We start from the raw sequence: 72,089 nt of genomic DNA, 5'->3' as shown, positions 1-72,089 counted from the left end.
AAATGACTTAAATTGGTGTCAGGCCGGATTTATACGTCAGGGAAATGAACTGTCAGGCTGGGAATGGCCCGACGCTTCTCACATTCAACAACGAGAATATGACCCAATCGGAAGCCCGACGGTTGGCCAGATCGTTCAGACTGAAGAAAGATGGTATCTGATTCGCCCCAAGTTATAGAACTCAAACATAGAAAAGCACGGATAGATGTGCTGAAAGTATCTGTTATCGTCTGGGAACTCAAAGTTATAATCCTTGAGCATAGGGAAGTGACCTATCTGTAAAATACAGTAATTGTAGCACAAACATGGCGGATACGCTTTTGTTTTTCCCAAAAAGTTTGGCGTGTGAACATATTCACGGTCTCTTTAATATGCAACTCACCACACTCCCACAATTGTAACTCGCTCACTCACACTGGTCCATCGCTGTAAGTCTCTTGTGGCCATCCACCCCCAATTCACCATTCTCATTCACTCATTGGGCCAGAAAAGTCATTCTCATTAAGGACCTCCCACGTTCACTATCTCCTGTATCATAGTCAGTCTCCCTCGTCATGTTCCATATCTCTCTCTCTCTCTCTCTCTCTCTCTCTCTCTCTCTCTCTCTCTCTCTCTCTCTCACACACACACACACACACACACACACACACACACACACACACACACACACACACACACACACTCACTCTGCTACCTCATTCATTCATTCCCATTGTTCCTGTCTCTTCTGTCACTACTCCTCTCTATCTCGTTGTCAAGGTCATAGATTGTCTCTCTATAAATGGCTCTCACCCATTGTCACTTCGTCCCTTATTCCTGTCCCATTGCCACTACCTCCTCTCTCAGTATAAAAATCGCGATTCTGTTTGCAAGCCTAAATTTTTGGGAAGAATTTTAAAGTTGCTGAGGAATGAGGCAGCTGGTACCACAATTTCCAGTCTCTCTTTTAAACAAAAGCGGCATCTTTGTGCTACAGTTACTGGATTTTACAGATGGGTCACTTCCCTATGCTCAAGGATTATAACTTAGAGTTCTCAGCCGATAACTGAGATACTTTCAGCACATCTCTCCGTGCTACGTCGCTTTATAAACTAAGATTCCGGCTCACACCGGGTTGTACGTGCATATTTCACGTGTACAAGTACAGTTACTTCGGACATCTGTATCTCGGAAACAGATAAAAATATAAAGAAAACAGTCGACATTGTCCCAGATTCGGATCTTCGGTATAAATCGTAAAAATTTGTCACTTGCTGTACAAAACCTACTTGGCTTTTATACATAAGTCATGTTTTTTGGCTTAAAACTGGATGATGCTATTTCTAGGTAAGACTAGACCGTTAAAAAAGGAGCAATTTACTATGGTCAGGTTCTTAGATGTCCACAGCTAACGGCGAAAATACGCTGAATAAATTATTTTCGTGTTTTCTCAGGAACCACCAATAAACTAACCTGTGCCTCCATAAGCCACTTACGGTGCACTGTAGAGCACATATAATGTAAAAAGTACCAACCAATTTTCTGTTTTCCTAGGCTGGAGGAAGTAAGTAATAATCGAAAATACCATGGGACAGTTCCAGTAAAGCGTTACTTCTGTTGGTACAAAAATTGTCCCAACCACAAAGGCTACCCAAAACACTTCACCCTTCCTTCCTTTCCTTTATAGAACCAGAGGTACGATCCCCGGAAAAATTTTAGGAACATATTGGTAGAGCATGCTGTTGCTTGTATATCCATTAAGTGTGCCATCAGCCCGTAATACTTCAAAGGTAGAGCGCGGCAATGTTAATCTCTAACAGATAAACAGATGAACGTTGAGTTACATCGCCATCGAAAATAGGTTAGCTTTATATACATACCAGTTCTTAACTCATCTGATAACCTCGTTGCAAAGCATGTAACTCACAACGAGCTCTTCTTTACTCATGATTCCACTGTATCAAACGACAAGCAAGGACATGTAACGCATACAGAAATAATTTACCTTCTGCTCTCATTTGCAATTCACTAGTTGAGACTGTAGACACTTCAGTCAAATTTAAATTACTGTTATTCCTACTTACCTCACATAGTGTCGCTCTATAAGGGGCTGACAAATGAAAAGTGAGGTGGATGGAAAAAGTGAACTGTTCGTAATTTAAAAGGTAATGGCCATAATTGTTTACGTCTATACCACTGCGAGAAAGACAGTCAGTGCCTTCATGGAAGAATGGCTGCAGTTGGCTACGTAACAGTAATTATACACAGGTGTCCAAAGCAAATTGACAGCCAAGAATATCTTTGAGGGCTGCAAAAGTACGAAATCTCGTTGCGGAAAGAGGGATTGTGTAGAGGATATGCAAGGGTTTCCCAACGAAACTTGTAGAGGATAGCCGAAAAATTCTTGGCAACATGTGGTCAGGACATGTATAGGATAATGACTGGGTGTTCATAGCGACATCATAGTATATTCTTACGGATTATTCTCAAGTGCTGTAGGGAATGTAATTTTTTCTGCATCTCAGCCGCACAAGGTATGTAACACTCTGAAGTTGAGAAGTTGAGTGCTACGATTTTGTGAATCTGCAAATAGCTAACGAAATGTATTGCCCCCAAAATATGTCAGATATGCACTGAAGAGCCAAACAAACTGGTACACCTGCCTGCTATCGTGTAGGGCCCCAGCGAGCACGAAGTGCCGCAACACGACGTGGTAGTATCGGGTACACAGCGTATAAAATGGCAGCACATGGCGGCGCTGTCATTAGAACTCAGATGATTCATGTGAAAAAGTTTCAGGCGCGGTTATGGCCGCACGACTGGACTTTAGACTTCCAACGTGGAATGATAGTTGCAGCTAGAGGCATGGGAAATCGTTAAGGAATTAGATACTCAGATGTACATTGTGAAGGAGCGTTACCCCCACTATGGACAACATAGTGATCCAAGGCTCTCACTTAATGACAGAGCAGCGGCGTTTGTGTGGAGTTGTCAGTGCTAACAGACAAGCACCACTGCGTGAAATAACTGCGGAAAGCGATGTGGGGCGTACGACGAACGTTTCCATGGGGACAGTGCGACGTAACTTGGCGTTAATGGGCTATTGTAGCCGATGACCGGCAGACGGGAGTGCCCGCCTGTAGTGCTCGTCTTGGGCTGGTGACCATGACGGTTGGACCCCAGGCTACTGGAAAACCTTGGCCTGCTGAATAGATTTCGGTAAGAGCTGATGGTGGGGTCAGAGTATGGTGCAGAACAAACGAAGCAATGGTCTCAAGTCTTCAACAAGGCACTGTGTAAGCTGGTGGTGGCTACATAAGTGTTTGCTGTGTTTACATGGAATGGACTGTCATCTGGTCCAGCGGAAGCTGTCACTGAAATGATTTTGTTCAGCTAGCTGGAGACCATTTGCAGTCATTCAATGATGGAATCTTTTTGGATGGCAGTACGCCATGTCACCAGGCCTCAATGTCGAGATTCATTTGAAGAACATTCTGGACAAGTGGAGCTAATGATTTGGCCACACAGATCTCCCGAATTGTATCGTATCGAACCTACACGGTACACAATCGAGAAGTCAGTTCGTACATTAAGTCCTGCACCGACAACACTTCAGCAATTGCGGACGGCTATAGAGGCAGCATGGACTACAGGGACTTCCAACGACTTGAGTCCATGCCACGTAAAGTTATTGCACTACGTAGGGCCAAATGAAGTCTGACAGGGTTTAGGAGGTATCTGATTAGTTTTGTCACCTGAGCGTATGTTGCAGCAGTCAGGGAGAGTGTGAGAGGCTTCTGTAGAATAGACTAGCATGGAGAGCTCTGTACTGTAGGCCACAACCACCACAGCAGCAAGTCAAGCTCATAGCAAGTGTTCATAGTGACGTCAGGCGCACACAGCACCAGCAAAGCAATACTGCATAATACTTCCCAGGGATTTTTAAATTCCTCTACTGTCTGTTGTCCACTGAGATATGCAAAAGAGATAGAAACCTTCCAGCTCCCCTTCACTTCCTGCAGTCATTCCGCACGTCAGTGTGTCGATGCAGAGCGAATGGAAAGTGTAATGTGCATCGTCACATTATGAATTCTCAACCATAAAATTAGTGTTAAGTGTTATACAACCGTCTCTGGGTAACGTGACGACAGATAACTTATATTACATCCAGTAGATTGAGAGCAGACGTAATTTCACTCCAGCTGTTTCCTGTGGCTACAGCAAATGCTCTAACTCCTGTAACATTTTTCTACCTTTTGCAGGTTGTCGACAAAGTGATGGATGCGACGGCAATTATTGCGACTGGTGCGTTTCTCGTCAGTATGTTCACCCCTCTGGGTCCAATTATGGCAGCAGCTTCTGGTGCTGCTGCTGTTAGCGGCGCGTACTCTGCACTAACCAGTATTGCGACTCTGGTCGACCGAGGTGTTCGCGGCCAGTCAGTCAATCCTTTCCGTGATACTCAGGTAATGTGTACATCAAATCCTAAGCTTGTCTGTTTTCGGAGGAGAAAAGCCTTGCGATTTTTCTCATACACACACACCTACATACATACATACATACATACGTACGTAAAATTCAGTTGTTGTTACAAGGCGAAATTTTCCATTTGTACTGTTTACACTCCATCGTCTGCCTTTACTAGGGCAGACATGATACAACTGATTGCTCAGCTTCCTACACCATTTTTGTTGATTGGACACTTTAATGCCCACCATCCCCTTTGGGGATCTCCAGCATCCTGCCCGAGAGGCTCCTTCTTGGCAGACCTTTTGAACCACCTCAATCTAGTCTGTTTAAATACTGGTGCACCTATCTTCCTTTCGGACGCAACGCATACCTATTCCCACTTGCACCTCTCAATATCCACTATCAAACTTGCACATACCTTCGAGTGGTATGCTCCGTCTGACACATACTCGAGCGGCCATTTCCCCTGCGTAATCCATCTCCTGCATCACAGCCCTTCTCCACGTTCCACTAGCTGGAACAGCTCCAAAGCCCACTGGGGGCTTTTCACTTTCCTGGCGACTTTCCATGATCAAATCTTCTCCAGCTGTGATAGTCAGGTCGCATACCTCACAGACGTTATTCTCACTGCTTCTGAATATTCCATCCCTCGTACTTCCTCTTCTCCACGTCGAGTTCCAGTCTCCTGGTGGACTACAGCATGCAGCGATGCTCTTCGTGCTCGGCGACGTGCTTTACGCACCTTCCAACGCCACCCTACGATGGCGAACTATCATTTACAGACGGCTCCGTGCATAATGTCGTGTTATCACAGAAAGCAAACACGCTTGCTGGGTGGCTTCCACCAGCTCATTCAACAGTTTGACTCCTCCTTCAGTTGTCTGGGGTGGCCTGCACCGGCTATCTGTCACCAAGGTCCACTCCCCGATTTCTGGCCCGACTGTAGCGAATGAAGTCCTTGTGGAACCTGAGGATGTCGCAAATGCCTTCGACCGCTTTTTCGCTGAGGTTTCGAGCTCTATTACCACCCTGCCTTCCTCCCCCGAAAACAAGCAGAGGAGCCGCGGATACCTTCTTCCCAGTCTTCGAATCGTGAAAGTTACAATGCCATCTTCACCGTGCGGGAACTCGAAAGTGCACTCGCTCGGTCCCGATCCTCTGCTCTGGGGCCCGATGGTATCCATATTCAGATGCTCAAGAACCTTTCTCCTGCAGGTAAAGGCTTTCTTCTTCGCGCCTATAATCGCATCTGGACTGAAGGTCACGTTCCCACACACTGATGTGAAGCAATTGTTGTTCCCATACACAAACCAGGAAAGGACAAACACCTTCCTTCCAGTTATTGCCCATCTCCCTTACCAGCTGCGTCTGCAAGATGATGAAGCGCATAGTAAATTCTCGATTGGTTTGGCTCCTTGAATCTCGACGCTGCCTCACCAATGTCCAATGTGGCTTTCGTAGGCGCCACTCTGCTGTAGACAACCTAGTTACCTCGTCGACCTTCAGTATGAACAACTTTTTGCGTAAGCGCCAGACGGTGGTTGTGTTCTTCGATTTGGAGAAGGCTTACGACACCTGTCGGAGGGTGGGCATTCTCCGCACCATGCACACTTGGGGCCCTCGCGGTCGCCTCCGTCTTTTTATTAATGCATTTTTAATGGATTGATGTTCAGGGTACGTGTGGGTTCTGGTTTGTCGGATGCCTTTTACCATGAAAATAGGATGCCCCAGAGCTCTGGTTTGAGCTTGGCCCTTTTTGCAATAGCTATCAATCCAACAATGGATTGCCTTCCATCTGATGTTTCAGACTCCTTTTTCGTGGACGACTTCACGATCTACTACAGCGCTCAGCGAACATGTCTCCTGGAGCGCTGTCTTCAGCGTTGTCTAGACCGTCTATATTCCTGGAGTGTCGCTAATGGTTTCCGTTTTTCTGGTGAGAAAACGGTCTGTGTGAACTTTTGGCGTTACAGTTTCTTCCATCATCCGTACATCTCGGTCCAGTTGCTCTCCCATTCGTGGAAACAACAATTTTTAGGTAATCCATTTGGCAGGAAACTTTGCTGGTCTCCACATGTCTTTCTTGTCTGCTCGTTGTACCCATTCCCTAAATGTCGTCGGTGTTCTCAGCGGTACGTCATGGGGAGCAGATCGAATGGTCCTGCTAGGCTTATATCGGTCCGTCGTCCAATCAAAGCTGGATTATGGGAACTTCGTCTACTCTTCTGTCCGGCCGTCCATTTTACCCCGTTTAAACTCTATCCACCATCAGAGGTTACGTCTGGCGACTGGAGCGTTCTACACCAGCCATTTTGAGTCTGTATGCCGAAGCTGCCGCATTACTGCTAAAATACCTGCGCGATATTTTGCTTTGTCGGTACGCCTGCTGACTGGTGGCAATACCCGATCACCCGTCATATTTCTCCTTTTTTGACGACTCTCTCGACCGCCGATACGGGCTGTACGTTTCTGCCCTGTTACCTCCTGGAGTTTGCTTTCGTCGCCTGCTTCAGCAACTTGATTTTACCCTCCCTACGACTTCTCGAGTGGGTGAGAGCCCGACGCCATCTTGGCTCCAGGCTCAGGTTCGCGTTCACCTTACACTCGGCTCGCTCCCAAAGGAGAGGACCGCGGTTGCGATATACCGCTCGAGGTTTGTCGAACTTCGTTAGAGGCTCGCTAATAACGTCTTTATTTACAAAGATGGCTCAAAGACTACTGCTGGCGTCGGATGTGCCTTTGTCGTTGGGGATGGTAGCTTTCTATACCGGCTTCTTGACCAGTGTTCAAGCTTCACGGCAGAGCTTTTTGCTCTCTATGAGGGTGTTCAGTATATCCGCCGCCATCGTCATTCTCCCTAAGCCATCTGCTCTGATTCTTCGAGCGCCATTCAATCTCCGTGACCCATATTCGAACCACCTTCTCGTACAACGAATTCACTGGTCCCTTCAGTCACTAGCTGATATGGGCACTCGTGTCTTTTTGTGGATTCCTGGCCACGTTGGTGTGCCTGGGAACGAAGCAGCTGATGCTGCAGCCAAGGCTGCTGTGCTGCCTCGGACAGCTTCCTTTTGTCCCATCAACTGATGTTAGTGGGGTTCTTCGTCAGCACGTTTCATCGTTGTGGCCTGAGGTTTGGTCCTCTCTCCATGAAAATAAGCTTATGGCCATCAAACCGATCCCGACGGCTTGGACGACCTCCTCACCCACTTCCTGGCGAGAGATCATTTTGGCATTGTCAGTTTAGCCACTACTACTTGTTGTCCGGTGACCCCACCCCACAGTGTTCCTGTGGTCATCCATTGATGGTGTGCCATGTTTTATTGTCCTGTCCCCGTTTTCTCCACTCTCGTGTTGTCTTGTCTGCCGTCTACCTTATAGGAACTTTCAGCTGATGACGCTCGAGCAGCTGCTCATGTCCTTAGTTTTATTACATTGACAGACTTGTTGCGCCCCCCCCCCCCTGGGGTCCACAACTCTTTTGTGGATACGTGTGTAGCGAGCACGGGGCCCCGAGCTATTGCAGACTTTTCTCTCCAGGGCTCCATTTCCTTCCCTTTCCCCTCCTTTCCCCTCCTTGCTCTTTTCCCGTCGCCCTCTCCTCTCCTTCTCTTGGTGTCCTTGCTTAAGTTGGCCCCTGTTATCCTCCTGGTTATGTTGGTTTTACAATCCGGCTTTGTTGAGTAATAGTCTCCTCGTTTTGGCATTCCTAGGTCCCACTCTGGGGTTTGACCTCCATTACAAAATTTCTCCTCCGTAGTGTGAGCCATTTGGGGAAGAGCACCTTACCTAGCGTCTCTGACTTGCGCCCTCCTAGTAAATTCCACCTTTTATTTCACATCGTTGTCTGATGCTAGGGTGCATAGCCAGCACGGTAGCCAGCCCGTGTGGTGGGGTCGCTATGTATCCTTTTGGTTGAGCCCCTTGAACACACAAGGATCACACTTCTGATACCTGAACTGTGACCACCTCATGCATATCTTGGAGTGGTTGCTCGTCATCCTAGAACATCGGAACTCCCGGCAATGGCAGCCGTGCCAGATAGCCTTTGCTGTGGCTGGGTGGCCCCTGTGAGGAGAGCCCCTGATCAGAGTGGGTGGTATCAGGGCGGACGCGATGCAAATGAAACGCATACGGGTCCAGAACTCTGGCCATTCTTCTGCGGCCGTCTCTGTGTGGAACTGATTCTTCAAGCGCTTCTCCTCTTGCCCCTACGGCCTTCCCTTCCATGGCTAACCCTGGGAAGAGGGTCGGTCCTGTCGGCTAGGGGCGAAACCTTTCCTCCATTATATAGTTTGCACCAGGACTGATGGAGATACTTTCACCAATATCAAACCTTTATTCTTTGTGGAACACATTGAAGACAAGTTTGGCGAAGTGGACTCCCTGAGCAAGATGTGGTCGGGTTTGTTGCTGATAAAAACTGCTTCAGCTGCCCAATCTGCGGCCCTTCTTGCCTGTACCCATCTTGGCACAATTCCTGTGTCCATTACATCCACCAGTCTCTAAATATGGTACAAGGTGTGATTTTTCACAGGGACCTCATTCTTCAAACTGATGAACTTCGGGACAATCTCGGACGGCGGGGTGTTCACTTTATTCGGCGTGTCCAGAAGGGTCCTAAAGACAATCACATTGATATTGGTGCCTTTATCCTCGCCTTTGAAGGGGATAACCTCCGTGAGAAAGTTAAGATTATGGTTTATTGATGTGATGTGAAGCCATACATCGCACCTCCTATGAGGTGTTTTAAGTGTTTGCGTTTTGGACACATGTCTTGCCTCTGTGTTCACAGGCCCCTCTCTGTGGTGACTGTGGACGTCCACTCCATGACGGGAGTCCCTGTGTTCCCCCTCCTGTGGTAGTCATTCTCCACATTCACCAGATTGCCCAGTATATAAGAAGGAAAAGAAGATACAGGAGTATAAGTCCCCCAATCGTTTAACCTACACAGAGGCCTGTAAGAAATATATACATCTTCACCCTGTGTCCATGACATCTAGTTACGCCTTGGTTACATCTTCACCCATTCCTCCCCCTTCCTTACCCCCATCCCGGACCCCTCTCCTCCCCCCCTCCCCTGCAGCTCCCACAACTACACCTTTGGGCGCTGCTCCCCCTCCCCAGCCGGAGAAGTGTCGCACTCCTTCGGCGTCTGCTGGTTAAGGGCGCCTCTCCCGGGATGCCCCTTCCCGGCACCTTCCAGGCCAAAAGTCTGCTGCCGCGCGACGACCACAAGAGCCGCGGTCTGTCGGCCCCCAGGTCGCCCAGTCTCTTTCTGTTCCTGATCTTGCTGCAGCTGGCTCCTTAATGCCACGCAGCCCTCCTCGATCTCAGCCTGAAAAGAAGAAGAAACATAAGTCCCAGGACAAAGAGCCTCTGGTTTCACCAAAGGTCCCTTCCCCGACTTCACAATCCAATACTGACCTGTCGTTCGTGGATGTCACACCCTTCTTCCCCCCTGCGGGTCCGGGGTAAGAATAGGCCCGAGGTATTCCTGCCTGTCGTGAGAGGCGACTAAAAGGAGTTCCAACCGTTTCGGCCTTCCATGTGATGGTCTCCCTTGGGGTTTGAACTCCATTTTTCAAAATTCTACAGAAGTACGAGCCTTTTGGTGAAGGACGCCTTATGTGGTGTACCACTGGTCCTCAGTGCACTAAGACCTTGGCACTCAGCATTGTACTGGCGTTCTAACCATACCCACTATTCCTCACATTGGGCCTAAACGCCTGATGGGCTTTACAAGTTACGCCCATAGTGCATCCCAATCTGCACCTACGATCATGGACTTTCCATGGCACCAGAAACCAGCATGGTAGCCAGCCCGTTGTGGTGGGGTCGTCATGTACCCTCTAGATTGTAGCCCCCAGACAACACCGGGATCGTACTGCCGATACCTGAGCTGCACCCTCCCCATGTCGGCCAAGGAGTAGATGCCCGTCTCCTTGGGGCATCAGGACGCCCGGCAACGGTCATCCTGCCAGGTGGCCCTTGCTGAGGCTGAGTGGCGCCCGTGGGGAGAGCCCCTGGTCGGAGTGGGTGGTATCGGGGCGGAATCGGGGCGGACGTTTCGCAGATGAAACGTCAACATGTATCAGGCCGCTCTGCGGCCGAGTCTTTCAAAAAGAAAATTACTGCCTCTGGTTCTGGTTCTCCTGCCCTTTCCCACTTGGCCACTCCCTGGGAGGAGGGACAGGCCCGCCGGCTTGGGGCGAAGTACTTCCACTGCTATTTGGTCTGTTCTCGAACCGATTGGGGGACGTTCGCCACCTCCAAGCCCATGTTCTTTGTTCAGCACATTGAGGACATCTTCCGGGAAATCGAGGCTCTCAGTAAGATGCGTTCGGGGTCCGTTCTTATAAAGACCATCTCCGCCACAGAGTCAGCGGCGCTCCAGGCGTGCGACCGCCTAGGGGACATCCCAGTGTCCATTGTCGCACATCTGGCACTAAATAGGACGCAGGGGATTATTTTTCATTGGGACCTCCTGCTGCAATCTGATGAGGAGCTCAGGGCCAACCTGGAGCGCAGAGGCGTGCATTTCGTCCGGCGAGTCCAGCGCGGCCCCAAAGACCGTCGCATCGACACCGGGGCCTTTATCCTCACCTTCGAGGTGGACGTTCTCCCGGAGAAGGTAAAGGTGATGTGCTACCGGTGCGACGTGCGACCTTACGTCCCACCTCCTATGCGCTGTTTTCGGTGTTTGCGCTTTGGGCACATGTCGTCACGGTGTGAGGCTGAGCCCCTTTGTGGCGATTGTGGCCGTCCTCTTCGTGAGGAACACACATGCACCCCACCACCTCGGTGCATTAATTGTCCTGGCATCCACTTGCCTAGATCCTCAGACTGCCCCGAATATCAGAAGGAGAAGCACATACAAGAACTGAAGACTTCGGATTGGCTCTCTTATTCTGAGGCCAGGAAGAAGTATGACTGCCTCCATTCTGTGCCGTTGACCACTTCGTTTGCGTCAGTTGTGTCCACTCCTTCAGCGGTATCCTCACCCCTATCCTGTCCCCCCTCTGCCTCCTGCCCCCATCCCGGGTCTCTGCCTCCGCCTCCCAAATCCCTCCCTTCCAAATCCTCCACCCCATGGCCCCTGCCCCTCTGCCCCACGGGCCACCCTTCCTCCTCCTCCGCCTCCTCCTCCTCCTCCTCCTCCTCCTCCTCCTCCTCCTCCTCCTCCTCCTCCTCCTCCCACGCCGCCTGAGAAGCGATCCTCTTCTCAGGCGTCCATCGGGTAAACGTTCCGGACCCCAGCTTCCGAGGTCCGGCATTCCAAAACGGACCCCGCGCGTGAGGACCTTCTTCGGGTCCAGCCCACCATCCCTGTGCCTCCTCGGCCTTACAAGAAGGCCCCCAAGAAGTAGTCTCTATCCCCCTCTCCACCACGGCGCGTTTTGTCAGACGCTCCATCCATGAGTCGCTGCTCCCGGCCGTCCTCAGTTTTGCCGGGACGCTATGCTGCCAGGCTCTCAGCTGGCCTCTCGTCGGCAAATGATGCTGCCCCTCCTACACAACCAGGGACAGCGGCCGCAGCTGGCGATGACTCGATGGAACAGGATCCGCCTCCTGCCGGTTGTAGCGTTGTTCCCACGCAACCTGGCCCTCCGCGGCCGTCGAGGTGACCAGCTCTTCCCCCGTCTCGTTCCCCCTTTTTTTTTTAACTAGCGATGGCCTTGTTACATTAGAACATACGAGGTATTCGATCTAATTGGGAGGAATTAAAACTGCTCCTCCGCCTGCACTGTCCGCTCGTCCTTGGTCTCCAGGAAACCAAGTTGCACCCGACTGTCCGTATTGCCTTTCCCCACTATACCTCGGAGCGGTATGACCTCAACCCTGCGGTCTGTATTCCAGCTCATGGTGGGGTCATGTTGCTCGTTCGGGACGATGTCTATTACCATCCCATCCCATTGACCACCCCACTCCAAGCAATAGCTGTCCATCTTACTCTTTCTGCTTTTACTTTTTCAGTTTGTACCATCTACACTTAATCATCATCCGCAGTTAGTCGGGCTGACATGGTGCACCTGATTATTCAGATTCCTCCGCCGGTTTTTATTGTTTGGCGACTTCAATGCCCATCATCCCCTTTGGGGCTCTCCTGCATCCTGTCAACGAGGCTCCCTCTTGGCGGATGTCTTCAACCATCTCAATCTTGTCTGCCTCAATACTGGCGCCCCGACTTTCCTCTCGGATTCTACTCATACCTACTCCCACTTGAACCTCTCGATCTGTTCTACCACTCTTGCCTGTCGGTTCGAGTGGTATGTCCTTTCTGACACCTATTCGAGCGACCACTTCCCCTTTGTCGTTCGTCTCCTGCAGCACACCCCACACACATGTCCTTCGAGCTGGAACATACCGAAAGCTGACTGGGGACTTCATTCCTCCCTGGCGATCTTTCTGGACCACGACTTTCTCAGTTGTGACAGTCAGGTCGAATACCTCACGGCTGTTATCATCAATGCTGCCGAACGTTCCATTCCTCGTACTACCTCTTCTTCACGTCGCGTTTCCGTCCCCTGGTGGAACGAGGCTTGTAGGGACGCTATCCGTGCTCGACGACGTGCTTTACGCACCTTTCACCGCCATCCTACGTTGGCGAATTGTATTGGATACAAACGACTCAGAGCACAATGCCGTAGAGTCATCAAAGACAGCAAAAAAGCTAGTTGCGCCTCTTTCACCAGTTCCTTTAACAGTTTTACTCCCTCTTCTGTCGTATGGGGTGGCCTGCGCCGGCTGTCGGGCATTAAGGCCCACTCCTCGGTACCTGGCCTGACGTCAGGTAATGAGGTCTTCGTTGATCCTGTGGCTGTCTCCAACGCCTTCGTCCGGTGTTTCGCGTAGGTTTCAAGCTCCGCCCATTACCACACTGCCTTCCTTTCCAGGAAAGAGGCAGAAGAGGCTCGGCGACCTTCTTTCCACTCGCTGAATCTGGAAACTTATAATGCCCCCTTTACTATGTGGGAACTCGAACGTGCGCTTGCACTGTCCCGGTCCTCTGCTCTGGTGCCAGATGCCATTCACGTTCAGATGCTGGCACACCTTTCTCCGGCGGGCAAAAGCTTCCTTCTTCGTACCTACAATCGCGTCTGGACCGAAGGTCAGGTCCCCATGCGTCGGCGTGACGCCATCGTTGTTCCTATACCCAAACCCGGGAAGGATAGACACCTTCCTTCTAGTTACCGCCCCATGTCTCTTACAAGCTGTGTCTGTAAGGTGATGGAGCGCATGGTTCAAGCTCGGTTAGTCTGGATTCTTGAATCTCTACGGCTACTTACCAATGTCCAATGCGGCTTTCGTCGTCGCCGCTCCGCTGTTGAGCACCTTGTGACCTTGTCGACATTCATCATGAACATTATTTTGCGAAGGCGCCAAACTGTAGTCGTGTTCTGCGATTTGGAGAATGCTTATGATACCTGTTGGAGAGGAGGTATCCTCCGCACTATGCACAGTGGGGCCTACGCGGTCGTCTGCCCCTTTTTATTGATTCCTTTTTAACGGATCGAAAGTTTAGGGTACGTGTGGGTTCCATATTGTCCGACGTCTTCCTCCAGGAGAGCGGAGTGCCTCAGGGCTCCGTCTTGAGCGTAGCCCTTTTTGCCATCGCGATCAATCCAATTACGGATTGCATTCCACCTAATGTCTCGGGCTCTCTCTTCGTCGATGACTTCGCAATATACTGCAGTGCCCAGAGAACATGCCTCATGGAGCGCTGCCTTCAGCGTTGTCTAGACAGCCTCTACTCATGGAGCATGGCAAATGGCTTCCGGTTCTCTGAAGAGAAGACGGTTTGTATCAACTTTTGGCGATATAAAGCGTTCCTTCCGCCATCCTTACATCTCGGTCCCGTTGTTCTCCCATTCATGGAAACAACTAAGTTTCTAGGGCGCACGTTGGACGGGAAACTGTGTTGGTCTCCGTTAGTCTCTTATTTGGCGGCCCGTTGTACACGTTCCCTTAATGTCCTCGGAGTTCTTAGTGGTTCATCTTGGGGAGTGGATCGCACTGTCCTGCTTCACTTGTATCAGTCCATAGTCCGATCGAAGCTGGATTATGGGAGCTTCGTCTACTCGTCTGCTCGGCCATCCCTCTTACGCCGTCTCAACTCCATCCACCATCGGGGGTTACGTCTTGCGACCGGAGCCTTCTACACTAGTCCTGTCGAGAGTCTTTATGCTGAAGCTGCCGAATTACCATTGACCTACCGGCGCGACGTACTGCTGTGTCAGTATGCCTGCCGGCTGTTGTCAATGCCCGACCACCCCTCTTACCAGTCCTTCTTCGCTGATTCTCTCGAACGTCAGTATGGGTTGTATGTGTCTGCCCTGCTTCCCCCCGGGGTCTGCTTCCGTCGCTTGCTTCAACAATTGGATTTTGCCCTCCCTATCACCTTCAGAGAGGGTGAGAGCCCGACACCACCTTGGCTCCAGGCTCCGGTTCATATTTATCTCGACCTCAGCTCACTCCCATCTACTTTACCGGATATTTTAGCTGATGACGCTCGAGCAGCTGCTCGTGTTCTGCGTTTTATAACTTTGACTGGCTTGTCCAAAGACATCTAACCTTTCTACTTATTTTATATGCATCTTTGTCAGGTCTTTCTGGTGTCCCCCCCCCCTCCCCTTGAGTTTTACTAGATTCCATGTGCTCTAACAACAGTGACTGGGCGCTAATGACCTCAGTAGTTGAGTGCCCTTAAACCCCACCAAAAAAAAAGATTACTGGATGGTCTCTCTGGTTCTCGGTTTCCTCCGGGAAAGTGGTTTTTATTCTCAGTTTTAAGGTTTTCAATCTCTCTGTGGTATTGGGGCAGGGCAGTGAGTGTTTGGGTGTCTAACACTGTAAGTAGTGTTTGGAGGTTTCCGATTCAACTCCCTGACCGAAATCCTATTTTCTTCCCCTTTTACTCTGTTTTTACCCTTTTTCTAAGGCTTGGTTAGTCTCCTTTTCCCATACGTACTTTCTACATTCTAGCGGTTGTACCTTTTAAGTTAAAAGTGGTCTTGCCTATGCTGCTTCAGCATAGCGTTGGTTTCGTTCTCTTGCTGACTTCCTACGTTTTGTTTTTACCATTGACGACATGACTGCCCCTTTACGTTTTTAGCCTTTTTCCTTTTATTGTTCTGACTTTCCTGAGATGTCACATTAGCGGAATGGACCACATGTGAAACAAGGGACTGATGACTGATGCTGTTTGGTCCTTTAAACCTCAAACAACCAACCAACCAACGGACTTGTTCAAAGAGATCTAACTTTTATTTTGTTTATCCTCGTCTTTGTAAGTACTTTCTGGTGTTGCTTCCTTGCGTTTTTCTACACTATTAGTGCACTAACGTTTGTGACTGGGTGCTAATGACCTTACTAATCGAGCGCCCTAAACAAAAAACTTCTTCAGGCCACAACTGTGACCAGTTTGATTGCCCTGGGAGAAGGTTCATAATACTAGGACACATGAAATATTAGTACTCTTTATTACATTAATCAAACGATTTACTGCACATGGACGCACATTTTTCCACACAAGTACTGGATAATTTGCAACTGTCATGCTCTAACAAAGCATAACTTGATGCACTAACGAGCAAACTGTTCCTTTGCGATAAAAAGTTCAATACTAAGAGCACTTTAAGTTCATCTGAAACCTCATCTGTCGCTGTACTAAACGATGATGCTGAGTGCTCAACCTGAGGTTTCGAGCAGGGGATGAGCTTGTAACCTTCCCCTTCCTAATTCGCCTACTGGGTTATGAGAGCACAAATTTTGCGGTTACTTGTTCTGAAATACTAAGTACTGAAAGTAAAATTAAAGATTCTAGTTAAATAAATTACCGGCTCAACTTAAATTACTTTATGTAAAAATAATAAATTGCAGTAACCTCAGGGTAAAGTAATATAAAATTTAGAAAAAGAAAATGAAAATACTTTCGATTATTGAAAGACTGAATTGAATTTACGTTAAGCAAATGATTAATTGGTTTTACTTTTAAAATAACAATGAAATACCTATCAGACAAGCAGAAGTCACTCGATAAGTTAAATATAGAACAAATGAAATTGCGAACTCTTCATTTTCTCTGAACCTTTAGTTGCTAGTTCCAGTAGTGAATTGCACTTCAGGTAGCCTCTGTTACGCTGTACAAGAATGAACAGTAACTGTGACAGAAAATGTAGACTGAAACTGGATTTTAAACAGAATAACTGGCAGTAAATAGTTAATCATTTGTCATATGCTTAGGACACTCGCTGATTGCATGGAAAGGAAAAGGGACCCTGTGTGGTAATAATGCCTGAGGTCAATTACAACAAGGGTGGCCTACAAGTTTAACTATTTATTCACACTTCATGAAAGGAAGGTTGCTGGGCAAAGCCTCTATATTACTATAATTGCCAGTTAACAGCCTTACGATGTTGCGGCTGTGCGCACGACGAAGAGTGTAGCGACGACAGTGCTGAGCTGCCGTTGTTGGTGCTGTTCGATAAAAAAAAAACCCGAGACGTCTCCAGAGTCACGGACAGTTATGGGACAGGCTGCAGTTGGAATTGCAGCTTCCTCCATCTTTCCACTCCTACCGTTCTCTCAATATTCGCGGATTAGCAAATCAGACGTCTACATTTGTGCGATCATAGGTGCACATCGTGTAGGCGGGAGCGCCCAACAAACACTTCCGCACTCTTTAACTCAAGCTTCTCTGCCCCCTCACTGCTCACAACGCTGAAGACACACTCCATATGCAGAGATAAACAACGACACAGGTACCACCATTATGTCGTTGGTGTCGATAAATTTCAGTTAAGTTCCCTTAGCTATTACCTAGCAATTTACACTATTTTCTTTACAATTACAATCAATTATATACAGTCAAAAGTATATACACTAGCAAGTAGATTACGTATTATAGTTTCTGTAATACAGCTTGCTGCTACAAAATCAAAAGTACAGTGCAAGTTACCAACGGATATCAAACGGCGAAAATTTTTGGGTAGTGAGGAAGGTGTTCTATCTGCATTTTCGGTGTTACAAGCTCTTGAATGCTGAACACTATAGTGACCTCAGTTCAATGGCACTGCAGTTCGTTGTAGGAAGTCGTGGTCTTATCATGCGCCTCCCATACGTCGCTGCGGATTGGAGCGAGTCCTCGCATATATCTATGGTATCGTTTCGCGTTGATGAATTTGCTGTGACACCCAGATCTCTGGAATATACCACAGATATCACTGCACAAGCATGTCTTGCGCGTAAAGTCAACAAGTACGGAGTGAGAATTATTGAAAGTTATAAAAAACGTAAGTTACAAACAACGGAGTGTATATGTAACTACAGGTGTCCGGATTTAGGTTGACACGTTCGATATACCTACCATCATTGACGATGACGTAGGCAGACGAATAGCGAATTTCTGCATGACCTGCTGAAATGTTGGAACATAGATGCTGTCGATGACCTGTTGAATGGCTGTTGTCAGAAAAGCAATGGTTTTGGGTTATTGCTGTACACCTTGTCTTTAATAGAACCTCATAAAGAAAAGTCGCATGTACTCAGATTCGGAGAGTATGTCGACCAATCAAGGCCCATGTCAGTGGCCTCTGGGTACCCTAGAGCCAGAAAGCGATCCCCAAAGAGCTCCTCAAGGACATCACTCTCCTGCTTCGTTGGGTCTAGATCCGTCTTGCATGAACCACTTATTGTCGAAATCAGGGTCACTGTGGACAATGGGGATGAAATCATCTCCCAAAATCTTCACGTACCGTTCGGTAGTCACCACGCCAATATCACTATGATAATTCGTGACTGGATATTGCACACCACACAGTCATTCGTTGAGGGTGAAGAGACCTCTCGATCGCTAAATGTAGATTCTTAGTCTCCCAAATGCACCAATTTTCCTTATTGACGAACCGATCCAAATGAAAGTGGGCTTTGTCACTAAACAAAACCATGCATACCCATACTAATTTCCATCATTCCCCGCGAGCAACCGTGCAGTTCAAACGTCCTAACTCAAACCGTTCAGAAGTTAAGATTTTGTTTCATATAATTCAATAATGAATGCACCTGTGGGCTAGGGGTAGCATCTTTGATTAGTTACCATAAACATGATCTGTTCCGCTTTCGAAACACGCAACCGCTTAAATTTTGATTAATAATCAGCATTGGTGGCCGAACACTTCCAGCATAAGAAGTCACCCTCATTCTGCCAACGGCCTTGTCATAGAGGAAGGAGGAGCGGACAGAGGTTCAGAGCACTCTGACGTTGGGGCGGGAAACTGCTCCTAAAGGCGGAAGAATAGGCGGCTTGAGGATGCAGAAGGCAATGGAAATCACTGCATGAAAGACGCAAGAGTATATCCACAGGACATATGGCTTGTAATAGAAAAAAGTGCCATAATGATCTCAATTGGCCAAAGATTACGGAATAGTCACCCATTCGGATCTCCGGGAGGGGACTGCCGAAGGGAAGGTGACCATGAGAAAAAGACTGACTAATCAACGAAAGATTAACGTTGTGCAAGAAGAGGCGTGGAATGTCAGAAGCTTCAATGTCGTAGGGAAGCTAGAAAATCTGAAAAGGTAAATGCAAAGGCTCATAGTAGGGATCAGTGAAGTGAATAGCAAATAAGACGAAGATTTCTGGGCAGATAAGTATAGGTAATATCAACAGCAGCAAAACCTGGTATAACGGAAGTAAGGTTCGTCATGAAGAGAAAGGTAGGCAGAGAGTGTTACTGCGAATTGCTCAGTGACAGCGTTGTTCTTATGGGAATCGACAGCAAACAGACAACGATAGTTCAGGTATAAATTCCGACTTCGCAAACTGAAGATGAAGGGCTAATAAAATTGAGGGTACTGAAGGGTAACACAGTATGTAAACGGACACGAAGAAATCTAATACTGATGTGGGACTGGAATGTAGTTCTAGGGAAAAGAGTAGAACAAAAATTTACAGGAGAATGTGGGGTTGGGACAAGGAATGAGAGGGGGGAAAGAGTATTTGATTTCGGTAATAAATTTTAGCTAGTAGTAGCGAATACTCTGTTAAAGAATCACCGGAGGAGGTGATATACTTAGGCTAGGTCAGATGTTATGGGAAGATTTCAGTTAATTACATCATAGTTAAACAGATTCGGAATTCAGATACTGGATTGTAAGGCGTACCCAAGAGCAGATACAGACTCAGATCACAATGTAATAGTGATGAAGAGTATGCTGAGATTGAAGAGATTAGACAGGAACAATCAGTACGCAAAGTAATGGAATACGGAAGAATTAAGAAATGTCGACACGCCTGAAGTTCTGTAAGGCTATAGATAGAGCAATAAGGAATAGGAGTAGAATTACAGTTAAAGAGTAATTGATATCTCTTAAAAAGTCAATACCAGAAGTTGGAAGGGAAAACATAGGTGCAAAGAAGGTAACGGTGAAGAAACCGTGGGAAACTGAAGAAATACATCAGCTGATCGATGAAAAGAGAAAGTACAAAAATGATACGGGAAACTCAGGAATACAGAAACACCGTCGCTGAGGAATGAAATAAATAGAAAGTGCGATGAAACTAAGGCAAAATGGCTGTATGAAAAAATGAAGAAATCGAAAAATAGGTGATTGTAGGAAGGACTGACTCGGCATACAGGAAAGCTAAAACAACCTTTCATGACGTCAAAAGAAAGCAATGGTGGTAACATTAAGAGCGCAACGGGAATTCTACTGTTAGATGCAGAACAGAGAGCTGATAGGTGGAAAGAGTACATTGAAGGCCTCTGGAGGGGACAATTTGTCTGATGTGATGAAAGAAGAAACAAGAGTCGATTTAGAAGAGATAGGGCTCCGGTATTAGAATTGAAGAGAGCCTTGGGAAGACTAAAAATAAGGACAAGGGATCGAGAACATACCATCAGATTTTCCAAAATCATTGGGGGAAATGGCAACAAAAAGACTCCTCACGATGGTGACAGAATTTGAGTCTGGCGACTTTCGGAAAAATACCCACACAATTACGGAGACTGCAAGAGCTGACAAGTGCGAGAATTATAGCGCAATCAGCTTAACAGCTCATGCATCCAAGTTGCTAACAAGGATAATGTACAGAGGAGTGAGAAAGAAAACTTAGGATGTGCTAAGTGACGACCAGTTTGGTTTTAGAAAAGGTAAAGGCATCCGAGAGGCAATTCTGACGTTGCGGTTGACAGTGAAAGCAAGACTGAAGAAAAATATACTCGTTCATTAGATTAGCCGACCTGGAAAAAGTTTTCGACAATGTAAAATGGCAAGACGTTCGAAACTGAGAAAAGTAGGTGTAAGCTACAGATAGAAGCTTGTAATACACAATACGTACAAGACCCAAGAGGGAATAATAAGAGTGGACGATCAAGGACGAAGCGTTTGGCTTAAAAAGGGTGTAAGGCAGGGATACATTCTTTTCCCCCTACTGATCAATCTGTACATGGAAGAAGCAATGATGGAAATAAAAGAAAGGTTGTGGAATGGAATTACAGTTAAAGGTGAAACTATATCGATAAGATGCGCTTGGTGACGTTGCTTTCCCGAGTGAAATGGCATGAACAGTCTAATGAGTACAGGATATGGATTGAAAGTAAATCGAAGAAACAAGAAAGTAATAAGTATCAGAAATGAGAACAGCGAGAAACTTAACATCAATATTGATGGCCCCAAAGTTGACGAAGTTGAGGGTTTCTGTTACCTAGGCAGTGAAACTTCCTGGCGGATCAAAACTGTGCCGGACAGACTCGAACTCGGGACCTTTATCTTTCGCGCGCAAGTGCTCTACCAACTGAGGTACCCAAGTAAGACTCACGAACCGTACTCAAAGCTTTAATTCCGCCAGTACTTCGCCTCCTACCTTCCAGACTTCGCAGAAGCCCTCCTGCTTACCTTGCAGAACTAGCACTCCTGGAAGAAAGGATACTGCGGAGACATGGCTTAGCCACAGCGTAGGGGATGTTTCCAGAATGAAATTTTCTCTCTGCAGCGGAGTGTGCGCTGATATAAAACTTCTGCAAGGTATGCAGGAGAGCTTCTGCAAAGTTTGGAAGGTAGGAGTCGAGGTACTGGTGGAATTAACTCAGTGAGGACGGGTCGTGAGTCGTGCTTGGGTAGCTCAGTTGCAAGAGCACTTGCCCATGAATAGCAAAGGTCCTGAGTTCGAGTCTCGGTCCGGCACACAGTTTCTATCCGCCAGGAAAAATCAGTGCACACTCCGCTGCAGAGTGAAAATTTCATTCTGACCTAGGCAGTGAAATAACCATTGACAGACGGGGTATGGATGATACCAAAAGCAGACTAGCACTGGCAAAAAGAGTATTCCTGGCCTGAAGAAATTTACTAATCAAACATAGGCCTTCATTTGAAGAAGAAATTTCTGAGAATGTAAGACTGGCATAAAGCGTTGTATGTTAGTGAAATATTGTCTGTGAAGAGAAGAGAACCGAAGCATTTGAGATGTGGTGCTACAGGCGTATGTTGAAAATTAGGTGGACTGATACGGTAAGGAATGAGGAGGTTCTGCGCAGAATCAAAGAGGAATGGAACATGTGTAACACACTGAAAAAGGGAAGGGACAGGATGATAAGACATCTGTTGAGGTCGTAGGTCGCAAGTGCTACTCTGAGATGAAGAGGTTGGTACAAGAGAGGAATTCGTGGTGGGCCGCATCAAACGAGGCACATGACAGATAGTCGAAAAAAAGTTCAGTAATTGTTACCATACTTATGATCAGCACTAGGTCGCAACCGCCCCCCCCTCCCTCCCTCCCTCAAATCCTCTGAAAGTTAAACAGATAGTTGAAAGCCAAGTGAAGGTGTTAAGTACTACACGCTATACGCTTTACAGTGGCTAGCTGTGATATACCTCGTGTTGCAGCTCTTTTTGCTAACCTAATGCAGCTCTTTTTTTTAACCGGTATTCATAACTGCAACTACCTACATCCAGTTAAACCTACTTACTGTAGTCACGTCTTGATCCCCCTCCGAAGCTGTTACCCTGAGACTTCTTTCCAGCACCAAATTAACATATCCTTAATTATGCCCCAGGTTGCGCCCAGACAACCGGTCTTCCATTGAGTCGGGTTTGTTCCATACTGTTTCTCCAGTTCGGTTTAGCGTCTTCGCATTAAAAACTCGATCTATACATCTAATCTTCAGCAGCCACCACAGGAACACACATCAAAAGCTCCTGGTCTCTTACTGTCTGAACTGTTAACTGTGCCCGTTTCACTCACATTCAAGACTACACTCCAGCAAAATACCAACAAACAATATTACCTGACAGATTGTGTCTTCCAAATCGGGTCTGCGAGGTGGCGCAGTGGTTCTCACACTGGACTCGCATTCGGGAGGACGACAGTTCAATCTCGCGTCTGGCCATCCTGATTCAGGTTTTCCATGAATTCTCTAATCACTCCAGGCAAATGTTGGGATGATTCCTTTGCAATGGCACGGTCGACTTCCTTCCCGGTCCTAATCCGATGAGACTGAGGACTTCGCTGTTTGGTCTCTTCCCCCAAACAACCCAACCCAAATCGGGTCTCGACTCTGTTACCCTTCACCTTTCGGTGGTTCCAGGTTCGAGTTGAGGCTCTGCCAGGAAGTTTCATATCACCACACGCCCCACTGCAAAATGAGTGACATGGATTAGATATAAGCCGTAGCAGCAATTATAATTCATACGGAACCTCAGACAGACGTTCACTGTATTACATGCCCTGAACATAATTGCATCGCATCTCGATCACCTTCCTCATGCAGATGGAAGGCGTCTTACACAGTCAGCGCGTCCCTCTCCGTCTATCTCTCGGGGACCGCAATGGGACAGAGATGTCCTCTTATTGTGCTATGGCGTGCCACGACGAGGTTCCTTCAGTTTGTAGAACAGGCCATAATCACACATGCGTATCTAGTGAAACAGTGGGTGTCCCAGTACCTCCCAGCACCACGTACGCAAGAGCTCCTGTACAGGATTCGCTGTGTGGCATCGTGTAATTGTTAAGATGATGGGATGCAGTGCCAGAAGGTTCCATTACTTTCTTCTCATTTCGGGACGAAGGTGATGTCGCAAGAAAATGCAATAGTAGGCTGCAGTGACTGACTGACTGCCTCTGTGGTACAACGTGGTCCAGAATTAGCCGATAGGTACCGTAAGCCGCAATAACCGTCACTGTTACGTGGTGGTCCATGGCAGACGTTCTGCAAGAGAGGAGAACCAGGGCGCTACCATTCATTGGTCGTACGAGTAACGATTAAAGCGCCAATCCAAGTCCAGGTTTCGTTCATGGCGACGATTCTTCCATCATAGTCTTTATCCTACTTGCGGTTGCGATTAAGCAGTCCCTCTGCAATTCATCATTCTTGTGGCAGCGACTGAGCAGTTCCTCTGCATATTCATGTCGATAGCGCTGTTGCACCTCGGTCGTTCTATGCAGTACCCAACGTGAGAGGTCGTCATTCTTGCTGTTCGGCGGTCCTTGCGACACACCGACAGAGCTGTACGTTGCCTGCCACCCGCGTTCGGGAAGATAATACAGATGCGGAGTGATTACACACATGTAATACGATGAACGCCTGTCAGTGAAGTGTAGCACGAATTGTATCAGTATTGCAATTTTTTATGCAACCCATTTACATTCAATCTTAAATCTTTTTTTTTTTTTTTTTAAATTCTAGGGGTTTCTTCCATATGCTCTCTGCTTTGGCCGTATCCACTTCCAGTGAACACAGCAATGCTTTGTAGTTAATAAATGTTTACTGGAATTAGATGTAAATCGCATTCTGGGGTACCTCTGGGAGCTGTCAGTAAGCAAAATTCGGCTCCTCGTTGAGATTTCTTCCACCCTGAGGATATGGAACTCGGACATTACAGTAAATCATAGACACGGTGAGTCACGTAAGACATAACGCCCCATTTCATTCCGTGAATGGTTACACATACCGAAACCCCCCCTGTGGGTCCGGGGTAAGAATAGGCCCGAGGTATTCCTGCCTGTCGTAAGAGGCGACTAAAAGGAGTTTCAACTGTTCCGGCCTTCCATGTGGTGGTCCCCCATGGGGTTTGACCTCCATTTTTCAAAATTCTACAGAAGTACGAGCCTTTTGGGGAAGGACGCCTTACGTGGTGTATCACTGGTCCTCAGTGCAATAAGACCTTGGCACTCGGCATTGTAACAGCGTTGTAACCACACCCACTACTCCTCAAATTGGGCCTAAACGCCTGATGGGTTGCACAAGTTACACCCATAGAGCGTCCCCATCTGCACCTACGTTCATGGACTTTCCATGGCACCTGAAATCCAGCACGGTAGCCATCCCGTTGTGGTGGGGTCATGTACCTTCTAGGATGTAGTCCCCTGACAACACAGGGGTCGCACTGCCGATAACTGAGCTGCACCCTCCCCACATCGGCCACGGAGTAGATGCCCATCTCCTTGGGGCATCAGGACTCCCAGCAACAGTCACCCTGCCAGGTGGCCCTTGCTGAGGCTGGGTGGCGCCCGTGAGGAGACCCCTGGTCGGAGTGGGTGGTATTGGGGCGGACGTTTCGCAGATGAAACGTCAACACGTATCAGGTCGCTCTGTGGCCAAGTCTTTTAAAAAGAAAGGTACTGTCTCTGGTTATGGTTCTCCTGCCCTTTCCCCCTTGGCCACTCCTTGGGAGGAAGGACAGGCCCGCCGGCTTGGGGCGAAGTACTTCCCCCACTATTTAGTCTGTTCTCGGACTGATGGGGGGATGTTCGCCACCTCCAAGCCCATGTTCTTTGTCCAGCACATTGAGGACATCTTCGGGAAAATAGAGGCTCTCAGTAAAATGCGTTTGGGGTCCGTTCTTATAAAGACCACCTCCGCCACACAGTCGGCAGCGCTCCAGGCGTGCGGCCGACTAGGGGACATCCCAGTGTCCATTGTCCCGCATCTGGCACTGAACAGGACGCAGGGGGTTATTTTTCATCGGGACCTCCTGCTGCAATCTGATGAGGAGCTCAGGGCCAATCTGGAGCGCCGAGGCGTGCATTTCGTCCGGCGAGTTCAGCATGGCCCCAAAGACCGTCGTATCGACACCGAAGCATTTATCCTCGCCTTCGAGGGGGACGTATTCCCAGAGAAGGTAAAGGTGATGTGCTACTGGTGCGACGTGCGACCTTACGTCTCACCTCCTATGCGCTGTTTTCGATGTTTGCACTTTGGACACAAGACGTCACGGTGTGAGGCTGAGCCCCTTTGTGGCGATTGTGGACGTCCTCTTCGTGAGGAACATACATGCACCCCACCACCTCGGTGCATCAGTTGTCCTGGCAGCCACTCGCCTAGATCTTTAGACTGCCCCTCGTATCAGAAGGAGAAGAAGATTCAAGAATTAAAAACTTCGGATCGTCTCTCTTATTCTGAGACCAGGAAGAAGTATGACCGCCTCCATCCTGTGACGTTGACTACTTCGTTTGCCTCAGTCATGTCCACTCCTTCCACAGTATCCTCACCCATATCCTGTCCCCCCCCTCCACCTCCTCACCCCATCTGGTGTCTATGCCTCAGACTCCCAAATCCCTCCCTTCCAAATCCCTCCCTTCCAAATCCTCCTCCCTCGCGTCCCTTGCCCCCTCTGCCCCAGGGGCCACCCCTCCTCCACCTCCCCCTTCGCCGCCTGAGTAGCGATCCTCTTCTCAGGCGTCCATCGGGGAAATGTTCTGGACCCCGGCTTGCGAGGTCCGGCGTTCCAAAACGGACCCCGCGCATTAGGACCTTCTTCGGGTCCACCCCACCATCCCCGTGCCTCATCGAACATCCAAGAAGGCCTCCAATAAGAAGTCTTTATCCCCCTCTCCACCCCGGCGCTTTTCGTCTGATGCTCCATCCGAGAGTCGCTGCTCCCGGCCGTTCTCAGTTTCGCCGGGACGCTCTGCTGCCATGTGCTCAGCTGGCCTCTCGTCGGCGAATGATGCAGCCCCTCCTACGCAACCCGGGAAAGCGGGACGACTCGATGGAACAGGATCCGCCTGCCGCCGGTAGTAGCGTTGTTCATTCGAAACCTGGCCCTCCGCGTCCGCCGAGGTGACCAGCTCCTCACCTGTTTCGTTCCCCCTTTCTTCTGACTAGCGATGGCTTTGTTACATTGGAACATAAGAGGTATTTGATCTAATTGGGAGGAATTACAACTTCTCCTCCACCTGCAATGTCCGTTCGTCCTTGGTCTCCAGGAAGCCAAGTTGCGCCCAACTGACCATATTGCTTTTACCCACTATACCTTGGAGCGGTCTGACCTCAACCCTGCGGTCTGTATTCCAGCCCATGGTGGGGTCATGTTGCTCGTTCGGACGATGTCTATTACCATCCCATCCCATTGACCACCCCACTCCAAGCAATAGCTGTCCGTGTTACTCTTTCTGCCTTTACATTTTCTGTTTGTACCTTCTACACTCCATCGTCATCCACAGTTGGGCTGACATGATGCACCTGATTGTTCACCTTCCTACGCCGTTTTTATTGTTTGGCGACTTCAATGCCCATCATCCTCTTCGGGATTCTCCTGCATCTTGTCAGAGAGGCTCCATCTTGGTGGATGCTTTCAACCATCTCAATCTTGTCTGCCTCAATACTGGCGCCCCGACTTTCCTCTTGGACTGTACTCATACCTACTCCCACTTGGACCTCTCGATCTGTTCTACCACTCTTGCCCGTCAGTTCGAGTGGTATGTCCTTCCTGACACCTATTAGAGCGACCACTTCCCCTGTGTCGTTCGTCTCCTGCACCACAACCCATCCCCATGTCCTTCTAGCTTGAACATGCCGAAAGATGACTGGGGACTTTACTCCTCCCTGGCGACCTTTCCGGACCACGATTTTCTCAGTTGTGACAGTCAGGTCGAATACCTCACGGCTGTTATCATCAATGCTGCCGAACGTTCCATTCCTCGTACTGCCTCTTCTTCACGTCGCGTTTCCGTCCCCTGGTGGAATGAGGCTTGTCGAGACGCTATCCGTGGTCGACGACGTGCTTTACGCACCTTTCGCCGCCATCCTACGTTGGCGATTTGTATTGGCTACAAAAGACTCGCAGTGCAATGCCGTAGAGTAATCAAAGACAGCAAAAAAGCTTGTTGGGCCGTTTTCACCAGCTCCTTTAACAGTTTTACTCCCTCTTCCGTCGTTTGGGGTGGCCTGCGCCGGCTGTCGGGCATTAAGGCCCACTCCTCGGTACCTGGCCTGACTTCAGGTGATGAGGTCCTTGTGGACCCAGTGGATGTCTCCAACGCCTTCGGCCGTTTTTTCGCGGAGGTTTCAAGCTCCGCCCATTACCACTCTGCCTTCCATCCCAGGAAAGAGGCAGAAGCAGCTCAGCGACCTTCCTTCCACTCGCTGAATCTGGAAAATTATAATGCCCCCTTTACTATGCGGGAACTCGAACGTGCACTTGCACTGTCCCGGTCCTCTGCTCCGGGGCCAGATGCCATTCACGTTCAGATGCTGGCACACCTTTCTCCGGCAGGCAAAAGCTTCCTTCTTCGTACCTACAATCGCGTCTGGACTGAAGGTAAAGTCCCCATGCGTTGGCGTGACGCCGTCGTTGTTCGTATACCCAAACCCGGGAAGGATGGACACCTTCCTTCCAGTTACTGCCCCATTTCTCTTACAAGCTGTGTCTGTAAGGTGATAAAGCGCATGGTAAACGCTCGGTTAGTTTGGATTCTTGAATCTCGACGGCTACTTACCAATGTTCAATGCGGCTTTCGTCGCCGCCGCTCCGCTGTTGACCACCTTGTGACCTTCACATTCATCATGAACAACTTTTTGCGAAAGCGCCAAACGGTCGCCGTGTTCTTCGATTTGGAGAAGGCTTATGGTACCTGTTGGAGAGGAGGTGTCCTTCGCACTATGCACAGGTGGGGCCTACGCGGTCGCCTGCCCCTTTTTATTGATTCCTTTTTAACGGATCGAAAGTTTAGGGTACGTGTGGGTTCCGTATTGTCCGACGTCTTCCTCCAGGAGAACGGAGTGCCTCAGGGCTCCGTCTTGAGCGTAGCCCTTTTTGCCATAGCGATCAATCTAATTACGGATTGCATTCCACCTAATGTCTCAGGCTCTCTTTTTGTCGATGACTTCGCGATCTGCTGCAGTGCCCAGCGAACATGTCTCCTGGAGCGCTGCCTTCAGCGTTGTCTAGACAGCCTATACTCGTGGAGTGTGGCAAATGGCTTCCAGTTCTCTGAAGAGAAGACGGTTTGCATCAACTTTTGGCGATATAAAGCGTTCCTTCCGCCATCCTTACATCTCGGTCCCCTTGTTCTCCCATTTGTGGAAACAACTAAGTTTCTACGGCTCACACTGGACAGGAAACTTTGTTGGTCTCCGCACGTCTCTTATTTGGCTGGCCGTTGTACACGTTCCCTTAATGTCCTCTGTGTTCTTAGTGGTTCATCTTGGGGAGCGGATCGCACTGTCCTGCTTCGCTTGTATCGGTCCATAATCCGGTCAAAACTGGATTACAGGAGCCTCGTCTACTCGTCTGCTCGGCCATCCCTCTTACGCCATCTCAACTCCATCCACCATAGGGGGTTACGTCTTGCGACCAGAGCTTTCTACTCTAGTCCTGTCGAAAGTCTTAATGCTGAAGCTGCCGAATCCCCATTGACTTACCGGCGCGACGTACTGCTTTGTCGGTATGCCTGCTGGCTGTTGTCAATGCCTGACCACTACTCTTATCAGTCCTCCTTCGCCGATTCTCTCAACCGTCAGTATGGGTTGTATGTGTCTGTCCTGCTGCCCCCTGGAGTCCGCTTTCGTCGCCTGCTTCGACAATTGGATTTTGCCCTCCCTACCACCTTCAGAGAGGGTGAGAGCCCGACACCACCTTGGATCCAGGCTCCGCTTCATGTTTATCTCGACCTCAGCTCGCTCCCGAAGGAGGGTACTCCGGCTGCAGTGTATTGCTCACGGTTTGTCGAACTTCGTGCGCGACTTGGCAGTCACACCTTTATTTACACTGATGGCTCCAAAACTGACGATGGTGTCGGCTGTGCCTTTGTCATCGGGGCCACCACCTTTAAATACCGGCTCCTCGACCAATGTTCCAGCTTTATGGCCGAGCTTTTTGCTCTCCATCTGGCCGTTCAGTATGCCCGCCGCCACCGCCATTCATCGTATGTACTCTGCTCAGACTCACTCGGTGCTCTTCAGAGCCTTGGAGCTCCCTATCCGGTCCATCCCTTGATTCAACGGATACAGCAGTCCCTCCATTCTTTTGCTGAGGGTAGCTCTCCTGTCAGCTTTCTGTGGGTTCCCAGCCATGTAGGGGTGCCTGGGAACGAGGCTGCTGATGCTGCAGCCAAGGCTGCAGTCCTCCTCCTTGGCCAGCCTCCCATTGTGTCCCGTCATCTGACGTTAGTGGGGTTGTTTGTAAGAGGCTTGTGTCCTTGTGGTGGGATACTTGGTCGTCACTTCAAGGAAACAAGCTCCGGGCAGTAAAACCGTTCCCAATTGCTTGGACAACCTCCTCCCGACCATCTCGGCGAGAAGAGGTCCTTCTGACCAGGTTGCGGATTGGGCATTGCCGGTTTAGCCACCGCTACCTGCTCTCCGGTGACCCAGCCCTGCAGTGCCCTTGTGGTCATGCATTAACAGTGTGCCATGTTTTATTGTCGTGTCCCTGTTTTAGTGAATCTCGTGTTGTCCTGTCTCTGCCACTACTTTACAGGATATTTTAGCGGATGACGCTCGAGCAGCTGCTCGTGTTCTTCGTTTCATTACTTTGACTGGATTGAACAAAGACATCTAACTCTTTCACTTATTTTATCTGCATCTTTGTAAGACCTTTCTGGTGTCTCCCCCCCACCCCCCCTTGAGTTTTACTAGATTCTATGTGCTCTAACAATTGTGACTGGGCGCTAATGACCTCAGTAGTTGAGCGCCCTTAAACCCCAAACAAAAAAAACACATACCGAAATGCGGGTTTCGGCAAATGTTAGAACGTCTAGGAGCATGAATTTTTTGTGTGGGCAATTATTTCAGCACTGATACCAACGGAAACAGAAGAAACTTTTATGGAACCGTATACTTTTTATAGCTGCATTCGATAGTTCTCAAGACAATTACGGTGATACAGCGTTCGTTAACGTTGATGTTGAAAGGTAACGTGAAAAAACTCGAGATATGTCCCAGAATTTGAGAGCATGGCGGCTGGAATCGGCGGAGCTCTCGAGCTCCGCTGTCGGATTGTCGACATACTTGCCGGTTCACTTGTCTGCACTGCAGACGCTCATATCTGTTTAGACATTCGTTGCATGCATACATGCACACAAACAACGATAAGTTGGATATATACTACATCTATATGGTGAATGTAAAAGAAGCGCTGTAAAAACAGTCAGCTGCATAGGACTATCTATCTGGATCGCCAGTGTCCGACGCGTCAGGCAATTGCACGAATTGTTACGACGTTAGTGCGGACAGGCTGCTTGAACGTCAAAAAGAGTAAAAGAAAGAAGACTGCAACTGACGGAACAGGAAGATGATGTTCTGGCTGCGACGCTAATGAATCCGAACGGCGATAAGACACACACCGCCAAGAAATGTGTAATCAGCCAGAAGAGTGCCAATCGCATCATGCATCGACAGAATTCCCATCCCTATCCTCTTCCACCACATCAGGCGCTCGATAACTATGATTTCGAATGTCGTACAGAATTTTGTTGGTATGCGACTAAGACAACCCCACGTTTTTCCAACGTGCGCTCTCTACCGACGAAGTAACGTTTACTAACAATAACGTAAGTTTGCCTAATATGCACTACTGGGCAACCTAAAATACACACTGGCTTCATCAGGTTCTACATCAACGGCTGCCCCCCCCCCCCCCCTTGCGGGTCCGGGGGTTAGAATAGGCCCGAGGTATTCCTGCCTGTCGTAAGAGGCGACTAAAAGGAGTCCATCCCCCTCAAGGGCGTAGTTAGTGCCTGCGTCCGGAGATGGACGGTTCCACAACCTATATTTGTGGTCTTTTTGGTTTTTCACTTCTCGTTTCTTCCTTCCTTTGGTTGGTTCCTTTCTTTGTTCTTCTCCATCTCACTGTCTTCCTTACTCTTTCCCTTGCCTTCTTTCCCTTGCCTTCTTTCCCTTGCCTTCTTTCCCTTGCCTTCTTTCCCTTGCCGTCTTTCCCTTGCCGTCTTTCCCTTGCCGTCTTTCCCTTGCCGTCTTTCCCTTGCCGTCTTTCCCTTGCCGTCTTTCCCTTGCCGTCTTTCCCTTGCCGTCTTTCCCTTGCCGTCTTTCCCTTGCCGTCTTTCCCTTGCCGTCTTTCCCTTGCCGTCTTTCCCTTGCCGTCTTTCCCTTGCCGTCTTTCCCTTGCCGTCTTTCCCTTGCCGTGTTTCCCTTGCCGTGTTTCCCTTGCCGTCTTTCCCTTGCCGTCTTTCCCTTGCCGTCTTTCCCTTGCCGTCTTTCCCTTGCCGTCTTTCCCTTGCCGTCTTTCCCTTGCCGTCTTTCCCTTGCCGTCTTTCCCTTGCCGTCTTTCCCTTGCCGTCTTTCCCTTGCCGTCTTTCCCTTGCCGTCTTTCCCTTGCCGTCTTTCCCTTGCCGTCTTTCCCTTGCCGTCTTTCCCTTGCCGTCTTTCCCTTGCCGTCTTTCCCTTGCCGTCTTTCCCTTGCCGTCTTTCCCTTGCCGTCTTTCCCTTGCCGTCTTTCCCTTGCCGTCTTTCCCTTGCCGTCTTTCCCTTGCCGTCTTTCCCTTGCCGTCTTTCCCTTGCCGTCTTTCCCTTGCCGTCTTTCCCTTGCCGTCTTTCCCTTGCCGTCTTTCCCTTGCCGTCTTTCCCTTGCCGTCTTTCCCTTGCCGTCTTTCCCTTGCCGTCTTTCCCTTGCCGTCTTTCCCTTGCCGTCTTTCCCTTGCCGTCTTTCCCTTGCCGTCTTTCCCTTGCCGTCTTTCCCTTGCCGTCTTTCCCTTGCCGTCTTTCCCTTGCCGTCTTTCCCTTGCCGTCTTTCCCTTGCCGTCTTTCCCTTGCCGTCTTTCCCTTGCCGTCTTTCCCTTGCCGTCTTTCCCTTGCCGTCTTTCCCTTGCCGTCTTTCCCTTGCCGTCTTTCCCTTGCCGTCTTTCCCTTGCCGTCTTTCCCTTGCCGTCTTTCCCTTGCCGTCTTTCCCTTGCCGTCTTTCCCTTGCCGTCTTTCCCTTGCCGTCTTTCCCTTGCCGTCTTTCCCTTGCCGTCTTTCCCTTGCCGTCTTTCCCTTGCCGTCTTTCCCTTGCCGTCTTTCCCTTGCCGTCTTTCCCTTGCCGTCTTTCCCTTGCCGTCTTTCCCTTGCCGTCTTTCCCTTGCCGTCTTTCCCTTGCCGTCTTTCCCTTGCCGTCTTTCCCTTGCCGTCTTTCCCTTGCCGTCTTTCCCTTGCCGTCTTTCCCTTGCCGTCTTTCCCTTGCCGTCTTTCCCTTGCCGTCTTTCCCTTGCCGTCTTTCCCTTGCCGTCTTTCCCTTGCCGTCTTTCCCTTGCCGTCTTTCCCTTGCCGTCTTTCCCTTGCCGTCTTTCCCTTGCCGTCTTTCCCTTGCCGTCTTTCCCTTGCCGTCTTTCCCTTGCCGTCTTTCCCTTGCCGTCTTTCCCTTGCCGTCTTTCCCTTGCCGTCTTTCCCTTGCCGTCTTTCCCTTGCCGTCTTTCCCTTGCCGTCTTTCCCTTGCCGTCTTTCCCTTGCCGTCTTTCCCTTGCCGTCTTTCCCTTGCCGTCTTTCCCTTGCCGTCTTTCCCTTGCCGTCTTTCCCTTGCCGTCTTTCCCTTGCCGTCTTTCCCTTGCCGTCTTTCCCTTGCCGTCTTTCCCTTGCCGTCTTTCCCTTGCCGTCTTTCCCTTGCCGTCTTTCCCTTGCCGTCTTTCCCTTGCCGTCTTTCCCTTGCCGTCTTTCCCTTGCCGTCTTTCCCTTGCCGTCTTTCCCTTGCCGTCTTTCCCTTGCCGTCTTTCCCTTGCCGTCTTTCCCTTGCCGTCTTTCCCTTGCCGTCTTTCCCTTGCCGTCTTTCCCTTGCCGTCTTTCCCTTGCCGTCTTTCCCTTGCCGTCTTTCCCTTGCCGTCTTTCCCTTGCCGTCTTTCCCTTGCCGTCTTTCCCTTGCCGTCTTTCCCTTGCCGTCTTTCCCTTGCCGTCTTTCCCTTGCCGTCTTTCCCTTGCCGTCTTTCCCTTGCCGTCTTTCCCTTGCCGTCTTTCCCTTGCCGTCTTTCCCTTGCCGTCTTTCCCTTGCCGTCTTTCCCTTGCCGTCTTTCCCTTGCCGTCTTTCCCTTGCCGTCTTTCCCTTGCCGTCTTTCCCTTGCCGTCTTTCCCTTGCCGTCTTTCCCTTGCCGTCTTTCCCTTGCCGTCTTTCCCTTGCCGTCTTTCCCTTGCCGTCTTTCCCTTGCCGTCTTTCCCTTGCCGTCTTTCCCTTGCCGTCTTTCCCTTGCCGTCTTTCCCTTGCCGTCTTTCCCTTGCCGTCTTTCCCTTGCCGTCTTTCCCTTGCCGTCTTTCCCTTGCCGTCTTTCCCTTGCCGTCTTTCCCTTGCCGTCTTTCCCTTGCCGTCTTTCCCTTGCCGTCTTTCCCTTGCCGTCTTTCCCTTGCCGTCTTTCCCTTGCCGTCTTTCCCTTGCCGTCTTTCCCTTGCCGTCTTTCCCTTGCCGTCTTTCCCTTGCCGTCTTTCCCTTGCCGTCTTTCCCTTGCCGTCTTTCCCTTGCCGTCTTTCCCTTGCCGTCTTTCCCTTGCCGTCTTTCCCTTGCCGTCTTTCCCTTGCCGTCTTTCCCTTGCCGTCTTTCCCTTGCCGTCTTTCCCTTGCCGTCTTTCCCTTGCCGTCTTTCCCTTGCCGTCTTTCCCTTGCCGTCTTTCCCTTGCCGTCTTTCCCTTGCCGTCTTTCCCTTGCCGTCTTTCCCTTGCCGTCTTTCCCTTGCCGTCTTTCCCTTGCCGTCTTTCCCTTGCCGTCTTTCCCTTGCCGTCTTTCCCTTGCCGTCTTTCCCTTGCCGTCTTTCCCTTGCCGTCTTTCCCTTGCCGTCTCTCCCTTGCCGTCTCTCCCTTGCCGCCGCCTCGGCGTTAGAGACAGTCTGTCCTCTCTCTCTTCCTTTTCTTCCTTCCTCCCTGTGCGCGCCTGAAGGCCGACCCACGCGTTCGCATGCGTAGCTGGTGACGGGGTAACGCGTAATTCCCCACCTGGGTAGACAAGTAAGGCCCGCACGTACCCCCTGGTAAAGACCAGGCCCGGGGAGGGGTGATTGCCTGAGCTGATACCTTCTGACCATGCCGATTGGTCCCTCCATCTGTTTCTCGGGAGGTGTGACCTGAGGTGTAAACATTCACCTAAGGCGGGTGTGCCCTCTGAGAGGGTCCCCATAAGGAAGGAGCATGCCATCGGAGAAGCTGGCAATCATGGGGATTCCTCCGCAATGGATTTCTCTTCTTCTCTCTCGACTTCTGCCCACGAACGGAAACATGACCAGCCACCAGTGACAAAAGTACTACCGCGTGCCCCACAGTTCCTCGTCGTTTCTCGATCTGAGGACGGAAAGGATTTTTCCTGTCAACCCTTTCGTTATCCAGAAGGGCGTAGATGCCTTAGCCGGTACTGTTAAGTCTTGTACAAGGTTGCGTAATGGTACCTTGATACTAGAAACTAAGAGCGCCTTTCAGGCACAGAAACTGCTTCGAACCACACTCGAGTACACGTTCCCTGTCCGGGTGGAGGCTCACCGAACTTTGAATTCGTCTCGTGGTGTGGTCTATACTAGATCACTCGACGGATGACTGACGAGGAGATTCAGTCCTTCCTCGCTGAGCAGGGCGTGACGGCTGTCCATAGGGTCATGAAAAAGGTCAACAATGACCTTGTACCGACCCGGACACTTTTCTTGACCTTTAATAGTGTTAAGCTGCCATCGCGCATCAAGGCGGGCTACGAGGTTATTTCTGTTCGCCCCTATGTCCCGACACCTACGCGCTGCTACCAGTGTCAGCGTTTTAATCACACTCGCCAGTCTTGTTCCAATGCGGCTAAATGTCACTTGTGGCAGGGATGCCCATGAGGGTGGCTGTCCACCTCCGTTTCCTCGTTGTGTGCACTGTCAGGGTGACCATGCAGCGTCCTCCCGCGACTGTCCCGTCTATTAGGAAGAACGCTGTATCCAAGAAATTCGGGTCAAAGAGAAAGTGTCCACCTCGGCTGCTCGCAAGCTATTAGCTAGTAGGAAGCCCACGCTGCTCCCAGCGGGTAAATACAGTACTGTCCTCGCCTCTCCTCGGACTACCAGGGAGGTGGCAATCCAGACATGGGATCTGACCTTCAGCACCACGGTCGTCCGTTCGGCCAGTGCTAAGATCGCGCGGTCGACGTCTCCTCTTCCTCCCATCACCCCACAGACACAAGCCCCTTCATCAGCTTCTGCTAAGACGAAGATCGAGTCAGATGCATGGGCCTTCAAGAAGTAACCGTCCCGCGCAGACTTCCTACATACCTCGACCTCCCAGCCATCGACCAGTACTTCCACCAAATGACCTTCCAAGAAGACTCATAGGAAGCACAGTTCTCATTCTCTGCCACGGCACTTTTCTTCTCCTGCGCCACCCAGCGGTTGCCGCCCCAGGCCGTCATCCGTTTCGCCTGGCCGCACCGTTGGTAGCCGAACATCTGGCCGTTCACCGGTAGAGGAAGCTCCCCCTCCCGGCCGTCTTACCAAGATGGCCGGTGAACCTAGAGAACCAATGGACGATGGCTGTCCGCCTACTGATAGCGGCGGCAGTGCTCGCTCGAAGCCAGACCCTCAGTGGCCTTCGAGGTGACCCCTTCTTTCATCTTCATTTTCTTCTTAGGATGGCACTTACTCACTGGAATATTCGCAGCATTCGCTCCAACCGAGAGGACTTGAAGTTGCTGCTCCGCTTGCACCGTCCGCTCGTCGTAGCCCTCCAGGAAACGAAGCTACGCCCATGCGATCAAATTGCCTTGGCACACTACACCTCTGTGCGTTTTGACCTACCCCCTGTGGTAGGTATTCCGGCTCATGGAGGGGTTATGTTACTGGTCCGGGATGATATTTACTACGATCCCATCACGTTGCACACCGGCCTGCAGGCAGTTGCCATCCGCATTACTCTCCCCACTTTTACATTTTCCATTTGTACCGTTCACGCTCCATCGTCGTCTGCCGTTACCAGGGCAGACATGATGCAAATTATTGCTCGGCTAAATGCACCATTTTTGTTAACTGGAGACTTCAATGCCCACCATCCCTTTCGGGCTCTCCAGCATCCTGCCCGAGGGGTTCCCTGTTAGCAGACCTTTTCAACCAGCTCAATCTTGTCTGCTTCAATACTGGCGCCCCTACTTTTCTTTCGGACACATCTCAAACCTATTCCCATTTAGACCTCTCTATATGTACTACCCAACTTGAACGCCGGTTTGAGTGGTATGCACTTTCTGATACATATTCGAGCGACCACTTCCCGTGTGTTATCCATCTCCTGCAGCATACCCCCTCTCCGTGCTCATCTAGTTGGACCATCTCCAAAGCAGACTGGGGGCTCTTCTCTTCCAGGGCGACCTTTCAGGATCAAACCTTCACAAGCTGCGATCGTCAGGTCGCACACCTCACGGAAGTCATTCTCACTGCTGCTGAATTTTCCATCCCTCACGGCAACTTCTTCTCCACGTCGCGTACCGGTCCCCTGGTGGACTGCAGCATGTAGAGACGCTTTACTTGCTCGTCGACGTGCTTTACGCGCCTTTAAACGCCACCCTACAGTGGCGAATTGTATCAATTGTAAACGATTACGTGCACAGTGTCGTCGTATTATTAAAGAAAGCAAGAAAGCCAGCTGGGCTGCTTTCACAAGCACCTTCAACAGTTTCACTCCTTCTGTTGTCTGGGGTAGCCTGCGCCGGCTATCTGGCACTGAGGTCCACTCACCAGTTTCTGGCTTGACGGTCGCGAATGACGTCCTTGTGGCCCCTGAGGATGTCTCCAATGCCTTCGGCCGCTCTTTTGCAGAGGTTTCGAGCTTCACTCATTATCACCCTGCCTTCCTCCCCCGCAAACAGGCAGAGGAGGCTAGGCCACCTAACTTCCGCTCCTAGAATCGTGAAAGTTATAATGCCCCATTCACCATGCGGGAACTCGAAAACGCACTTGCCCGGTCACGATCCTCCGCTCCAGGGCCAGATTCTATTCGTATTCAGATGCTGAAGAACCTTTCTCTTGCGGGTAAAGGTTTTCTTCTTCGTACTTACAATCGCATCTGGGTTGAGGGACATGTTCCCGCATGCTGGCGCAAGTCTATTGTCCCGATTCCTAAGCCGGGGAAGGACAAGCACTTGCCTTCCATTTATCGACCCATCTCGCTTACCAGCTGTGTCTGTAAAGTGATGGAGTGAATGGTTAACTCCCGTTTGGTTTGGCTGCTCGAGTCTCGACGCCTACTTGCCAATGTACAATGTGAATTTCGTAGGCGCCGCTCTGCTGTTGACCATCTGGTTACCTTGTCGACCTTCATTATGAATAACTTCTTGCGGAAGCGCCCGACCGCGGCTGTGTTCTTCGATTTGGAGAAGGCTTACGACACCTGTTGGAGGGCGGGCATTCTCCGCACCATGCATACATGGGGCCTTCGCGGTCGCCTCCCTCTTTTTATTCGTTCCTTTTTAATGGATCGACAGTTGAGGGTAAGTGTGGGTTCTGTCCTGTCAGACACCTTTCGCCAGGAGAATGGGGTGCCACAGGGCTCAGTTTTGAGCGTCGCTCTCTTCGCCATAGCGATCAATCCAATAAAGGATTGCCTCCCAGCTGATGTATCAGGCTCCCTTTTCGTGGAAGATTTTACCATCTATTGCAGCGCGCAGCGTACATGTTTCCTGGAGCGCTGTCTTCAGCGTTCTCTTGACCATCTCTACTCCTGGAGTGTCGCCAATGGCTTCCGTTTTTCTGCCGAGAAGACGGTCTGTATTAACTTCTGGCGCTACAAAGAGTTTCTCCCACCGTCCTTACGACTCGGTCCCGTTGCTCTCCCATTCGTGGAGACAACAAAATTTTTAGGTCTTACATTTGACAGGAAACTTAGCTGGTCTTCACATGTCATATTTGGCTGCCCGTTGTACCCGTTCTCTAAATGTCCTCCGTGTTCTCAGTGGTATGTCGTAGGCCGCGGATCGAACCGTCCTACTTCGTCTCTATCGGTCGATCGTCCGCTCCAAGTTGGATTATGGGAGCTTCGTGTACTCCTCTGCACGGCCATCCATCTTACGCCGCCTCAACTCCATACAACATCGGGGTTTACGACTTGCGATCAAAGCGTTTTATACTAGTCGCGTCGAGAGTCTTCATGCTGACGCCGGTGAATTGCCACTCACCTACCGGCGCGATATACTGGTTTGTCGGTATGCCCGTCGGCTGCTGTCAATGCCCAACCACCCGTCTTATCGTTGCTTTTTTGACGACTCTCTCGACCGTCAATACAGGTTGTATGACTCTGCCCTGCTACCACCTGGAGTTCGCTTTCGTCGCCTCCTTCAACACCTTAATTTTTCACTTCCTGCAACCTTTCGAGTGGGCGAGAGCCACACGCCACCTTGGCTCCAGGCTCAGGTTGGCGTTCACCTTGACCTCAGCTCGCTCGCAAAGGAGGTTACCCCCAGTTCGGTCTACCACTCCCGTTTTGTCGAACTTCGTTCGAAGTTCATTAATATGACCTTCATTTATACAGATGGCTCTAAGACCAATGACGGGGTCGGGTGTTCTTTTATTGTCGGGGCACAAAGTTTCAAATACCGGCTCCATGGCCATTGTTCGGTCTTCACAGCTGAGCTCTTTGCCCTCTACCAGGCTGTTCTTTACATCTGTCGCCACCGGCATTCTGCTTATGTCATTTGCTCCGATTCCCTGAGCGCCATCCAGAGCCTCAGTGATCCGTATCAGGTTCACCATTTCGTGCACTAGATCCAACGCTCTCTTCAGCAGCTGGTGGACGTCGGTTCTCCGGTTAGCTTTATGTGGGTTCCTGGCCATGTCGGTATCCCTGGGATCGACGGTACAGATACCACGGCCAAGGCTGCGGTCCTCCCGCCTCGGACAGCTTCTTGTTGTGTCCCTTCGTCAGATTGTAGCAGGGTCATTTGTCGGCGCATTTTGTCGCCGTGGCATGCCGATTGGGCTGCACTTACGGACAACAAGCTTCGGGCCTTGAAACCTCTTCCCGCGGCTTGGACGTCCTCCTCCCGCCCTTCTCGACGGGAGGAGGTCGTTTTGGCCCGGTTACGAATTGGACAATGCCGGTTCAGGCATCGCCATCTGCTGAAGGCTGCGCCGGCGCCGTTCTGCCCATGTGGGCAATTGCTGACGGTCAGCCACATTTTAACGTCCTGTCCGGATTTTAACACACTGCGTCTTGAAATTGGGCTGCCATGTACTATAGATGCCATTTTTAGCGGGTGACACACGAGCAGCTGCTCGCGTTCAAGTTTTATCAACTTGACAAACCTCTCTAAGGACATTTGATTATGCGGTTTTTTTCATCCTATGCCTGTCAGTCTGTCTTTTATCGTGTTTTCCCTTTTAGTTGCTGTTTTAAACTTGTGCCTCGCGGTGCCTTCCTAACGTAGTCTGGGCGCTAATGACCATTGAAGTTGTGCGCCCTAAAACCACAAAAAAAAAAAAAATCTACAGCTGTGAGGCGTAGGGGTATGGTGCGGCATTTTAGAAAATTACATTTTGCGACGTTACTTCATCTCAGGCGTTCTAACTGGACATCAGTACGCAGATTTTGACGGACATCCCGCCGGTTGTTCCAGAAGTGTATGTGGCTGCAACTTTCGGACTGTCGAGCTCACTCGTCCCGCGTTGCAAGGCAAATACTGAATGAGAATTTTGCTGTGGTTGGATAGGATGAAGTTGTTGCCAAATGTCCTGCGAGGTCCCCTGATTTAACTCCTTTTCATTTCTTCCTTCGGGGAGCACTCACATGCAGACTATGACGTAGCCCAATGTGAGACTAGACAATATGTGTCGTCGAATCGCCGGTGTATGCTCTACCATATCATCCACTGTAATCACGTCTGTTCATCATTCTTTCGAACGGCGATTGCAAATGTGCCTTTTAGTCCATGGTCAACAGGCAGAACCCATGATAAAATGAAGGGTAAAGTTACTTACCTGCTACACAAGTGTTACACGATTTGGGTGGTTACCAAATCATCGTTAGTAAATTATTCCATTTACGCGCGAAATCCCACTGCAATATCAAATAAGTCGACTGCGTGTAATGCACGTAGCTGGTAACACTGTCATTACGCGTTCACGTTCAGCATGAAACGACGTTTCGTTAAAAAGATTATTTTGCGGTCTACAACTGGTCCCCAAACTATTTTTAATACACTGTTTAATTCAGTAAGGCTCGCTCGGTTCCTTTCTCCCTCCGTGACGAGTTATGGCAGGAGCTTCAACGCCCCGTTTCCCGTAGCCGTTGGGCTACGCCCATCGTTGTTTAGAGCAGTGTAGACAGACATTTGTCCCACAGCATGTATGTTACCTCAAAGACGCACACAGCCACGTACAGGAAAAGATAGGCCAAATCTTCCTTCTAACGCTTAAATACTTAATACAGAATTGCTTTCTGCAGCGTATAAGACATCTTCATTTTTGACGAATGACCACTTGATTTCTGTTTCAGCTCACATAAATCTGGGAGGATGCACGAATCTGGAATACTTTTCCTAAGCCCTTTGTGATTCGTTAGATTCTAGTCTCTCTTACTTCCTTACACAAAATTCGTGGGTGAACCTTCATACATGTCGTAAGTTGGTTCAAGGGGAGATAAAGCTTTATTCTCGTAACGCAGGCCTACCTTACGGTGTAAAACTACGCAGCCTGACCGAGACGGCTCCTTAGAAGTGTTTGCACCGCAAATGCCTTTTTTTAAATGAAATGTTTCGACGTCAGCTTAAACAAACGCTGGTACAGGCCATCCCCAATGAGGGGTGATTGCCTGAGCTGCAAGCTTCTCAAATTGCCGATTGGTCCCTCTGTCACATGTTCGGCAGGTGTGAACTGTGGAGTGAGCAATTACCTAATGCGGGTGTGCGCCCCCCCCCCCCCCCCACACCCCCCACCCACAGTTGCAACGATTGCGCCATCGGAGATGCTGGAATTCATGGGGGTTTTCTCGCAATGAGTCACTCATCTTCAGTCAAAGACTACAAAACGTAAACGTAATGAGGCTAATAACTGAAAGACCTTTCCTGCTGCACCACGGCTCTTCGTGCTCTCATGTACTTAAGATGGTCAGTCCTTCACAATGGTAAATCCGTTTATTATTGGGAAAGGTGTTGATGCAATTGCCGGCCCTGTGAAATCCTGCTGTCGTTTACGGAAAGGCACTTTGCTTTTGGAGACTACTTCTGATTAGCAAGTAAAACTACTGCTTGCTGCCTCACTTCTCCATGGCTTCCTTGTTTGTGTCGAGGCCTATAGAACTTAGAATTCTTTCCATGGTGTTATGTACACTAGGCTGCCCGACGGTCTAACTGAGGCCGAAATCCAATCTTACCTCTCTGATCAGGGTCACTGCCATCCACCGTCTAATGGAAAAGGGAGATTCCTCCTCAATGCCCATCAGTACTTTCCTCACCTTTCGTAGAGTGGTTCTTCCGTCCTAGATAAAAGCAGACTATGAAATTATCACAGGGTCAGGTGGTACATTCTGAACCCGATGCTCTGCTACCAGTGTCAGCATTTCAACAACGCTAGTTGGCACATAGCAAAATGTGTAACCTGTGGTAGGGATTTGCATGAGGGCAATTGTCTGCCACTTCGACCCTGCTGTATCAACTACAAGGGCGGCCATGCGGCCCCCTCTCGGGATTTTCCCGTATACATTGATGAGTGGGCTGTCCAAGAGATCAGGGTAAAAGAGAAAGTGCCTTACCCAGTCGCCCGCAAGTTACTGGCTAGTCGAAAACCCTGCGTTCTCCCGTCTGGCACCTGCAGTTCTGCTTTTGTTACCTTCGCTCTATGAAGGACATGACCACGCGGTCATGAGACCCCCAATTCAGGACTGAGGTTCTGAAATCGCCCAGTGTCAAGGTAGCATCACCATGTCCCCGTCCACCTGTGCAACACCCCATAAAACTCAAGGGGCGAGGCAGCCAGATACACAACCAGTAGGCTGGAAACGACTCGAGGAGTACTCCCATGAGGAATTACTACGTACCTCCGACCAAACACCACCCGAATCTTACTCTAACCGGAAAGACTCGAAGAAGTCCATCAAAGGCAAATAGCCTTCTCCACCGCAGACTATAAGATGCTCTTAGTGTGTCGCCATGTGGTACCGTAGCCTGGCGGCCTCCGTGACGCTGGTGCGCACCGCCAACCGTTCTTCAGCGTTGGACTCCACAGACCGACTGCACAAGGACGCCCATGCTTCTGTGGACCCCATGGAGCAGGATCCTTCTGCTTCTGTACCCTTTAGTAGCGACTCTCCACAGGCTGTCACTTAGCAGCCGCCAAGGTGACACCTTTACATCTCTTCATCATGACTCTCCTCCAATCGAACTCTCATGGCCTTCGGTCCCACAAACATGATGTATGGCTGCTTTTAGCATTGAACCATCCCCATTCTGCCTTCCGGAAACGAAATAGCGTCCTCACGACCGCTTTGAGCTTCCACAATTTTTACTGGTTCATTTTGACCTTCCCTCAGAGATCAGCATTCCATCTCGTAGGGTGTAATGCTGTTAATGCAGGATGACATTCATAGTCAACCCATCTGACTAACCCTCTTTCATCTGTTGGCGTTCGCGTTGTCCTTCCCCACTTTTTTCCCCTCTGTACCATTTACGTCCCGTCATTTGTTACCAGGGCTGACTTCCTTCAAGTAACTGGGCAGCTACCTCCCCCATTTTTGCTACTCGGTGCCTTTAATGCACATCATCCCCTCTGGGGTTGTTCTAGCACCTATCTGAAAGGTGCCCTCTTGGCTGACCATCTTAACCAATGTAACCTCTGGGACACTCACTTCCTTTTCTGACTCCTCGCACACCTATTCCTATTTGGATCTATCCTTCTGCCCTGCCCTGCCCAGCTTGCCCATTGACTTAAGTGGTCCGTTCTTTCTGACTCCTACTCGAGCGGCCATTTCCCGTGTGCTATCAGTTTGCTGAATCTTACCCCATCTGTGTACACACCAAAATGGCAGCTTCCTAAGGCTGACTGGCAACTTCACAGTTGTAATGGCCAGGTGGAATATCTCACAAACGTTATCCTTACTGCTGCAGAACGTTCCATTCCTCGCTCTTCCTTCCTACCACGTCGTGTCCCAGTCCCTCGGTGGACTGAGGCATGCTGCGACGCAATTCGCTCATGGAGACGTGCTCTCCGCATTTTTAACGCTCATCCTAAGATGACAAACTGCATTCATTATAAACAGATTAGTGCAAAGTGTCGTTGAGTACTTTGGAGTAGCTGACTTCATTCACTAGCTCTTTTAACAGTTCCGCCCCTTCCTCTGTCGTGTGGGCCAGTACCTGACAGCTATCTGGGACCAAGATCCAGTCTCCAATTTCCTACCTGACAGTAACTGACGATGACATCGTGTTGCTGTCTCCAGTACCTTGGGCAGCCGTTTTGCGGAAGTTTCGAGCTCTTCCCAGTGTCACTACCTTCCTCCATCTGAAACGAGTGGAGGCGGCTCGGGTGTTACCCTTCTCTTCTCCGAATCGAGAGTGCTACAATGCCGCCTTTACTATGAGGGCGCTCTCAGTTCATCCCGATCCTCCACCCCCAGTCACACCATCCACATTCAGATGTTACAAGCACCTTTCTCTTGAGGGTACGCACTGTCTCCTTAACATGCACAACTGCATCTGAACAGAGGGTACGTTTCCCGGACGCTGCCGTGAAGCAACCGTCATACCCAATAACTAAGCTGGTAAGGACAAAAACCTTCCTTCTAGCTACCGACCCATCTCTCATCAGCTGCGTTTGCAAGGTGATGGAACATGTGATTCATGCCCGGGTGGTATGGTGCCTTGAGTCTCACAATCTGCTGACGAATGCACGGTGTAGATTTAGAGTGTGGTGTTCTGCAGTTAACCATCTCGTTACATTGTCCACCAACGTCATGAATGGCGTTCTGCGGAAATCACTGTCACCGTGTTTTTAGATCTGAAGAAGGCCTACGACTCCTGTGGAGAACTGGTGTCCTCAGTATGCTTTACAGGTGGAGATTCCGTGGCCGCCTGCCCTGTTCTCTAAACACTTTCGTGTACAAAATTATTGAGCAGTTTTTTTAATGAATGGAAAGCAGATAGTAGTTAACAGATAGGCATATTTATCATACGGAATATCGAATTCGCTCGAACTGTGAAACTGAGGTCACACAACAAGGTGGGAAGTATTCTTCCCACTGCCCTTCCTTTGAGTTAAATGACAAAAACAACTTTATCAATATATGTCATATTTATTTGATAAATTTACTTGTCTTGTTAAAATGATTGTTCACAATTACTTGCCATGATATTTTCTGAAACATGGGTCTATGCAGAGTGGTATTTGACAATATATACAAACACAGCAAGTGGTACTTTCCGCAGCTTTGGTACCACAATGACGGCACCTCCAGTAGGTTTCTCCTAAAATGGGTTGATGCTCCCCTGCAGCCACATGACGAAAATCTTCAGGTACTTTACCCCTTTTTGCCAGAAAGATAGGTTTTTGTCTATGCCTTTTTGGGATGAGAAGCCAGCGATCTATTGTCTGGCTAGATGGATCCTGTATGTGAGCTGATCACGCTGTCCACTTCCTCTTTTACTTTTTTCCACAGGATAAAACTATTCACTGCAGCAACGTCCACAAGGAAATAAAATACTGTGTGCCCCCATTTTACAGAATGTCTGCCAATAGCATACCTTTCTCGTAATTGATCAAACTTATCGACACCACCCAATATTTTGTTGTATTATGCCACACCTTCAGGACAAGAAATCTCTGTACTAGTACCATCCTTGTTTCTCCTTTTCACTGTGCCTGTTTCTCATGGGTCATGAATTCAGGACAGGAAAGTGACTGGACGGTTATCCATCCATTTTACTGGAGAAGTGGCTCCTTTCGTTTCAAACTGGAATTCTTCTCGTTCCAATTTTACGTTTTCCTTCTTAAATTTGGGTAAATCAAAAGTATTTACCTCTTACTATAGCTTTGAGGAAAAAGTCACAAAATGTCACGCAAACAGCACTGAAAGTCTGCTCTACAGAGCAACACTAAGCTATACAAAGCCTCTGCGTTAAGGTACAGCAAAAACGGCGGAACTTCCTATTGGAAGTAGTATCCTATACTGTTCACTAGGTGGTAACACCGTACCTAGATTGGAACACTGAATCCCACGAGACTAGGAGCGAGTTCATTGTAGTGGGAAGCATGTTTCCCACGGCTCATGAAATGGTTTAGGAATTTTTAGAAGACAGAATTTTGAAGGTGCATGTGTATTTTGCCTTTTCGGACGCCTTTATCCAGGAAAAAAGTGTGCTTCAGCGGTCTGTGCTGAGCGTCAACCTCTTTGCTATCGCCATTAACCCTATAATGGCCTGTCTCCTCCGGCTCCCTTTCTGTTAACTATCTACCCGTCTGTTGCAGTTCTTTATTGACCTGTCTCACTGAGTGGCGTCTTCAGCGATGTCCTGATGGTCTTCAATTCTGGAGCATCGACAATGGCTTCCGTTTCTCCATTGACAATCGTCTGTATGAATTTCTGGAGGCGCAAATAGTTTCTTCCACCATCTTTACATTTTGGGCCAGTCGCTCTTAAGTTTGTCGAAAGTACATAATTCCTGGGGTTCAAGCTCGATAGGAAAAACTCTTGGTCATCTCGTGTGTCTTACATGGCAACCTACTGTACGTGATTCTTGAAGTCCTTCGTGTCCTCAATGGTACTTGCTGGGGTGCCGATCTAACCACCCTCCTTTACTTGTACCGGTCCCTTGTCCATTCGAAACGAACCTTCGGGTGTTTCGTTTATGTATCTCACGACCATCCCTCTTACGCCTTCTCAATAGTATCCACTATTACGGCATCCGTTTATCCACTGGCGCCTTTTACACTATCCTGGTTGAGTGTCGGTATGCTGAAGCTGCTGAACTACCACTGTCCTATCACTGTGACTTTCTCCTCAGCAGGTATGCATGCTGTTTGTCTGCCATGCGTGGCCACCTATCCTATGCCTCCTTCATGTTTTCTTTGATGGGCAGTACGGGTCGTGTCCCTCTTCTCTATTACCATCTGGAATCTGCTTTCGGCACTTGCTATGGCGGCTTAACTTCACACTTCCTGCAACTTTCCCAGTGGGTGTGAAGCCTTTTCAAGCTTGGTTTCGTGAAGTGGCCCATGTTAACTTCTCCCTTCATTCGTTTGCTAAGGACACTACTTCATCTTCGCTCTATGGCCTTAAGTTTCACGACCTTAGCATGGAACTTCGCGATAGTACCTCCGTATACACTGATGAACCCGACTGTTGGGTCGGGTGTGCCATCATCATTGGCACCCGTGTCTTTCTATATTGGCTTCCGGCACACTGCTCAGTGTTTACAGCCGAGCTCTTCGCCTTGAATCAGGCCACAGAGTACATCTATCGACACTGCCTTTTCAATAGGGTCCTCTGCTCAGACTCGCTCCACGCTCTTCAAAGTCTGTGCGCTGTACACCGCCCATCCCTTAGTGCAGTGGGTCCAGCAAAACTGTCACTTGCTCACTTCTGGTGGAGCCAGTGTGATGTTTCTGTGGGCTCTTGGTCATGTCAGTCTGCCAGGAAACGTGGCTGCTGAGGCTGCTGCCAAGGCTGCAGCCCTTGTACCTCACCCAATGGATCCTATATTCCCTCTGAAGTTCTTTTTGTTGCTCTCTCAGGAGGCATCACCAATGGTCCTTCCTTCACGGGAGTAAGCTCTGGCTTATTACGCCTCTCCCAGCGGCTTTGACAACCTCCTCTCGGACGTCCCGTCGTGCTGCGTATTGGCACTGTCTTTCTAGCCATCGTAGTTCTATAAGCGACTCTACCTCACGAAATTGTACACATGACGCCCAAGTTTTAACTGACCGCCACTTTCTACACATGGCGCCCAAGTTTTAACTGACCGCCACTTCCTGCTGGAATGCACATTTTTTAACCATTTACGTTCCCGCTTAGGTTTGCCGTCTGAGATATTGCCCGTTTTGCAAATTATACACAGGCTGTTAACCTCGTTTTACTTTCTATCCGCCAAAGCAATATGGCAAAGGCCATATAATTTTTTAGTTCTGGGCCTCCGTTTTTGTATGCTGTGTTTTTGGCCCTTTCTCCACGTGCTTGTTTTTAGCTGTCTTCTCTTACGTCAGTTGGGACTGACATAATCGTTTTTAACTCTTCTGTCTTCGTGTTCTATAGTTTTTACTTTGGCGCCTATGGGCCCAGTTGTTTTTTGCGCCCTAAAGCAAGCAAAACAAAACAACAAACTTGCTCTAAGTGAAAGGGACTTAAGTTGGTGAACAATGTTCAAAATGCAGTAATAAATACTTTCTGTATACATGAGGTGAGGGTAGAATAAGTTACTTAAATGTTTCATGGATCGTGGCAACCGAATGTTCCACAAAGTAATTTATGTCGAACGATTCACCTTTGCAATTATGTGGCACTGTAAGTCCTTTAATTTAAAATGATTGCAATGATTAATATGTAATGTTAAAACTACGTGTCCCCCCCCCCCTATATAATCTCCTTCCCTCCCCCCTCAGTGAAGTTGTCAAACAACTTCTTTATGAGGTTTTCTTTACGTTTTAAATTTTTACATCAATTACAATTACTGCTTTTTATGGTTGGTTGACTGCCCAACTTCGTGCGATGGACAACGAGATAATTACAAGGGGGGGGAAGCTTAAGATTGGCTGTTCTGAAATTAATGTGCGCTTTAAATTTGCAGTTGACAAACTTCGATCTCGTTTTCTGATTAACAGGCGTTAAAATCCTGGATGTCAGTGACGGGCAGCGTGGTCGGCGTAGCAGCCGGAGCAGCCACGATCCGAGCAGGAGTTCTGGCGAGCAAGGGCCAGGTGTTAAGTAGAATGGCCGAAGTAACTCGCAATGCCCTTACTGTGACGTCAGCTGCCGCTACAGCCACCGGTGCTGCTATCGGCACCTCCAGCACTGACCAATGCGTCACGGAGAGGGAGCCAACTGCTCTAGATGTGTTACAGTTCAGTGCTTCGGTGCTGTTTCTGGCTCACGCAACAATAAGTTCCCACACAGTTTCGCAGGTGATTAATGAAATTCAGAATGGAGTAATGGAGAATTTCGAGAACAGTCTGAGAAGCAACAGACACAGGAAACAGTTCAAGAAATCTGCGAGGAACGCAGCAGCTACTGCTGACAATGCGGTGGGCAGTAATGCAAAAGTTATTAAGGGCTTCCGCAGCATTGATAACAAGGACGATTTCCTTGCTGGCACTGTGAGAACGAGGAAAGACTTCAGTGGCAACAAAGCCATTTTTTCTGAAAATGGAAACATTGTTGTGAACGGTGGTGCAGAAGTACATCCAATGCAGCTGTGTGAGGTGAGAAAACCCAAGAGGAGGAATCTCCTCTCACTGGCTGAACAAGCATTCCAGGGCAAAGTATCCTATGCCATTTTCAGAAGTCGTCTTGACACACTGCTCAGCACCAACACTGTGAGCATGTCTGGAACAAACACGTCTCAGGACAGTGATGCAGCAGAGGCAGTGAATACACTGGTATCACAGGTGCAGCAGGGAGTAAAAGGGATAACCATAGGCAGAAATGAGGTAATGTTTATGCTGACAGTTGTGGATGAACTCACTGTTTTGGTGTGCTCGAAGAGAGACAATAAATACAGGAAATGGTGGCGCCTTATTTGGCACCATGCGAATATTCTAGTTAAGGAAATGTGCGATACATATGATGAAGCTCTACATCTTGAAAATCTGAAACACAACTTTGTAGATAAACGCAGTTTCAATATGATAAACGGTATACAAATGACAAATGTCTTCATGCATTTTGTTTGTAGTATTTATAAGAAGTATAAAGATCACATTGAGGAACTTTTAAATGATACAGAGATACTGAAGACAAATTACATATTTTGTGGAAGATGTAAAAATGCCATCTGATAGATAAAAATAGCATACTTTGTGACTATCATACTGAAACAGGAAAATACGAAGTATTCTTTTGTTGCAACTGTGTAAATCAACGAATTGTTTTAAAATAATTGTGAAATGTTCGATTATTGCAGTGTACTCAAATTTTATATTGGGCTACTGTATTGATTAGTTCCATTTTTACCCTAGGTATAAGTTTACATCAATTCTGTGCAGCGGTTTCTCTGTTCAACATCGTTTTTAGGCAGGTTTTGTTCCTTGTTATTTAATACTTCTGCTCACTTTGAAAGCCGCTTTTGTAAACCAAGCACTACAGTTTTATTAATACATGATTTTGATTGTATGTCATAAGTTGCCCCACAATATGAAAATCTTAGTCTGACTTTTTTCATTTCTATGTATTAATATTATTTATGTTTTTGTACTGGTTGCTTCTGCTTACTTTGTATGTTTGAGTTAATTATGTCATTTGTAATTTACAGCAATAAAAATCATTAATTTTTTGATGTGTTTAAATGACGGCGAAGGAAATGAACAGATATGGTCTCTGAGACGACGAGAAAGAGGAGACTCGTACCGCTTTTTCTAGGAAAAAGCAACGAATTTTTAGTGCTTTTTCGCAAAGCAAGGTTTATCGACCCTACTTTTTGAGGAAGAAACCGTAACCCTACAGCCATATCTTGAAATGCTACGGAACTGATCATACCCACAACTTGACTCTGACAATTTCATCTATAAGAAAGATTGAGCACCACTGCACTGGTACAACGTGCGCAGTTTCCTCCATGCCAGCGTGCTTCAACGTTACATAGGGCGTACAGGACAGCGAGATCAGGCCTTACACTCTTGGCCTCCTAGATCCCCTGACTTAATACAAAGTGATTTCTTCCTGTGGGGATACGTTAAACAATGTGTTTGTTCCTCCATTACTTCGTAACATTGATGAACTAAAACCCAGAATATCAGCTGCTGTAGCTTCAGTGACACACCTTACGCTCGTGCAGCCAATAGAGGAGACATCGAACATTTGATGGATTTTTATAAACTTTTGTCATTTGAGTAATTTAGTATAAAATTTGCTGGTGTTAAGCCCTTCTTCCTAAAAAATGTCTATTTAAAATCGGGTCATTCTTTTTGGGACACCCTGTATAGTTTCACCTGAGTGCATCGGTAGTTTGGTTTTTTGCATCTCTGCGTATTAATCGGATTTATTAGACACAGTTCCTTCGTTTTCGTCAGGGTCTACAGCAGAGTTCCACAGCACGTGGCGATAGTCGGATTATGTGGGTCTTTAGTATGTATAGAGAATGTGATAGTCACGTGCGGATGCGAGTAGAGTTAGTGACACTTCGCTCTCAGCTTCAGGCTGCGATGGCTTCGGTTACACAGCTTGAGGCTGCAGTAGATGGGCGCAACGGTTGTGGGCTGGCCGTGGGATCCAACGGACGTCCAACACGTCAGTCCTCAGATCGGTCCTCACCGGTGGCCAGCCCAGTTACTGCTCGCACTGAGGATGACCCCTCACCTGTAGTCCATTAGGAGGTCGCCCTAGGGCATAGCAGCTGCCGAAAGACTTACTGGTGGCCGCACGTAAGGCCTCCCCAGTAAGACTGACAAACAGGTTCCAGGTGCTGTCTGTGACGCTCGCTGATCCACATTCTGATGCCTGTTCTGTTTCAGAGGAAACATCTCAGCTTGCAAGATCCGGGCAATCACAGAAGGTGGGATTATTGATAATTAGGAGCTCCAACATTAGGCCCCTTAAGGACATGGCTGCGAAGAATCGAAAGAATTCCGTGGTGTACTCCTTGCGCATACCGGATGGAGTCACTCCAGACGTGGAACAGGTCCTTCCGGATGCCGTGAAGAGCACAGGGTGCAGCCAACTGCAGATGGTTGCTCACGTCGGTACCAATGGTTTGTGTCAGTCTGGATTAGGAGAGATGCTCTCTGGTTTCGAATGGCTAAGAAAAGTGGTAAAGGCTGCCAGTCTTTCTCGCTAGAGAAAAGCAGAGCTGACCATTTGCAGCATAGTCGACGGGACCTGTTGCGGTCCTCTGGTACAGAGCGAAGAGAAGGATTTCAGAGGCTGACGGTTCTGCGATCGTGTGGGCTGCAGACTGCTCGACTTGCACCATATGGCGGTTGGGTTTCGGGTTCCACTGAATGTCAGGGGTCCACTAAACGCAGGAGGCGGCTACACGAGTAGCAGTGCCTGTGTGGCGTGGACTGAGCGTGTTTTTAGGTTAGAGGGTCTCGGGGAAACTGAGGGTTTCTCACAAAGGGTGCAGGGCGAAAACACGAAAAACGTAGACGAAAGAACCATCGGTATAAGGCTTCCAAATTATCGTAGCTGTGATGGGAAAGTACCAATACTCCAAGCGTAAATAGAAAGCACTGATGCTCAAATCGTTATAGGCACTGAAAGCTGAATAAAGCCGGAAATAGTCTCAGCCGAAGTTTTTGTGAAGAACCTGTTTCGAAATGATAGGCTGATCACCATTGGTGGTGGCGTGTATGTGGCTGTTCGTACTTATCAGTATGGGCAGAGGTCATTGTTGTCAACCGGAATAAAACAATTGAATCCTTTTACCGACCTCCCAATTCAGACGATAAAATTGCTCAAAGGTTCAAAGAAAACATGCACATCAATACTCCGCAAGCCACCTGACGGTGTGTGGTGGAGGGTACCTTGAGTACCTCTATCGGTTCTCCCTTCTACTCCAGTCTCGTATTGTTCGTGTTCTGTGTGGGCTCTAATCTCTGACTTTCTCCTCATGGTCTTTTCGCGAGATATACGTAGGAGGGAGCAGTATACTGGTTGACTCTTCGGTGAAGGTATGTTCTCGAAACTTTAACAAAAGCTCGTACTGAGCTACTGAGCGTCTCTCCTGCAGTCTTCCACTGGAGTTTAACATCTCTGTAACGCTTTCGCAATTACTAAATAATCCTGTAACGAAGCGCGCTGCTCTCCGTTGGATCTTCTCTCTCTCTTCTATCAATCCTATTTGGTACGTATCCCACACTGCTGAGCAGTACTCAAGCAGTGGGCGAACAAGCGTACTGTAACCTACTTCCTTTGTTTTCGGATTGCATTTCCTTAGGATTCTTCCAATGAATCTGTCTGGCAGCTGTTTTACCGACGATCAACTTTATATGATCATTCCATTTTAAATCACTCCTAATGCATACTCCCAGATAATTTATGGAATTAACTGCTTCCAGTTGCTGACCTGCTATTTTGTAGCTAAATGATAAGGGATCATTCTTTCTATGTATTCGCAGCACATTACACTTGTCGACATTGAGATTCAATTGCCATTCCCTGCATCATGCATCAATTCGCTGCAGATCCTCCTGCATTTCAGTACAATTTTCGAATGTTAAAACCTGTCTATATACCACAGCACCATCCGTAAAAAGCCTCGGTGAACTTCCGATGTCATCCACAAGATCATTTATGTATATTGTGAATAGCAACGGTCCTACGACACTCCCCTGCGCACACTTGAAACCGTTCTTACTTCATAATTGAGAATGATATGCTGCGTTCTGTTATCTAGGACTTCAATCCAATCACACAATTGGCCTGATAGTCCATATGCTCTTACTTTGTTCATTAAACGACGGTGTGGAACTATCCAACGCCTTGCGGAAGTCAAGAAACACGGCATCTACCTGGGAACCCGAGTCTATAGCCCTCTGAGTCTCGTAGACGAATAGCGCGAGCTGGGTTTCACAGGACCGTCTTTCCCAAAACCCATGCTGATTCCTACAGAGTAGATTTCTAGTCTCCAGAAAAGTCATTATACTCAAACATAATACGTGTTCCAAAATTCTACAAATGATCGACGTTAGAGATACAGGTCTATAGTTCTGCAAATATATTAGACGTCCCTTCTTGAAAACGGGGATAACCTGTGCCCTTTTCCCATCCTTAGGAACGCTACGCTCTTCTAGAGACCTACTGTACAACGCTGCAAGAAGGGACAAGTTCCTCAGAGTACTCTGTGTAAAATGGAACTGGTATCCCATCAGGTCCAGCGGCCTTTTCTCTTTTGAGCGATTTTAATTGTTTTTCTATCCCTCTGTCGTCTATTTCGATATCTACCATTTTGTCATCTGTGCGACAATCTAGAAAAGGAACTGCAGTGCAGTCTTTCTCTGTGAAACAGCTTTGGTAAGTGACATTTAGTATTTCGGCCTTTAGTCTGTCATCCTCTGTTTCAGAACCATTTTGGTCAGTGTCTGGACATTTTGTTTTGATCCACCTACCGCTTTGACATAAGACCAAACTTTCTCAGGATTTTCTACCAAGTCAGTACATAGAACTTTACTTTCGAATTCATTGAACGCCTCTCGCATAGCCCTCCTCACACTAAATTTCGCTTCACGTAATTTTTGTTTGTCTGCAAGGCTTTGGCTACGTTTATGTTTGCTGTGAAGTTCTCTTTGCTTCGGCAGCAGTTTTCTAACTAGGTTGTTGTACCACGGTGGCTCTTCTCCATCTCTTACGATCTTGCTTGGCACATACTCATCTAACGCATATTGTACGATGGCTTTGAACTTTGTCCACTGATCGTCAACACTATCTCTACTTGAGACATAACTTATGTGTTGAGCTGTCAGGTACTCTGTAATCTGCTTTTTGTCACTTTCGCTAAACAGAAAAATCTTCCTACATTTTTAATAATTACATTTACGGCTGAAATCGATTCAATAACCGCTTTATAATCGCTGATTCCCTGGTCTGCGTTAACTGTTTAAAGTAGTTCGGGTCTGTTTGTTACCAGAAGGTCCAATATGTTATCGCCACGAGTCCGTTCTCTGTTTAACTGCTCAAGGTAGTATTCAGATGAAGCACTTAAAACAATTTCACTGGATTCTTTGTCCCTGCCACCCGTTATGAACGTTTGAGTCTCCCAGTCTATATCCGGCAAATTAAAATCTCCACCCTGACCTATTGCATGGTGAGGAAATCTACTCCAAATACTGTCCAAATTATCCTTCAGGTGCTCAGCCACAACAGCTGCTGAGCCAGGGGGCCTATAGACATCAAATTACCATGTCTGAGCCTGCTTTAACCGTGAGCTTCACCCAAATTATTTCAAATTTCAGATCTCCATCAATTTCCTTCGATACTACTGCACTTCTTATCGCTGTAAACACGCCTCCCCCTTCACTGTCCAGCCTGTCTCTGCGGTATACATTCCAATCTGAGCTTAGGATTTCATTACTGTTTGTCTGGTTTCAGCCACCTTTCTGTCCCTTATACTGTATGGGCATTGTGACCGTTTATTAATGAGAGCAGTTCTGGGACCTTTCTATAGAACTCCTGCAGTTTACTATTAACACATTAATACTGTTATTACGTTGCATTTTGCCTACTCCTACCTTGCCGCGTCTCAGGAGGCGTCTTGTCGGGCCTAAGGAGGGAATTCTCTAACCTAAAATCCCACATGTGCACTCCACACGTACTCCGCTACCCTTATAGCCGCTTCCGGCGTGTAGTGCATTCCTGACCTATTCAGGGGATGTCTGCAGACTCGTCTGAGCCTCTGGTTTAAGCGTTCTACTCAGCTCCAAACCAGAGGAGCTCAATTGGTTCTGTGAACGATACTACAAATAGTGAGCTCAGATTCCACTCCGCAAGTGAGGCTTTCTGCCTTGGCCGATTCGGCCTTGGCCTGAGTCATTGGTGCCGACATGAGCAACAATTTGCAGTTGGGTGCACCCAGCGCTCTCTATCGCCGCTGGCAGGGCCTCCTCCACATATCGGATGAGACCCACCCCCCCCCCCCCCTCCCCCCCCCCCCCCCCGGCAAGCAGACAGTGAATACTGGCCTTCTTCCCCGACTTTTCCGCTATTTCCCTAAGGGGCTCCATCACCCGCCTAACGTTGGAGCTGCCAATAACTAATAAACCCCCTCCCGTGTGCCTGCTCGGACCTCGCTGAAGGAGCGGCCACATGTCCACTCACAGGCAGAGCGGGCGATGCCACATGGCCAACCTCCACATTGACCCTACGCCGCGAACCCCTTTGGGGAGAGGGTGGCACAACCGCGCCCGGTACCTGCGAAAATGTCTTGACAGCAGGGACAGTGGGTGAAGCATGTAACACCAGCGATGTACCGTGTGATGCACCAGACTCCCCACTGCCGCTACACTCTGAGGCAGCAGCCTGAAGACGGGTGACCACGGCCATCAACACGTTCAGGTGTTCGTGAACAGTGGCCAGCTCCTGCGTCCGTACACAAGTCACACATTCTATCCATCCTAAGAAATCAATTTACTGTAGAGAGTTAATCAACTTTTAAGTAGACTGCTAATTCACTAAAGGCGGCTGATTGTTGACTAAACTGTGATTGCTAGCCACTTCTTGTAGAATACAATGAAAATAGCACTACCTGTCTCTGGACTGTATTGAAAATACACAAACACACACTAGCACTACTGGCACTGTGGTTGACTAAAGGGACTCTCTCTCCCTGTATTCAAAACACGAAATCTATGGAACCTATTACCAGCACTCGACAATTAAAGCTTCCTAAAAGCAACAATACACTGAAGTGACAAGTAAGGAAAATACAGGTAATACTTAAATTAAGGTAGCTCGCTGCACAGCAGACGTGAAGCAGACAGCAGTTACGACGACTTGTTTGATTTCAAACATGTACCCGACCCACAGAATTATAGTTGCGGGTGACTTTAATTTACGCTCGATATGTTGGTGAAAATCATGTTTAATTCAGGAGGTACGCATAAAACCTCATCCGAGAAAGCATTCTCCGAAAATTATTTCGAGCACCTAATTCATGAGACCAGGCGAGTAGTAAACGGTTTGAAGACACACTTGACCTCTTAGCAACAAATAATCCTGAGTTAATAACGAGAACCAAAACGGTTACAGGTATTAGGGAACACAGGGTTGTCGTAACTAGATTGAGTACTGTAACCTCAAACCTCGAAAACGAAAATATACCTATTCCAAAAATCAAATACAAATTCACCAGACGCCTTCCTGAGAGACAATCTCCACTCCTTCCAATTTAACAATACAATTGTAGACCATATGACATTAATTCAAAGAAATATCGGCAGCAATTGAGATTTGTACGAAATAAATTACACGACGGAGCTGATCCTCTTTGGTACTCAAAAATAGGTTAGAACACCGTTGCAGAAACAACGAAAAACACATGCCAAATTTAAACAGACACACAATCTCAGATTGGCGATCTGTTTCTAAAACTCGAAATTTAGGGCGGACTTAAATGCGAGATGCTTATAATAGTTTCCACAACAAAACTTTGTCTCGAAACCTAGGCAGAAAATCCAGAGAGATTCTGGTCTATGAAGTATGCCTGCGGCCAGACGCAATGAATGCCTTCTCCCTGCGATAGAAATGGTGATACCATCGAAGACAGTGCTGTCAAAGCAGTTACTAAACACAGCCTTCCTAAATGCTGTCACAAAAGACGAAGAAAATGTTCCAGAATTTGAATCGAGAAAAGCTGCCAACATCAGTAACGTAGATGCAGATAACCCCGGAGTAGTTAATTAACTTCGATCACTGAATAAGTCTTCCACTCCAGGCAGTGTACCAATTACGTTCCTTCCAGAGTATGCTCATGCAATAGCTCCATGCTTCAGGTATATACAACCGTTCGCTCTACGAAATCCAGTCAATTACTAGCCCGTTTCATTAACGTCGATATGCAGCAGGCTTTTGGAACGTACATTGTGTTCGAACATTATGAATTACCTCGAAGAGAACGTTCTATTGTCACAAAGTCGACGCGGATTTAGAAAACATCTTTCTTGTGAAACACAACTACCTCTCTGCTCGCACGAATTGTTGAGTGATATTGACAATTGATTCTGTATTTCTGTATTTCCAGAAGGCTTTTGACATTTTGCCACACGAGCGGCTTACAGTGAAATAGCCTTCTTATGGAATATCGTCTGTTATGTGACTGGATTCGTGATTTCCTGTCAAAGAGGTCAGTTCTTAGTAATTGACGGAAAGTCTTACAGTAAGACAAGTGATTTCTGGCGCTCCCGAAGGTAGTTTATAGGCCCTTTGCTGTTTCTTATATATAAACATTTTGGGACACAATCTGAGCAGCCGTCTTACGTTGTTTGCAGATGACGCTGTCGCTTATCGACTAATAGTCATCAGAAGATCAAAACAAATTGCAAAACGACACTGAAAAGATGTCTGATTGGTGCGAAATGTGGCAGTTGAACCTGAATAATGAAAGCTGTCATCAACATAAGTGCTAGAAGGAATCAGTTCAACTTAAGTTACAAATACAAATCGGTCAAATCTAAAGACAGTAATTTAAACTAAATACATAGGAATTACAATAAAATAAGTTGGTCAAAAGCTAAAATTTTTTCACGGCCCATAAAGACAGTCCTGATCATCCATCACAGTAAAATTGCAGTGTTTTTTTCAAAGTCTGAGCAGTAAAAGAAAATGCACACGGAAGTAGTGGATTTCCATGCAGTCTTGAACAAGTAGTGTTGTCCTTCCAACGGAAAGACAGTGCTGACTCTTGACATGCAGGCAGGTAATGGGCCACAACAGAGCAAACCCACAGCTCAGTCAGTCGAAGTTCAAGAATATTGGTAGGTAGGTCATGACAGAACAGACCACTGAAGTCTTGTTAGAGATTACGGTATTGGTGGGCCACCAGAGGTGCAGACCCACTGCAGTCCTTATAGAAATAATGGTTTTGGTGAGTCATCAAAGGTGTAGATCCACTGTAGTCCTTGTAGAGACGACCAGCAGCCATCTGTTGCGACTGTGCAGGTGCACAATCACCATCGAAGAGTCTTGCAGAGAACATAGCAAGTCCATAAACCACCACTTGTGCACTCACAAAAAATTTGTTTGAAATGCCCTTAGAACCAGCAATGCTGTTATCCAGTCCCTTGCTGAATTATTAACACACGTGCAAACACTGTCATCCCTAGTTCTCACATATTGTCCATATACTATGGCAAACAGAAACTTGTGCAGTGAAATGTAACTTACAAGTTACCTAATGTAAAGGATGAGCCAGACAGTAAGGGATTTTACTTTATTATATGAGCACCCAAACGGTAACTTCATTTTTCCATTGCGGCCAAGCCACGGCCGGCAGTGTTAGCTGCCTGTAAATTCTTTCGTCCCACGGTCTAGTAACAGGAAGTCAGCACCGAGAAAGGGCACCTTGTTCACGCGCCTCTCTCGTGTGCTGACGAGGTAACGCCGTCCCAGGCGTCGCTTAGCAGGCAACGCTCTGGAAAGTTCCATGCCGCCCGCACGGTTTGCTCGGTCCTGACCAATCACGGTGGAGGAAGCCGCGTGGTGCGTCGAATATACCCGGCCGCCCGTCGCCGGGCTCGCTCTCTTGTATTCTTGCTCACCCGCGAGTCGGATGCGCGCCCTGTAGCATTGATCATCTTCCGCTTCTCCCGGTGCTGCGGCACTGTGTACTTAGTTTTGGCAGACAACCACTTTCGGTAGCTTCGCGAACAATGTTCGCCAAATTGCAAGCTCTGGCTCACCCTCACCTCCCTAGGCCTATGTAGCCCCTTTCATCATGCTTTAGCCAATAAATGGCCTTTCTCTAAAAATTACACTATTATTCCATAACGCCCACCGCCTGCCCATACCCGCCATCCTGTACAATTGGTGTCAGAAGTGGGATATGCAGTAAATTTAATATGATATATGTGTACTTCACTTTTCCGTTTCGCGACATAGTCCGTTCTACCCACTTTCGTCTTTCCACTATCAACAGAACAACCCTTGAAGAGTCATACACCACCCGCAAGGGCACGTACCTTACGTGACGCGGCTGGCACCCGCGCGGTCCCTTAGCTGTCTGTGTCGTTTCTTCACTTTTCAGTTTCGCGGCACAGTCCATCCTACCCACTTTGATCTGTCAACTTTCAACAGACACAAAACTATTCAGCGCAGACTTTGATCTTCCATGTTGAAGAAGAGTTCATGAGAACAGTGTTCCGTGCACTCTGACGACAGCTAATCAGGCAACATCAGACGCGAATCGCGTCTAGCCCGCAGCTAAACCGCCAGTAAGCGGAAATCTCTGTTCAAAACCTTGAGCCTTCTTTGACACTGCTTTGCCGTTGTATTTTCCGAAGGAATACCGACTATTGAAGTAGTAGCATTTAACTGTATGACGTGTCCCAGGACACTGCGAGATAACCAATGATAGACGGAGTTTTAAGCAACCAGCTGGGCCCAAGGAGGCCAGCACCATGGAGTTATAGAGACGGCGAGTTTAGTCGCAAAATGTTGAGAGGATGAAGACGGCGAATTTGGTCGCAAAGTAAAGTTAGTCGCAAGATGTTGAGAGAATAAAGACGGCGAATTTGGTCGCAAAGTAAAGTTAGTCGCAAGATGTTGAGAGAATAAAGACGGCGAATTTGGTCGCAAAGTAAGGTTAGTCGCAAGATGTTGAGAGGATAAAGAGGGCGAATTTGGTCGCACAGTAAGGATTTTTTTTTTTTTATGTGAGAGAAGTAGAGTTACAGGAAGAAGTAAGTAGCAGCTATCTTGGAGTCGCAGAATTGTCATTTACACAGTTAAGTAGGCGATAACGTCGTGTCAACGATGCGCCGTGCGCTAAACCTTCATAAAGGAAAAGTCCTTCAGAAATTACGCTCAAATTATATTGTAATCCAATTTCTTACGCTTTCTGTCTCCACTATGGAAATCTCTAGATTCCCTTCGAGTTTTGTTTCTCTCCTTTCGCTAGCAACAGCGTTGACATCCTACGACACAATCTATGTCCCACCTGCACCAAACTGGTGTCACTTTTCTTCGTCACTCTCACTTAACGGCGTGCAGCAAATATATTGAGTGACGAGAAAATTCTTCTCAAAATGTGAATGTTGTTACACGTAGAGGGTCAGCCCAAAGAGGCACTTAACTTTCTTTGTTTACCGATGTGGAATATGCAGTAAATTTAATATGATATATGTGTACTTCACTTTTACATTTTCATGTTATGAACCAATTTACTGATGCATAATGTAATTTTAAACAGGACCCACTGTAACAGCTCATCTAGCTTTATGTCACGCGTAATCCCACTTCTATTTTGTTGCATTTGACAGTCGGCATTTGACAGTCGTAGACCCCTCAGCTGCCGCGTGCAGCCACGACGCCGCGCTGGCCTTGGAAATTATCTGCCGCGCGCCTTTCTGACTTAGCGCGAGATTCGGCCTTGCAGTCAGCTGCCACTCTGACGTAGCCTCCGCGCAGATCTTTAGCAAACGGTTCCTGTTGGAACACCACTTATAACCTTTCATGCCACTACGCATTACTTAGTATTCGCACCCCTTTAATTATTATGTTATACCTGAAAGCTCATTCATGATTCCCTTGTCAGCTAACGTTCAAGTTTTACCTAAAAAATCAAATAATCACATCCTAACGTCAATTGATGACTTGCTAAAACATGAAAAGGACAAATTTCTTACGTTCGCCTGTTGGCACTTAAATGAATGGTAAACAGCCACAAACTAAACTCAACAATAAAGAGAAAACAAGAACCTATCAGGCATGTGCCCTCCCTTAGTTTTAAGAGTGCAATACTAATATTGGAGAAACTAGTGTAGTGTAGTGAAGTGTTCCCTTAGTGATAACTCCCTTTTCAACTGTGTTTTGAAACATGTGGACCTCCCCTCATACCCCCCTGCGCTGAGTTCCAGTGCACGGACCTGGCCACGGCCACGCCCCCTACCCGCCGGCAGCATGCACGCTGCCCGCTGAGGACAACACACCACGCCGCCTCGTGCCACTCGCCCTCGCCGTGACTCATCAGTGGTGATGTGTTTAAATTTTCAACTTATTCAAACAAAAGCAAAAAAAAAGACATTTTTATCTCATCTTAGCAACAAGAACACTTAGCATGTTTACCTAATTCACACTGTTATGTTTTGTTCTAATTTTGTTTTGATATTCTTTGATATTTTATGATGTTCTGATGTTTCACAATGTTTTGATGTTTTATGATGATTCTGGTATACACACAATATTATTGATGTAAGTCCCTTTGTGACCCTTAGGAGGTCTTTAGAGTCTCTACATCCTCCCGTAGGTTAAGACCCCTGCCGTCTTCCGTGAGGGCCATTCTTAATCAAGTAATGTTTACTTTGTTTTGCAAGCTAAATTTGTTTACATTCAAATAATAATTACATTGAGCGAATTCACGTACGTTCTCCGCTCCCACGGAAGGGGGAGGAATGTAAAGGATGAGCCAGACAGTAAGGGATTTTACTTTATTATATGAGCACCCAAACGGTAACTTCATTTTTCCATTGCGGCCAAGCCACGGCCGGCAGTGTTAGCTGCCTGTAAATTCTTTCGTCCCACGGTCTAGTAACAGGAAGTCAGCACCGAGAAAGGGCACCTTGTTCACGCGCCTCTCTCGTGTGCTGACGAGGTAACGCCGTCCCAGGCGTCGCTTAGCAGGCAACGCTCTGGAAAGTTCCATGCCGCCCGCACGGTTTGCTCGGTCCTGACCAATCACGGTGGAGGAAGCCGCGTGGTGCGTCGAATATACCCGGCCGCCCGTCGCCGGGCTCGCTCTCTTGTATTCTTGCTCACCCGCGAGTCGGATGCGCGCCCTGTAGCATTGATCATCTCCCGCTTCTCCCGGTGCTGCGGCACTGTGGACTTAGTTTTGGCAGACAACCACTTTCGGTAGCTTCGCGAACAATGTTCGCCAAATTGCAAGCTCTGGCTCACCCTCACCTCCCTAGGCCTATGTAGCCCCTTTCATCATGCTTTAGCCAATAAATGGCCTTTCTCTAAAAATTACACTATTATTCCATAACGCCCACCGCCTGCCCATACCCGCCATCCTGTACACTAATTTGATGAACAGGTGTCAATTACAATTTTATAACATAATACAATAACAAAGGTACAAAATACATCATTAAAGACATAACAATACAGGTAACATTTGTCGTACAGGCTTGACAAAAGAATCGAACTAACATATACATCAGTGTTACAGGAATTATGACGTAAGTAAATACATAAAAGATCAGAATAACTTTTGAAACATCAACTTTACACATGAGCATTAAAACAAAATAGAATAAATAATGTCTAAGCATATTTACAAGGTAAATAACATATCAGAAAAATTCTACAACGTAACTCTTATTAGCTAGACACATACAGACAGGAAAGACACAAATTCAGTGTGTAATAACACAAAAACACAGGACAGGGTTTGTTTTCGGTGTAACATTTGTTACTGCAGTCCAACCCAAAACTTCATTCCATAGATCTTTCGTCTTATTTCAACATTTGTTTACACCAAAGAAATCCTATTCAAGCATACTTTCTGTATTTATATGTTCACATATCTCTTACCTCATTATTTATTTTCCATTATCTTACCTCATCATTTGTTTCCAAGAAAATCGTACCTAAACCTGTTGTCCCTAGACCCTACTTTTTTTTTTTTTTTGTTCATATCCTCTTTCAAAATACTTGTTTGACCAAACCATTTTCTTATAGATTCTCAATGCATTTCTTCCAATTCATCATAGTTAGTTTCTTACATAGTCTACCCCCTCTTAAGCTAACATAAATCTACTGAGCTCAGATATATATACCAAGCAGCAGCAGCACATAACAAATTAACACAAACAGCAATGACAAAAAATGCCAATTTGCAAAGCAAGCAGCAGTAAATCTAAATTACCAGATAAAATACAAAATTACAACTAATATGAGCCAATGGGCAGCAACAAGAAAAATAAATCAGTAGTAAAACTGGCTTAACAGAGTAATGTAAAGTGAAATTTAGTAGCACTATGCCTGGCAAACAGCAGCAGCAAATGCAATAATTTATATCTAAACATGACATAGCTCAAGCAGAAAAAAATATTACACTAAAGACAACAATGCAGACAAGAGAAATGTATATTCACATCTTAATGTCTATGTAATTAAAGTGGTGCACCACAAAACTAATTCTACAAAAGATTTCCAAGTACTTGAAAAGTTACTGTTATTAGTCCCTTCTTATTGTTCTTTTCATTCCAAGAGCTCCTTTTTCGAAGAATGTGGATTAGAAAATAATTATTTAATAGATCTGTTGACAGAAAGTGTTCACATCAGCAGATGCATTTAAGTTTATTTTATAAAACCAATGCTGCAACACAGCTGGAAAACAGATATCAAATGAAATAAGCAATTACACAAACCAAAGCATAAAAACATCATTCAATAGCTATGGGGCATTTCGTAAGTCAGTAGCTCTTAACTCTCATAGAAAGACACTTGTCATAATCAGGTTTGCAGATGTAAGAATATTTCCCATCAATTCATAAGCATTTCAGTAAGTAGCACAAAGTACGATATGTTTCGAAGTAATGAGCGTGTCGTATTTGCGATGGTTTCTACAATGGAATGCCAATAGCGGGGATAATGGCCTCCTTTTTTCTCTCCCTGTGCCTCTGAAAGGCACACACTAATGGCTTTTTTCCAGGTGACTGTCGCGCAGCTGGGTGCCCACGATGCATTACATGAAGGTGTCACGTAACTTCCTTACCGAAATATTTACGACACCAGTTTGCACTAGAGTGATAGTCTCATATAAAAAATTTCACAGGTCGAGAATTTGCGTTGCAAATGTGTAGAAACAAAATCCTATGAATATAACAGTGTGCAAAAAATTTTCGCCTGCATTGTGATACATTCATGCATTTACACGCATTTCATAACTCTTAAAGTATGGTTCTCAGCTTATTGATCATAAACATACCTCAACAGCACAATACACATCGTCATCGTAATAATATCATAACAGATCAATCACATCTCAGAATTGTCACAGCTTCTTTCAATAATTTCAAGACCTTCAATAAAGTCATCTACCTCAAACATACTTTAAAAATCATGATCTCATACCAAATACATCATTCAAAGCTCTCATAGTATCACAATGGTTCTGAAAAAATATGAACAGTTCACAAAGCACAGACAAAATACAGTTTCATAAGTCTGAAGTTATCCAACTGTGTAATTACGTAAACATCTGTCACTGATGTAGTAAAAAAAATGTTTATCTCTCAGTTAAATGATCAGATAGCTGTGTAATGTATGTGTTAAAGAAATATGGTACCGATGTGTAAAGTTGTATAAGCAATTACCATATTAGCTCGGGCTCCTTGTGCTTGCCAAACACATGGTACACAAAGTAGGCGTGTAGCCCCTGAGGATTAATGTAATTATACCCTCAGGTGTTACAGATTACAGCAATGGAATGAAAATGTATCACGGAAAACTTTCTTTGTAATTCAAAAATCTTTAAAAAATAAATGTTTTAAGTACAAAATTAATCACTCAAATACGTGTCTTGTAGTGCTAAGCTGTGTGTCTTGTTGTAAGATTATCTCTGTGGAAGTGTCGTAGTTATCGTCCTCCGAAAGCTAAGTTCTGCAGAAGCCAATGTGCTTACCTCATGATAAACAAAAGTGAAATGCTTTGCGTATAGAAATCTTACTTATTACGCTTATTGCCGTGATGAAGAAAGTACTGTGCTGTAACGTATTGTTGTGCTACGGAAAAGACAGTCTCATTGTAGCTATACCACAAAAGTTACTATTAAAACATGTTTTACTTTCCAGAATAAAACAGAAAAACTGTGCAGATATAAAACAGAAACACCGCAAAAGCAACATTGTAAATTGTCACTCATTAGTAGCGTCGTGATAAAATCGTGTAGCTGTCACATAAACTAACCACTGTCTCATCTGGTATCTCACAGAAAGTACTTTAAATCCAGAATGTATTTTCAAGTAAACCAAAATGTTGCATTAAAATCTCATTAGAAGAGCCAGTATATGTTCTAAGTGTGTAAGCTTGATAGTCGTTACGTAATCGTGTAACTAACAAGCAAGAATGTACACGCACAATAACACTGTGTCGTCTGTTCACAATAACTATGCATTCGCAATTTCTGTTTAAATAAGTTCTCTTGGTTCTTGACTGGATACTTAACTTTAAACATTGTTGCCTGTTAACAGATTCTAAGTCTGACAAAGCATACTAGTAATGTAAAGTGAAAAGTTATATGGCAAAGACAAAGTTAAAAAGCAGATTCTTTCAATAAACGGTTTTACATGTGAAATGTGGTGTAAACCTTCACTCTTCCTAGTACGCAGCAAATCAACTTGAACGCAATTATCATGTGGTACACGTCGGTAAAGAATGCTACAATTGTTCTCAAGGTTAGCTGAGCCAGCCGGCGCACGCGGCTGCCTGAGGTGCGAGTTATTGCCTGCTATCTATTTGTTGGCGCGCGTCGTTATTGGAATTAGGAGACCTAACTTCTACAAATTCACCTTGCCGAGAGGGCGCAGCCCAGTTTGAATCCCGCCAGTTCTGATGCAATTCAGGTCTGTCGTTATGATCAAATCGTCTGTCGTCATGGTGGTAGATTCCATAGTTTCTTTCTTGTCGGTCACGTGGTGGAGAATTTCTCCCTGAATAGTAACTGCACGCTGGACCGTTGCGTCTAAAGTTATTCTGTCTCCCTTGATAATAATTATTTTGGTTCCCAAATTGTCTGTTTCTCTGATTGTCTCTGTGATAGTCACTATCACGGAGAGGTGATCATTCCCTGTAATTATTACTACTCTGCCAACGGTTTTCATGCAGGCAGTGTCTGTTTTGGTCACGGTTTGTGTTGTGAGAATAGCCTTGTCGTGTCCAGTTATTATTTCTTTCGTCGTGGAATTGCGACGGATGTGACCTGTAATTGTTGTGTTCCTGTTTTCGCGTTCCGCGATTGTCAGTGTCAATTTCTAATTCTTGTAAGAGTCTCTGAAATGCTTCAATGTCGTCTTTGCAAGGTCCTGCCAAAATAATATGTCGTAAATGTTCAGGTAATTTGATTAAGCAAATGCGGATGAGTTCTGAGGGGCTGTATGGGTTTGACAGATACTGATTCTTGTACAACATGTCTTCAAAATATTTCACAAGACTGGAAAATTCAGATTTTTGGAAATGTTTCATCATTATGATGCTATGTTTTACTCGGTCTTGTGTAGCTTAGACCAATACGCTGAGAGGAAGGCATGATAAAATTCTCCTTCACTGTGACAATCGTGAATGACCGATCGCATTCATACAGCTGGTTCATTCTCTAAATAGCCACACATAAAGTCTAATCTGTGCTCTAATGACCAGTTGGGAGGAAAACAATGAGAGAATTGATGGAGCCACGCTCGTGGATGAATGTCGTTGCTAGAATTCTTAAATGTTTTGAATTTACGTGTGGTAATGAACAGCTTATAGTCAAAATCATCGTGTCGGCGAGTCGCATGTCGGTCATTGTTACTTCGTTTCGGCGGTTCCATCTCAAAATCCAATGCGCCTTGCCAATTTCTTTCATAATTTCGGAAGTGTTCTGTGTTATTATTTTGTGGTTGTTCCGTATTTCTATGTCCCTCTTCCCGTACTGGAGCGTAAGTGTCCTCTGAAATATGTAACTCTTGTATTACTTGTGCCAACTGATCTTGCACTTCCCGTATTTTATTTCTCTTTTGTACTGTGTATTGATTTGATTTTGATTTTGTTTGAATTTTCTAATTTGTTTATACGCTTCAGTGTCCGTGAAGGCTACAGGTCTTGTGTCATTCAAATCATCATCTACCTTTGTAGATAAGTTGGTGAACTGATCTGAAAGTTCGGCTACTTTATCCGACAGTGAAATTATTTCCTCTGTGTGTTTTTCTGAACCAAGTTTCAGAGTGTCCATTTGTGTTGAAATCGTATCTACTGTGTCCTTTAAGTTTTCCTGAGTTTTTGCAAGTTGCGTAACCGAATCGGTAGATGTAACTGAGTCAATTTTAGCTTGCAAGGTGTCGTGATTTTCATGAACAATAGTTTGCAGTTCTTTTATGGCTGCTTCGTGATTCTGTAATGCATTTTCATGACGCGAAAAAATAGGTTGGAAGTGCTCACAAATTTGTGTTTTTACGTCATTACCGACTTTTTGACATTTCGATTCAATGTTATGTAACTCAGTAGTTAAATCTTCACATTTTTGTTCAAGTGTGGTGTCTAACTTCCGAAGATTTTGTTCCACTGTGTCTAACTGTTGCTGTGTTTGTCTCTGGTGTTGTTCCATTGTGTCTAACTTTTGAAGCTTTTGCTGTGTTTGTCCCATTTGTTGTATTAATTGTAATAACAATGCACTGGAGTCTGAAACATATTCCTCAGTGCTTTTCGGCAGTAAATTTGCAACGGCAACATACACATCTTGACAAGCAGAAAAGGTGTCTTGACTTATTTGAGAAAACGGTGAGGACCCAAACCCTGAATGTACAGTATTTGCAAGATTGTGTCCTGTCATTTCGGAATCCTGAGGCGAGCTGTCGCCGACCGATCGATCGATAATGCTTCGCTGTTCACTAATTGTTTCACTGTCTACGCCATTATTTGCTGCCCGCACCATTTCCCTATGCACAACTACCAAATCACTAGTTTGAACATTAGTTAATTCATTACACAGTGGCGCTAACACACTGCTTTCGTCTTCACTGTCATTTCTCAGTTTACTTTGGAGCCTAGTATTACGTTTTTCACACACCATTATTGTCACAATATTTCACACGATAACACAGAAAGCACAATTTGAAGAGCAAAATAAGAAAACACGTTAACATAGCACTGAAAATAATATCTCGTTAATTGCAAGCGCAGCTGCGAAATACTTGGTGCAAATCTACATGCATGCCACAACTGTTTTACTGTCAACAATGAAAGACTGCAACTACAAAGGAGATTCTCTCTACAATTACGCGCTAGCATTAAACAAAAGCTACGCTAATTACACAAACTACAAGAAAAAATCAGAAGATTCCAGTGAGGTATCCTCGGCTAAGGGTCGACATGTGAAACGTCCCCTTAGAAAAATTGTACATGACTGTGCTTAAACTGACACACAATATTTTTAGCGCAACGCAATCTGACTTTCGAAAAATCCCTACAAAAGAATGGCCCTGACTAACATTAACCTATACGTTTCACAAATCACTTACCTCACAAAAACCTTGGTTACTCGAACTACTGCAATACAGCGAGCGCCACTACTGCCAGCTAATTACAGAAGGCACTAACTACTGATAGGCATAGTTAGTAAATGAAAGATTTTAATAGAGAACAAACAATGTATTTACCTTAATAGTCATCAAAAGTCATAATATATATAGCAGTTCATGACATCCAGTCTTACAAATTTCAAAACTCCGCCATTTCCCTCCCCACATCCACCACTGCTGGCGGCTCACCTCCAACTGCGCAACGCTACGCGCTGTTAACAGCCAACTACCCAACGCTACAATGGCAAGTATTACAACAATGCAAACCAGCCACAGACTGCACACAGCACAGGCAGTGATTTTCATACAGAGCGCTACGTGGCGTTACCAATATAAAAACCTAAACAGCCTACTTACAACACTTAGAAAATGTAACAGATACAGAGTACTGCTGCGCGGTGTGAGACCGTTATCAGATGGGATTAATGGAGTACATCGAAAAATTTCATAGAAGGGCAGCACGTTTTGTATTATCGCGAAATAGGGGAGAGCGTGTCACTAAAATGACACGAGCTTTGGGATGGACACCATTAAAACAAAGGCGTTTCCCGTTGCAGAGCAATCTTACCACGAAATTCCAATCACCAACTTTCTCCTCCGAATGCGAAAATATTTTGTTGACGCTGAACTACATATGTAGAAAATATCATCCTGACAAAATAATGGAGGTCAGAGCTCGTTCGTTCTTTCCGCGCGCTATACGAGATTGGGGTAATGGAGATTTGTGAAGGTAGTTCGATGAACCCTTTGCCAGACCCTTGAACGTGATTTGGAGAGTATCCATGTAGATGTAGTGGAAAATAAGTAGGTTCAAGGATATGAATGTAACTACAAAGCTAAACAGTTCATGTAATGTACAGAAGGGGAAGTTACTCCAAAGAAATTCCATACCTCCACTCGATCATGATATTTGAATAGCTATTTGCAAGAGTGCATATGTAATATGCATTGTCAATAATGCGCTGTTAATAAAATAATGGTATCTACAACATGTTGACTGCCAAAAGAGTATTACATCAGCGTTTATAATATTTCGTAAATATTTGAGTGCAGGTAACAGCCTACCGATCATACGCATGCGTACGCGCGCACGCCCACAGATTTCGCATTACTGATAAAACAATTTGAAATTAAAATTTTCTCGATCCCCTATTCCGCACTGGAGTCTGAAAATTTGTAAGTGTAGTACATGGAAGTAACTGGAAGGAGTGTGGCTACGTTTGTGCGTCGTGCTGTTAAGTCAAACCAAATAACTGAGTGTCATAATGATCTTGGAAAACTGTCGTGCAGTGTTCGGGTATTGCACTTCATAATCATTTGGTTTTTCTTTTTTTCAAAATCACATTTGTACAGAATTACTAAATGAATTAGACCGGTTCTCGTATCTACCTGAATCTGTCATAGTATAGAGAACATTCCAGTTACATCTTTTCTTCGCATCTCAGTGGATAGGAAGATATTAAATAACACAGAGTACAGGCATTTCAGCCCGCAGTACTAGGTTACTCTGCTTTAGTTGGATGGCTGTGCTGATTCTTCAGAGCAGCCTGCAGATGGTGGGTGCTGATAGCTGGCAATTAAAGTCTGCTTACCCAAAATAAAACGACCGACACTGGCTTCACAAGAAAGAGAGTAATGCTAGAACTAAACACTATGTTCACTAATAAAGCAATGTCTGTATGCCTGGCTGATGAATTTCTGCACAAGTTCTCAGTGCCACTGTTAACTTCTTGTACATTTACTACAAACAAAATGTCTGCTTCTGAGTTATCGATCTACAAACCCAATGCCTCAGCTATACTGTACAGGCTAGGCTAACAGGTCCTGACACTCAGGTTGAGGTTGATTCACTATAGTATACGTCTATATGAAACAACACACCATCGCTCTCTCAACTACGAAACACATCTGAAAACATAAAACGTCACTCGTTACTTACTAAGAAATAAATTTGGACGGTATTGCAGTTGCCAGAGTATTCCGTTATTCTGATTTAATTCCATTTAAAATAATGCATTATAGAGAACTCTCTGAAGTTACATGATCTGGTTGATCCTGAAACAATGTATAAGTAAGAAAAAAGTGTCTGTATAAGTTTCCAGCCATTATTACTCAAGTTTCTGTGAACTTATTGCTGAATGTACAAAGAAAGGCTGGTATTGAATAAACAATAATATCGAGCCCTGCTAAAGAGAACACAGTATACAGATCCTGTTTCCACCACGTTCCAAGTATCGGCGTAAAAACAATCTCCGCGTAAGTTTTTGTTTATTATTATGGCATTACTGAACATATTGCTGCCAAAGCAGAAACGTGACGTTAAAAATTATTGTATTTTAAGAGTGTGTCCAACATTGTCATCAAGAAAAGATACTGTAAAAAAGAAAAATTGTCTCAAAGGATAATATTAAGGATAAATATTTATTACGTTAGTTCCCTTATATTTAAAAAAAGTACATTCACGCCTAAAAACCTTATCACAAGGACAGTTCCAACTAAACATAATCGTTAAAAGAAGGTGGTTACTGCATACAAAGTAATGTATAAAGACGTCGCTCGATATGCGCAGCTAGGACGTCATACAGAACACAAGTGAGCAGTCATTTCCAACGACCAAGGGGATGTTGGGAGGAAAATTCTTATTTTTTGGGTAATATAAATAGAATTACAATTCGGTAATAAGTAGCACCCACTTGGCCCTCCGAGAGGGGACTGCTAAGGGCGATGTGACCATTCGAAAAAGACCGAATCAGCAAAAGGATAACGTTGTACGAGTAGGGGCGTAGGCTGTCAGAAGTTTGAACGTGGTAGGGAAGCTAGAAAATCCGGAAAGCGAAATATGAGAGCTCAATCTAGATACTTTGGAGGGCAGTGAAATGGAAAGATGACGAGGATTTCTGGTCAGATGACTACAGCGCAATATCGATAGCAGCAAGAAATGCTGTAAGGGGAGCAGGATTAGTTATGAACGGGTAGATAAGGAATATGAAATGTTCAGTGACAGGCTTCTCATCAGAACTGACTGCGTACAAATACCGGCAACGATAGTTCAGGTATACATTGCCGACATCGCGAGCGGAAGATGAAGAGACGGAGAAAATGTATGAGGATATTGAACGGGAAATTTTGTACTCAAAGGGAGATGAAGATCTAATAGTTATGAGGGTTTCTTATGCTGTTGTAGGGGAAGGAGTAGAAGAAAGGGTTACGGAATAATGTGGGCTTGGTGGTAACAGTGAAAGAGGAGAAAGACTAACTGAGTTCTCAATAAATTTCAGCTAGTAATAGCGAATAATCTGTTCAAGAATCACAAGAGGAGGAAGTATACACGGAAAGGGCCGGAGGATACGGGAAGATTTCAGTTGGATTACATCAAGATCAGGCGG

This window comes from Schistocerca serialis, chromosome 6 (genome assembly GCF_023864345.2).
Source record: "Schistocerca serialis cubense isolate TAMUIC-IGC-003099 chromosome 6, iqSchSeri2.2, whole genome shotgun sequence".
Lineage (NCBI taxonomy): Eukaryota > Metazoa > Arthropoda > Insecta > Orthoptera > Acrididae > Schistocerca > Schistocerca serialis.
The sequence above is the reverse complement of the archived record's forward strand: the minus strand, read 5'-3'. Positions refer to the sequence as shown.